Source organism: Mixophyes fleayi, chromosome 5 (assembly GCF_038048845.1).
Source record: "Mixophyes fleayi isolate aMixFle1 chromosome 5, aMixFle1.hap1, whole genome shotgun sequence".
In the NCBI taxonomy this organism is placed as follows: domain Eukaryota; kingdom Metazoa; phylum Chordata; class Amphibia; order Anura; family Limnodynastidae; genus Mixophyes; species Mixophyes fleayi.
In genome coordinates, this window is record NC_134406.1 from 261,446,136 (window position 1) to 261,517,763 (window position 71,628).

Consider the following 71,628-nt stretch of genomic DNA (forward strand, 5'->3'; position numbering starts at 1 on the left):
GGGAGATATTTTGAGTGAGGAGATGAATGTCGGTGCATATTTGTTGATGGCCTTCTTTGTTAGTAGAAGAATTTTATATTGGATTCGTTTAAAAACAGGCAACCACTGTAGAGCCGGACAGAGTGGCTCAGCAGAGGAAGAACAATTTGCAAGGAAAATCAATCTAGCCGCTGCGTGCAAACTAGATTGTAGGGGCTCAAGTCTGATTTTGGGAAGACCAAGAATATAGAGAAGGTGAAGCCCACGAGTTCTGACAAAAGCTGTAAACATAATCACTTATAAATCAGACTCTGCAGAACTGCAGAGCATGTCATGGAAATGGACATTGCATGTCCATGGTTATAAGTTGACTGGTCACTAATAATTATGTAAGGTACTTTTTAAAAGGGAGTTGAGAGCAATTTAAGGTGGTGAACCTTTTTAGTAAAAATTAAAAAAAAATCTGCTCCATCTGTTTACTGTGAAAATATTTTACTATACGACACAGACTTAAAAAATCTCTTGTTTATTTTCTAGTTTCGGCACCTCATTTAAATTCTGTTATGTGACTTGGGGGCTTTTGGTCAGTGCCTGTCCATGTAATAGACAATAGTCTAACTGATTGTGAATTAATCTCATCCAGCTGCAAGAACAAACAGTGCCTAGGAAATCTGTACACATAATTCTTTCCACCAAGTTCGGTTCATATGTTGTTTCTGTTTGATGTTCATCACACAGATGCTAGTCCAACTATCTTAATATGGTTCAGGACCTTATTTCTGCAGTAACATTTGAGAAAAATATTCAATAAGCCATATTCAATAACATGACTCAAATAACACAATTGTGTTATAACAATCAGTGGGGCTTTAGCTGTCATTTTATTAATGGTCATTCTAATTAACAGCCAGTTAGCCAGATTTGCACCAAATCACATAGATCTGATCATTCAGCCCAATTGTACTATCCAGAATGCAAGACTTCTAATGCCAGAAGCCCGTCCAGCTTCCAACAAGGTAATCTGTAAGTGATCACTAAAGAGCTGGGAAACAATTCCATGTTCCAATTATCTGTTTTCAATACATCAGAATATATTTTGCAGAGTATCTGCAGCTTTATAGATGAAGAAAGATGTGTAAAAGCAGGTCCGGTGGAGCATTTGTGACACCAATCATCATAATCATCATCATTTATTTATATAGCGCCAACATATTCCGTAGCGCTTTACAATTGGGGACAAACATAGTAAACTAATAAACAAACTGGGTAAAACAGACAAAGAGGTGAGAAGGCCCTGCTCGCAAGCTTACAATCAATTAGACAATGGGGGTTTGACACATGAGGTTAAGTCTACATTTGCAGTCGGCCCAGCCAGACTGCAAAGGTAAAAGTGACTCATAAGCTAAATGATCCTGTCACACAACAATGTTGGTCAAGGGGTAGTTGTATAACAGGTGGTAAAAGGGTAATGTAGTGAGGTTAAAAGGGTGGTTGAGGAATATTATAAGCTTGTCTGAAGAGGTGGGTTTTCAGAGAACGCTTGAAAGCTTGTAGACCAGAGGAGAGTCTTATTATGCGAGGTCAGAAAATTCCATAGAGTGGGTGCAACTCGGAAAAAGTCCTGTAATTGGGAATGGGAGGATGTAATGAGTGTGGATGAGAGACACAGATTTTGTGCAGAACGGAGTTGCTGAGTTGGGAGATATTTTGTGACAAGAGAGGAGATGTATGTTGGTGCAGCTTTGTTGATGGCCTTGTAGGTTAGTAAAAGTATTTTATATTGGATTCAGTAGAAAACAGGCAACCAGTCACGATTGGTCCTAGATGACCCGTGAATTGGTTTAAATGTGTTTTTTATCTTACTAAATTCAGAACGAGGATGCATGGTGCATTTAATTTTGCCCAAATGCTTATATTTGTATTACTAGCGCTGCGGAATCAGTGGCGCTATATAAATAAATGGTAATGATGATGATGATGATACTAGTGCATACATACTTAGCTCTGCCCGGCCATTTGTGAGATTTTGTGGTGGAAAGAGTGAAGCTATTACTTCAAAGTCCACCCTACTCCCACTTTAACATCACACGCTTCAGACAGCGCAAGTTTTTATTCTTTCTCCTATTATGCTGCTTAATTTAGCTGAGTTTTTGTTTTAAACAAATCGTGAAAATAAGGGAGGATTCAGTCTGTCATTATTAAATGTCTCTCATTTGTGTCTTTGAATGGTTTTATTCAATTGTGATTTGTAAGCATAAAATGTGCTTTCTTGCATGAAAAGCATTCCCACTGCACATAAAGACAGATGTCCAATCTACAACACCTCTATGGATGCGCACAATTAAAGTCTATTTGGAGATGGAGTAGAGATACAGTTCATTGACTGCTTGGTAACTTCCCATAATGTGCAGTCACAACTGTTAAAGGTCATTTAAATACCTTGTCCAGTACAAGAAATGTTGATCTTGCCTCTTGTAGCTATACAATGTGCATTCATGCACCCAGCCCTACCTCTCCTAGTACATAGATCTTCTCCCTACTTCCAGCTTATATCCTGCTCCACCAGCCTCTAGAACCATCATTTGGCTCTGACTAATCGTTTCTATATCAGGAAGGAGTCACATGTGAATCTTGTGCTTGTTTTGCTTACGTCTGGGTGAATCTTGTCTTCTCTGATGACCGGTGAGTAGATACTGCCTAAATTGACTATTTTGTTTCAATTGCTGGACCCATGCTTTGTTTTGGGGGATCTGAAGCATTGCATTGACCATAATTTGGTCCTGATTCATTTAAACGAACATCCTTTTGTTAAAAATAAAAAAGCACGTAAATCGGGCATAGGCACGTCCATATTAAACTAGGAGCAGATCTGAAGACAAAGTTGTTGATGAATATGAAGAATACAGGTCTAGGTGCGCTCTGCTCTAACAAGCGATGCACGGCAGAATATTTCCAATACATATGTAGAATATAAAGTCTTAAGACCACGCACAGAAAAATAATTGTCACGTAGTAATAATATAGTCATTAATCACTAAACCTTTTTTTAAAAAAAAAATTTCTCCATTTCCCCCCATATAAAATACATTTATTAGGATGTAATTAATGTCTACTGTACATAAAATAAATTTTTACAGTTGCTCTGGATTGCAAACACATGTTCTAGCTGCATACACAGTCATCATCACTAGTAATAGGTACTTACACCTGACCTGTAACTGGAGCAAGTGATACGACTGAAAAAAAATGTACCTTAGAGATGCCCAAAGCTTAACAGTCGAGCTGGCACGACCTTACTGTACACTGAATACATGGATACGCCCAGTCCCCTCCTCCCCTGAAAGTCTAGGTTGTAGTAAGGGTCCTTTGAGCTCGAAGAATCTATCTATCTATCTATCTATCTATCTATCTATCTATCTATCTATCTATCTATCTCATAGCTATCTATCTATCTCATATCTATCTATCTATCTATCTATCTATCTATCTATCTATCTATCTCATGTTTATCTATCTATCTCATATCTATGTATGTATCTATCTATCTATCTATCTATCTATCTATCTCATACCTATCTATCTATTTATCTATCTCATATCTATCTATCTATCTATCTATCTATCTATCTATCTATCTATCTATCTCATATCTATCTATCTATATATCTATCTATATCATATCTATCTATCTATCTATCTCATATCTATATATCTATCTATCTATCTATCTATCTATCTATCTATCTATCTATCTATCTATCTATCTATCTCATTTCTATCTATCTCATATCTATCTATCTATCTATCTCATGTCTATCTATCTATCTCATATCTATCTATCTATCTATCTATCTATCTATCTATCTATCTATCGCAAATCTATCTATCTATCTATCTATCTATCTATCTATCTATCTATCAATCTATCTATCTCATATCTATCTATCTATCTATCTATCTATCTATCTATCTATCACATATCTATCTATCTATCTATCTATCTATCTATCTATCTATCTATCTATCTATCTCATATCTATCTATCTATCTGTCTATCTATCTCATATCTATCTATCTATCTCATATCTATCTATCTATCTATCTATCTATCTATCTATCTATCTATCTCATATCTATCTATCTATCTATCTATCTATCTCATATCTATCTATCTATCTATCTATCTATCTATCTATCTATCTATCTATCTCATGTCTATCTATATATCTATCACATATCTATCTATCTCATATCTATCTATCTATCTATCTATCTACCTATCTATATATCTATCTATCTCATATCTATCTATCTCATATATATCTATCTATCTATATAATATCTATCTATCTATCTATCTCATTTCTATCTATCTATCTCATATCTATCTATCTATCTATCTATCTATCTATCTATCTATCTATCTATCTATCTCATGTCTATCTATCTCATATCTATCTATCTATCTCATATATATCTATCTATCTATCTCATATCTATCTATCTATCTATCTATCTATCTCATATCTATCTATCTATCTATCGCAAATCTATCTATCTATCTATCTATCTATCTATCTATCTATCTATCTCATATTTATCTATCTATCTATCTATCTATCTATCTATCTCATATCTATCTATCTTTCGCAAATCTATCTATCTATCTATCTATCTATCTATCTATCTATCTCATATTTATCTATCTATCTATCTATCTATCTATCTATCTCATGTCTATCTATCATTGTTACAGTCAGTCTTGTGTCTCCGGTGTAAAGTTTGGGGTGGAGGCAACAAGTGTTATCTGTCAGGAAAATGTTTTTTCCAAACTGTAGGCTTAAACTATTAATCTCAACAAGCGCTTTCTTTATGTTTTGCTTTTATTTAAAGATAGACCTGCTGGTCAGAGGTCCGGTAACAATCAGCCAGAGAGGAATCCTGGTGCAAAGTAAACTGTGTTTGGTGGGATAGGCACTGCCAGTCAGGGACTAGAAACTAGAGATGCTCAGGCTCTGTTCCCCGAGAACCGAACACATCTTGCACCACTTTTCTTTTCTGCCATTGCTGTGTGCCAATGTGTCCTAGATGTGCTTGATGTGTTTGTGTCATTGCTCTGTCGCTTACCATCCAGCCAGGTCGCTGCAGTATTTGTCCGAAAGTGTATGAAAATAATAATGTGACCTGTGCTGTGGTCAAAATTGACTGCAAATGACTTGAAATGAGTGTCATTGATGTTAAAAATAATGAAGGAACAAAAAAAGAGCAAAACTATGTGATTTTAGCATATATTAGCTATTTTTCTAAAAAATACAGATCCAAAACCAAAACACGAAGTTAATCCAGATCCAAAACCAAAACGAGAACACGAGGGTCAGTGAACATCTCTACTAGACACTACTGTGTAGCAGGTGTGTGTAAATAAAACCAGATGAGAGCTGTTTACTCCAAATTTGCAGGACTGTCCAGGAGATTTCATCCTTCTAAATCCCCCGATCACAATATATCTCCCTGGAAAGTTCTGCAAATCCCCCTCCTCGTAAAGAGGAGCCAGGGCAAGAACTTCTGCAAAACAGCTTTTCTTCAGACATCCGGTATTTCTGGTGAGGAGGAGGGTTTTTCCAAACTATTTAGTTACCTATGTTCTCACATGGTTGGTAACATTAACATTAGGGTTATTTTACACATAAGAGGAGAAAATACTGAAACTCGGTATAAGTCTCTCCTTTGGGTAGAACATGGGGCCCTTACAAAATCTTGCTACAGGTCCCACATATGTCTAGTCACACCCCTTAAATGAGAGATTACTTATTTTTAAAACAAGAAGTTATGTATTGCTATCGTTGCATAAGATATATATATATATATATATATATATATATATATATATACATATATATATATATATATATATATATATATATATATATATAGAGCTTTCTTTGTCATAGAACGCTCAGAACAGCATCCCGGCACATTTATCCATGGGTTTTTGAGGCTTAATTAACTTTTTAACATTTTATTTTTTTTCTCTGTGGTGCTGCTACAGTGCAGCACCGCATCTTAGTGTGTGTCCTGCTTCCGGCTCCGGCAGCGTCGTGACGTCACAACGCTGCCAGTGGGAGGAGCCGCGATGAAGCAGAGAAGCGAGAAAAGAAGCATAGAAGGTAAGTACAGACTACAGAAAGCAGAGGAGGGGGCAGAAAAAGGGCTACAGAAAAATGAGGGGGTAGAAAGAGAGGGCTACAGAAAAATGAGTGAGCAGAAAGAGAGGGCTACAGAAAAATGAGGGAGCAGAAAGAGAGCTATAGAAAAACAAGGGGGGCAGAAAGAGAGGGCTACAGAAAAATGAGTGAGCAGAAAGAGAGGGCTACAGAAAAATGAGGGAGCAGAAAGAGAGCTATAGAAAAACAAGGGGGGCAGAAAGAGAGGGCTACAGAAAAATGAGGGAGCAGAAAGAGAGGGCTACAGAAAAATGAGGGGGCAGAAAGAGGACTGTAGAAAAATGAGGGAGCAGAAAGAGAGGGCTACAGAAAAATGAGGGAGCAGAAAGAGAGGGCTACAGAAAAATGAGGGGGCAGAAAGAGGACTATAGAAAAATGAGGGGGGCAGAAAGAGAGGGCTACACAAAAATGAGGAGGCAGAAAGAGGTGAGTTCCGGCACTTTTTTTCTTACCAAAAAATCACTATATATATATATATATATATATATATATATATATACAAACATACATACAGTAACGTGTCTATCCACCCTGGGTGGATAGACACGTTGAACTTTCCCCAGAAAGTTTTATAAGAACCTGTTATCAAAAACTAACAGAACAAATGAATGATCTTGTAACATACTTTTACATTCTTTGAGCAGAGGTGTAACTGTTAGGTTGTAATTTATGCTTTCCGGCACTGTGGCCTTAAGGCTATATCACCTTACCTTAAGAGGCCTGAAAAACAAGATTTGAGCTATAACGGGGCGGCTGCTCATTCCAACTGATCAGCATTGCACATAAATATTTGCAGGAATTATGCAGATGAAGAAGGTGGTTTCCTGATCAGTCCTGGGGAACATTCTTGTGTATGTCTGGACAATCCGATCTTTCTAGTTCATTTCGTGCAGATCAGTGAGTTCACCCAACATCAATAATACAGAGAATTCTAATGAATCATGATACGGCGTTAAGCAGATTAATCAGACTGAGATATTCAGTCATGAAAATACTCAACTACGAAATTCTTTATTTTTATTTTTCTATCAATTATTTTTCGTGAGGTTACATAGATTGTATTGCTGTTTGTTGCCACTGTAATGTGTTGCAAGTACTGTTTTTGTAATGTGGACCTGTTATTCCGCCTTCAAATAATAATTTGTCTTGATGACATGAATAAACTAAACAGAACAGAGCTAATCTGATTCAATTTCCATTGTACTGTCCACAGCTATAGTCACACGTGGCACTTTCCTTTCTAGACTCTTGGGGTAAATGTATCACATACTTAACAACCGTTTTAAAGTTCTTTCCAGGAGTTCCCAGGCAGGGGGGCATGGGTGGAGTGTGGGAGGGGCGGGGCGCGGCGAATGGCGATTCACCGTGAATCACATCATTTTTACAGCAAGAGGCCGTTTGCGGGATATTTGCCTGCTCTCCCGGGAGATCTACCCGAATTTCGGGAGTCTACCGGACATTCCGGGAGAGTTTGCAAGTATGATGTATCAAACCTTCTATAAGGGAAAGGTGGATGTGTTGTTCATTAAATAATTGTTGTTTCTATTATTTTTTTTTCGTTCTTTATAAAAAACTGTTCATAATTTCCTGTATTTACCTTACAAACATAAAGAGCATTAAAGCCATCGTTGCCAACCTTTCCAGATTGGCCTCCGGGAGTCTTGGGGGGGAGGTGGGCATAAGGGGGGGCAAATCACATCACTTTACCATGGGGGGCGAGCCAAAATGATGCAAATCCTGAAAAATAGCATCATGGGGGCTCAAAATCTGCCCACTTCACTAGGGAGTGGACAGAGGCGGGAAAATTGCCAGCTTGTCCGGGAGACCTACTCCGCGCAGCTATTATCTTCTAGAGCAGTGTTGGCTAACCTGTGACACTCCAGGTTTTGTGAAACTACAAGTCCCAGCATACCCTTCCAGCAATAAGCTGCTATATATTGGCAAAGCATGCTGGGACTTGTAGTCTCACAACACCTGGAGTGTCACAGGTTACCCAACACTGTTCTAGAGTGTACTAGATAAATGTTAGCTAGAATCTGATTGGTTGCTATGGGCAATACCCCCTCTTTTCCTTTTTAGGAGGATTGATGAATCTAACCCTTGGTGTTTCACCATAGTAATCCTATGCCCTTTTCATAAGCGTACGTAAAACAAATGCAGATATCTGTGCAAGCAGCAGCTAAAGATAAGGTAGACTAGTTTAAGTGAAGCCATAAGCTGAGGGCAATTAAAATATTGTGTTATCATCATCATCATCATTTATTTATATAGCGCCACTGATTCTGCAGCGCTGTACAGAGAACTCATTCACATCAGTCCCTGCCTCATTGGAGCTTACAGTCTAAATCCCCTAACATACACACAGACAGAGAGAGAAAGAGAGAGAGACTAGGGTCAATTTTGATAGCAGCAATTAACCTACGAGTATGTTTTTGGAGTGTGGGAGGAAACCGGAGCACCCAGAGGAAACCCACGCAAACACGGGGAGAACATACAAACTCCACACAGATAAGGCCATGGCTGGGAATTGAACTCATGACCCCAGTGCTGTGAGGCAGAAGTACTAACCACTGAGCCACCGTGCTGCTATACTTTTGTCTACACTTACCATTAGTGGTTCAATTTCTGTCACTGCCAGCCAACCATAGTTGAAGGGGGAGTGGTTTGCGTAGAGTAATAAATCATACTGTTTGGATGGGCTGGCTCTCTTGGCTCCTGGACTTGCAGATACCTCCCCCCGCCCTTTACAGATGAGTTGCGTTTTGATAACCTGTTATTTCTTTCAGATGAGGCGCAGTAGGCGGGAGAGCAGTGCAGTCAGTCTAATCAATGGTGCTACCTTTGATTGGCCGCACGTCACTGCCCCTTTTGCAGTAACCCGGCTCTTGGTTCTCTTGGGTGGAGGGTCCCTTGGCGTGCCTTTGGGCAGGTGCGTCATTGTGAGTCCAAAGGGTGGCAGTCGCGATGACGCAAAGTTTAGCTCCGGCCAATGGTAAAGACTTGGGTATGGTAAAGTCTTGGGACAGTGGTAATTGAGGTTTACAGTACGCTGTATTGGTTTCAAGATTGGTTGTTAACTGACTGCTATGCTCTCGCCGCCATCAGAGTTTAATAAATATGTTATATTAAATAAACTGCAAACTTTTGCCAAATTTATATACTGTGTCCGTGTGGTTATTTTAGTTAAGTATAGTTATGAAATATAACTCAGAAGGTATTAGGGTTGTGTTAGAGAGTATTAACACTGAGCATTTTAGAGGTCACAGTTCAGAGTTCACTGGAGACAAATATAATTCAGAAAACAGCCCATCAACTAACTAAGGACCAATCCATCAGAGATTAGTGCTGGTATATTTTAGCACTGGGTGGCTGAATTTGACATAGTAAAATAAAACTGTGCTTATTTCTGTTACACTCTAAACAAGTGTCCACAGCTAATGAATGTTATATAGAGATCTTATAACATTAATGAATTCAGGGTTGACCTTTCATCCTCTACCTGTATCCAACATCCAGCTGTACAGGATAACTCCTCCGCTTCCTTATATTACTGACTTCTCCTATATTGTATGGTTTCATATTGTCTTTAATATTAGGGATTTTGCAGAACCTTCTTGTCATGTATAGATACTGTAGTTGCTTATGATTGCACTGGTTTGTCGTGTGTTTTACATCTTGTCTGCTTTAAAGGCGATTTATTGTCCCTGAAATTTTATTTAGCAAGTTCACATATTTATTATTTTTGAATTGTAATGCAATGTTTCCATACAAAATAATAACAATTGAAAAGGAGGGGTGCAGGCATTACACAGAGCCAGCTATGTGAGTGCTCACTCCTACGTCTAACTTCAGTCCCAGGTGACTCGTAGGTTCAGCTATGTGAGTGCTCACTCCTACGTCTGACTTCAGTCCCAGGTGACTCGTGGGTTCAGCTATGTGAGTGCTCACTCCTACGTCTGACTTCAGTCCCAGGTGACTCGTGGGTTCAGCTATGTGAGTGCTCACTCCTACGTCTGACTGCAGTCCCAGGTGACTCGTGGGTTCAGCTATGTGAGTGCTCACTCCTACGTCTGACTTGAGTCCCAGGTGACTCGTGGGTTAGAATGTGAGAAATATTGTTTCCCAGCAATGCTTCCTGGTGACACCCTAATCAGTTTTTAAAATCAGTGGTGTAGTAAGAATTTAGGATGAGTGAAATTCATTAAAAAAAAATTATGCAGTGGTGTAAATGCGGCCAGACGCCCAGCTATATGCTACATTGAAGCAACAGTCCCAGTTTTCCCAGAACATTCCTAGTTTGATCAAAAAGGGTGTGTATGTCTGGAAAGGGGAGTTGTCTTGAACAAGATATGTATGGCTTGTGTGGCTCTGGATGTGGTTTGTGTGTATAGGGTGTGGCTCGTGTTGACCATGGGTGTGGCTTGTGTGGATCTGGGTGTGGCTTGTGTGGATTTGGGGGTGGCTTGTGTGGATTCTGGGTGTGGCTTGTGTGTGGATCCTGGGTGTGGTTTGTGTGGATATGGGTGTGGATTGTGTGTATATGGGTGTGGTTTGTGTGAATCTGTGGGTGGTTTGTGTGGATCCAGGGCGTGGCTTGTGTGGATCCTAGTTGTGGTTCGTGTGGTTCTGGGTTTGGCTTGTGTGGGTCTGGATGTAATTTGGGCAGTTCAGAGATGTGGTCAATTTTGTCCAGAATTTCCAACTGGGAATGATGGCAGGTATAGAAATCAGTATTATTTTTTCTCCAAAAATACTAGTTGCCTTAATTATGTCTTAATTAAGTTGTAAGATTCAGATATCATGACTGTCATTATTCAAAGTGGCATATGTACATTTAATTATTTTATCTACATCCATTTATGTGTCAATGTAAATGTGCTTCCCTGTATAAATTGCACCTAGATGCAGAAATCTCTGTAATGAAAGTAACGAACAGCGGCCAAATACTGCCCCTAAGAGGAAATGTAACAAGGTAAACTAACAAAAAAATGTTATATGTGCAGTCGGCACCTCCTGAAGTTCATAAGGATCCTTCATCCCACATAATGAAATCTAATTTTTGCATTTGTGCTTAATGAAGTTGTTAGTTACTATTTAGTTCCTTTGTCTCCTTGAACTTATTTTGAATATCTGGCGCTTGTATTAACTATTGAGCAGAAATATAGCGCAGTAGAAGGATAAGAACTAAACAGGAGGGACCCCAAAGGATGTTTTTTAAGCTACAAACTTAATCAGTGTAGCTCTTCACACTGCTGGGAGACAAGTATTTAGCTTGCCAATACTATTCTCTCCTCCTGTCTTCACCACTTTTAACTCTGCTCTCCAGCTACCTAGCCCTCCTCCTCGAGGACCCTCTTCCCCCCCATCCCCTCTCGCTCCCTTCTCTCCCCTCTGGTGGTCTCCCTGTCATCCGCGCCCTCCCTCTTGGGCTCCGTCGTATGCGGATCTTCCCCTCTCCCCTCCCCCCCGCCCCTAGCTGTGCTTTGAGCTCATTGAGTTACTTTGCTTAATGTTTACTGTACTGTGCTGTCTCACCTTGTATTATATTTTTGTTTGTCCCTGTACGGCGCTACGGACACCTAGTGGCGCCCTATAAATAAAAATTAATAATAATAATAATAATACTATTAGTCCACGGAATGACTGATATAAGCATCTTTATGATTCAAGGGAAGGGAAAATAATTTCAAATACCCTACAATTGTCATCACACAGTTGATATTTGATCCCTCATTAGTGTTTTGGTGATATCAATATTTTGTATGAGTAAACATACAGTGGATATTTACAGATTCATATTGGTAGTCTTATTAGCACATAATAGGTCTGTTATGAGTTCTTACGATTCAGGAGTATTGGAATCCAAAATACCCCTGAAATGCTATGACACTATCAGTATTTGATTCAATACAATCTAACTGGTTAAAATATTACATCAAACTATATGATTAATCCGATCCAGTGTTTAGAATAATTTGTCATTGGGGTAATCAGGGCTTATCAATTGCTGTAAAATAAATCCAGACCAAAGTTAAATCCTCTATGATTCAAATAGAAAATTAATTGACAGCAAGTTAGTGAACTGTTATAATATATAATTACTAACGACAGAGAGACAGCAAAGTAGTTTTTTTACCTTTTTAATAGTATTGTCCATAATCACAATCTCACTTTCATTTTTTTGTTTTTTAATATTTTGCTAGAATTGTTTTTATTGCATACCAATAAAATATATACATTTTATAATGGATTATCATACACAATAATCAAAAGAGTGACCTATAAATACAATTCTTCTGTCCCTTTATTTTGTTTTCTAGATATGTCAGTCAGCATGCCAGGCCAGTAAAAATTATGTACCAAACAAGCTTTAGTTCTGGCAAGACCCAAATCTCATGCTAGGGGTATCTCATGGGCTACTTTCAGCAACCCTTCCCTATAAATTTGAGGTGCAACTAGTTGCCTGTCAGCAATTGCATCTGGATGCATACTCGTGACATTTTTCTCTCTGTACAAAAGGCCATGTTCCCAAAAAATTTATCTTCACCTTCAAGACAGGACTGACTGACCCTCCCCCTCACTGTCGATAAACTGGGATCAGTGTTTTGTTCTGCTTTGAAAGTGTCACTTCTGAGCTTATCAGTGTCGCACACAACATGAGGTCGCTCATCCAAATTACTGCCTGAATCTGCAGCTTCTATAGTGAACTTCTCTCCACACTTGCAGGGGTTAATGCACAGCTTTACTGCTAATACATTTGATACATTTTTACACTTTGGGTCACCTTCAGAATTGGGCACATGTAAATTGATTTGACCACTTAAAACATTAGCAGACATGTTATCTCATTTAGGCACAATCGCACATATTTTGCCCTGATCAAATTCACAACCTTTAGAGTGTTAGTCTATCCAACAAGATCATTATCTTCAAACACATTGGCAGATAATCCCTCCCTCTGCATCACAGGTACCTGCAAGTCTGCATGAGTATTCTCAGCAGCACATGAAATTTCATTACATATTTTTGCACTCAGGTCATGCTGGTCAGCAGAATCCATTTGAGAAAGAATAGGGTTAGTTTGCTCCAGTGCATCAGAAATTACATCACTTTCATTTATATAACCTGCATGCATCCTTCCCAAATCAGTTCCAAACAATACCGTGGCAGGCAGATTGTCTACTACCCCAATGTCTCGTATTTCTCTGCCAGATCCCCAATCTAGGTATATCCTGGCTAGGGGTACTGCAGAATGTAGGCCCCCACTCCTCGCACAGCTATAGTCTTCCCGGGAATAATGTTCTCTGGGCTCACTAGAGCTGGATGTACAAGAGTCAGGACTGTGTCAGTGTCTAACATCCCAAGAGCGACTTGTTCTCCTACCTTAACGGATTGCAGATTGTCTCTGGGCCGTTCTTGGGGTCCTCCTGCACACAGGACAGCTGGCACTGGCTTTCCTGCTGGGCCCCCCACAGGAGGAGTTGTTTGCGTATTTTTGGGGCAATTGACACTGATGTGCCCCACTTCATCACATGTAAAACACCTGCAGCAAGTTGCCAAAACAGATTTCTCCTCCGCCCCCCCCCCCCCCCCTTCAAAAGATGCAGCAACAGCTGGTTCGGTTGCTGGGGAACTCATGGCTGATTCTCCTGGTTGCCTCTCTTTCCACGTAGTTTTATCCTGGTGTTCCCCATCTCTTCTTCGTTACAGGAGCCATGGTAACTGTGTACTTGTGGGCCAGGCTAGAAGCTGCTTGCGCTGTCTTAGGGTCACGATCCACAACCCATTCCCTCACCACAGCTGGGCACAATGTGAGGAACTGCTCCTGGAGAATAGGATTCTTTAGCTTATCTACCTGCAATCGTACCTGCAATCTCTCAATCCATTGATGCACTAACAGTCCAGCATAGGTATCAGAGGGACTGCGCCGTGAGTCTCGAAAATCCGCCTGTAAGCCTCAGGAGCTATGTTGAAACGGAGTAACAAGGCTTTCTTAATTGCAACATAATCGCCGTCCAGTACCTGGCGAAAGTCTGCAAACACTTTCAAAGCTTTCTCTCTCAGTCCAGGGAATAAATAGCTGGCCCACTCACTGGGGTCCAGTTCAAACTGTCGAGTAGTCCTTTCAAATCCCCTCAAGAACGCATCAAGGTCGCTGTCCTTTTCCAACACGGGAAATTATTCGTGCCTGGGTTTTTTCCTACCCGGACCTCGGTCCGCCGACTGGCTGTTGAGCCTGGCTAGTTCCAGCTGGTGTTCGCATTCGGCTTGACGCTCTGCAGCGGCAGGCTCCCTGTCTGCAGCAGCGCAGCATTCTGCAGCCCCTCTGTCTGCACCGTGTTCTGCAGCCTTCTGGTTTGCTGCAGCTTGGCGTTTGGCAGCCTCTTGGAGTTGCTGGATCAGCTGCAATGATGTTGTAGGATCAGCATCCTTCAGCTGTTTGAGAGCAGTATGAAGGTAACTGTCCAGGGTAGACTTCCCACTTGATTGAACAGAGGTATTTGTGGTAATGTCCAGTGCTGACTGCTCTCCTGAAGCACAGAGGTTTTCTCCACTGCCTCCTCTGACTCTTAGTTTCTGATCAGCCTCCACAAGCGCTTGAATCAGTTGCTATCGGTTCCAACAATTCCTCTGTCGACACACAAAGCCAAAAGCTGATCCTATTTCATCACACAAATATCAACTTTAAATTTAAGTGTACAAATAAGCTAACAAGTATTTGTCTGCAACATGAAAAAACAACCAGTATTTAACTTATGTGCAAAATAATAAACTAATTTGCACCCCTTGCATTGTAACATGGTTTTGTCCAGAAAAGTTCTTAAGTAAGAAAACGTACTCAATTTCTTGCCTAGGTTCCTTAATGAATCAGACCTATGGTCAGGATTTGAACTCATGACCCCAGTGCAGCATTTTGGGGTAAGTTAACCAAATAATAAATTAGCACTGTGCATTAGTCATCTATGAATATGATTCTGTTATCCAAGTATTATCCTTCCTTTAAGATTGGTTCATGACAAAGTAACAACAACTTGCAACCTGTAACACATTAGAAACATTTATCATTTGTTTCCTGCTGCGTCAAGACATTTGCTTTTATTTTGATAAATGCCTCTCTAGAGTGCACCCCTCGCATGTAAACAAACAGTCCTCTCCCTGCGATTGCAACACACTCTGGGATCATCATGCTACACAAATATGTTATCAATCATCATTTATATTTTATTGTTTTGCATCATTCTGGAATTTTGTTTTTTGTATCCTCACCCACAGATTTCCACAGAACGAGTAAGTTTGTTTTGAAATGTCTCTGGAAAAATTCTAAGGATAACTGTACGTGATTCAGGGAGTCTAAGCCGGTGTAATTCACCTGAGATGTACTGCAAAATACAGGAAAGGAGTAGAATATTGTATTTTTCCATTTGGACTATGATGGAACAAAAGAGAAGAAAAGAAGATTTTTTTAAAGTGTAACAAAGTTTTAAAATTGCGTATATGTATTTTTTTTTACTCTTGTTGCATAACCCTGTCTATTACACTGGAACTACTGATGTAGCAAAGTTGCCACATCAGGAATATCAATCTTGTTAATTATCTTGGTTCAAACAGCCCATGGAGGATTGGGAAGCACCCCAGTATTTTGAAGTGTGGTACTGGTATACTGTGGCAGGGGGGCAGCTGATTTTTACTTGAATACACCCCACCATAGAGGCACCAGCACTGCACTGGCTAGCCTTCGGCTGGGTAGTGGTCCTCCAAGTTCGTGGTCTGAACTTTATACTGGAAGCCAGCCAAAGATGATTGATGACTTAAGGATGGGGGCACACTGCTCATTTTTTAAAAAACATTTTAATCTTTTAATTTTACAAAGTACACTGTGCATGGGAACTCATTAATCTCAGTGAAAGAATAAGACGAGACCCGATCCCCGTCAGTCCTGAACTGGAGCAGAATTCAGGTTCTTTTGCAGAGCTGGTATCGCCGTGCATGGCAAGGAACACCCTGTATACGCACACCCACTCCAGCCCATTATCTCATTACAATAATCTCGTTCTGCAAAATATAATCTCATTTCTGCATTACTCTACAAGAAGAGGCGCACCAGTGCACCTAGATTCAATGAGAATGCCGTCGCGCCACCTAACTCAGTTCACTATTAAGCGCATCACCTCCTGGTGTCAACGCGTTTTGCAATTGCTGTCTAACTCAGAGATGTCCGTATATAAAGGCTGTAAGATGCACATTGGCAAGGATATTAATTTGTCATGAAATGGCCAATTGAAAGAACGGAGCCTTGCTCAACTTCTCAAAAATGAACATTTGCTTTTTATATTTCAATACAATTCTGCTCCAGTGGGCCAAGGTGAGCCATACCGATAGCTGATGGGGCTAAACCACGCCCAGTCATCACCTGCCTCCCTCTGGTTGTACAGTTGACACCCCCTGAGTCCAGGACATGCTGATTGGTTCCTAGGTTTTTAATTTGCATACAGCACCAATCACCTGACTCCCTCTGGCTGTATGGCTGACACCTAAGTCCAGTGTCAGGAGCCACAACATGCTGATTGGTTCCTGGATTTCTAATTTGCATATGTAGTAGTCGAGTACTGATGGGATTTCCTTCCCTTACCTTGTTCTCCAGACACGATTAAGATTCTTTTTTATTCGGACATCCGGTGGTCAGGAGATAAATACTTAAATGAGAGGGACAAGGATTGGTCAAATAACTTGGGTTTATTAATAATGCGGTAAAGATAATTTTGGTAAGCCACCGCGCCACTGACCCCTTCAACTCAATGGTAATGACAAAACACTCATTTGATCAACATAGAGCACAATAGCATTTAACATATAATATACAATAAATCAATTTTCAGGTAAATCACATAACATTAACATCATCTAAAACATTTGGTGCACCAATATTATCCCTGGTAACGTTACTATATTTTACACTCAGTCCTGGGTTGAACTGTGCACAGGAATTTAGTAGAAGTGCTGCACGTGGTTGGGGCCCATAAATTACTTTTTCATGCCAAATAAACTGATGATCTTTTGTATTACACAGTCTCTGTTGTGTGTACTCACAGACCTCTCTATTTTCTCTCCTCTCACACTGTTCTCAGTACATAGCTCAGTCTGTTTAGTGGGATTTCACAGATCTCTATACTGCTTATTTGTTTTCAGTACTTTCCTTTTTACTCACACCTCTCTTTGGCTCACTTCTTATCTTCTTCTCTTCTTACACTTACTTCACCTTTAATCTGCTTATAGATCACTTTGTCCGATTTTTATTCTGTCCCTATTTTTCTCTCTCAGTCTATGCAGACACAGGGATCTCTCTCAGTCTATGCAGACACAGGGATCTCTCTCAGTCTATGCAGACACAGGGATCTCTCTCAGTCTATGCAGACACAGGGATCTCTCTCTTCCTCAGAAGTCTAGAACTTTCCTCTCCCCACTGCCTTCTGGGAGTTCACAGTTATTACCAAAGTTAGTGGACTTGTTGCTATGCCACACACTCCTCCTTCCTGTTACTCCCGGCAACCACCAACCACTCCCAACTGTCACTTCTCCCTAAAGAATTTTTTTTTTTTTTTTTTAAATCTTTATAAACACTTTTAACAATTAACAAATTAAATTAACAAATTAAAAACATATAGATACACCCCAGGGTACTCAGATTTTGGGGCACCACACATACAGCACCCATCACCTGATTTTCTCTAGTTGTATGGCTGACACCTCGCTAAGTCCAGTGTCAGGAGCCACTACGTGCTTATTGGCTCCTGGACTTCTAATTTGCATACAGCACCCATCACCTGATTTTCTCTAGTTGTATGGCTGACACCTCGCTAAGTCCAGTGTCAGGAGCCCCTACGTGCTTATTGGCTCCTGGACTTCTAATTTGCATACAGCTCCCATCACCTGACTCCCTCTGGCTGTATGGCTGACACCTCGCTAAGTCCAGTGTCAGGAGCCACAACATGCTGATTGGTTCCTGGACTTCTAATTTGCATACAGCTCCCATCACCTGACTCCCTCTGGCTGTATGGCTGACACCTCGCTAAGTCCAGTGTCAGGAGCCACAACATGCTGATTGGTTCATGGACTTCTAATTTGCATACAGCACCCATCACCTGACTTCTTCTGGCTGTACAGTTGAGACACCCGTGTCCAGTGTCAGGAGCCCGGACTTGATGATTGGTTCCTTGCATGCATCATTTATACTGCATACTGTGTGCAATATGCTGGATGTTAAAGTGCTTTCGGCATATAGAAGTATGTCCTGTGGCAGATATTATCCTGACACCCGAAAGGGCCACCAATCAGCAGTTGTCTGAAATCACCCGAGATAAGACTTAATTTGTGGTTGGTCAAAAGATGCACAGCATTCATCTTCCTTAAATTAGATACTGTGGCTTAGAAACTGATATAGTAGATAATTTAGTAAAAAAAAAAAGAGGAATTCACTCAGTAAAAATCCCAAACTTTCCCAACTGTAACGCTTACAAACAGATTTTGTATCATATAAGTTTTTCCCTACACTGATCATTTGTTCTGCTAGAAATCTTTGTTATCTATTTCCATTTACTAAACGGAAGTACCGTGATTTTATATATCACTGATCGAAGCAAATACTTTCACTCTATTGTGTTGTGTTTCCCATTCTCTGAAGGAGACACAGGATAGTATTTTTATTTAATATATATTTTACAATGCTCACCGCCAATCGCTTTGATTTTGCACTGGCATTTGCTATAGGGTCCATTCAACACACTTCAAGGTGCAGTCCTACGTTCTGATCCTTGGAAACTCCTCTGCAAACTCAAAGTGCAGTTTGCTTTGTAGGGCTGTGGGAAAATCAGAGGAGGTGCGCTCTGCAAAAGTGTAAACGTCACGTCAGAGCCCACGCTCCTATCCCTTTAGTACTTGGCTCTGTTGTGTATGTGTCAGGGAAATAATATATCTGTTTTATGATGGAGAGACACTTATTATACGGCATCAGAAGCGCCATTGCGCACTTGCGCACATGTGTGCAATATAACTGGCGCACCCATCATGAAATAATAAGCGTTGCCCCATCATAAATAATTATTGCACCTGTTGGCAATCAAGTATTATTGTCTCTTAATATAATTATGTATTCATATTGCCCCCCTAATATTGCCCCCATAAGTTCATTGTTAATTCGTTTTGTCCCCATAATTATTAAATAATGATTGCCACAATCATTCATAAGTTAATGGTGCCTCCTCTTATGTTATTAATGGCAAGATAGCTAACTAGCCTATCAGAAGCAGGTCTTTTTTTTTTGGCGGGTTTAATTAAACCGCCGGCGGGTTTAATTAAACCGCCGGCGGGTTGCTGCACACCCCTGCAGTTTTAAATTGAAGCCGCGCTGTAGTAAATGCAGTTTGGGGCACTAAACGCCAGGAATTAATGATGATGTGCGGTGGATTATAACCACAGCACAAAGCGAAGTCCGATACATTTACCCCACCTTCTAAAAACAAAAAGTAGAGGTGTTGCCCATAGCAACCAATCAGATTCTAGCTGTCATTTATGTAATACATTCTAGTAAATGATAGCTAGAATCTGATTGGTTCCTATGGCTAACACTTCCATGTTTCCTTTTTAGAAGGTTTGATAAACATACCCCCAAATCTCAATGTAGTGAGTGGCACAGTAGTCAGCATTGCCATGGGCTCAATTCCCACCAGTCCCTAGGTTTCATACACCAGGGGGTAAATGCATCAAGCTGAGAGTTGTCCGGTGGGTTTGAAAAACCAATCAGATTCTAGCTATCATTTATTTACTACATTCTACAAAATGATAGCTAGAATCAGATTGGTTGCTATAGGCAACATCTCCACTTTTCAAACCTGACGGAAAACTCTCAGCTTGATACATTTACCACCTGGTTTCATAAATGCTCTCCTAGGTCCATAGCCTCAGACTGCATAAAGACAACCTAAATGAATGTAGTTCTACTTCTTGCACTTTATCCAGCCTTTCTGTTGTGTCACCCACTTTCTTGAACTTGCGTCATTAGGATGTAGACACTAAGGACTTTCTTACCTTAAAACCGAAAATTGGGATTCCATTTATTATTGTGTTTGTGTTGGATGTTATATCCGTGGCATGCCATGGATAACACTCGATTGACTCATTGCCCCGTCTGCGTTTTGCTCTTAGCAAATGAATTGCCTAAAACACTTCACTAGTGTAATGAATAAATAATCCTTATTTCATCTGTTTAATTTATAATCTTTTACTGATGTATTATATTTACTTAGTAGACTAGTTTTATTTTCTCTGGATTACAGCCAAATGGAAAACAAAGAATGCAAATTTCCTGCAGAAAAACCTCAAATACATTACATGAACACAGGGATTTCGGGAGATTAAAGGGATTTAACTCTTAATAATGAGCATCTTAGCAAGGACAAAGGCAATGCTAACCATGCATTGATAAAGTGCATCTACACATGAAAAACTTTTGGCTGATGACTGTCAACCATTCTTGAATAAAGAAGATTGAATAGAATAGTTTACAGGAGTTGATTAGTCTACTGATCTACCTGCATATTCAGGTTTGGAACCCTGGTTAATATTATGGCTATGTAAGAGTTAGGGTGAAAACTATTATGTGAAGGTTGATCGGGGGCACCCCTCAGGGAAGTCGGGGGGTCCCGTTGCCCAAAACACAGTCTGCAGCCATTTTTGTGGGGATTTCCCTATGTTTTAATGAACCTTGGCTTCAACAAAATGGCCACCACTATGGATCTTATTTTAGCTCTAGTGTATGGTTCTTTCTTATGTGTGCCCCTTGTGTTTATGTGACTTTAGTGAAAAGATATGCAGCAAAAGTATGATACCTGAGGGTCTCTGCAGTTTCCTGGCTGCACAAAGTGAGTAACTGTGACACTAATTGTCTTTTTAAATGTTTACATTTAAGTTGATGTAAGGGGAGATTAATATTCATTTTGTAGTCTTGTATTACTTTTGTATTACTTTTCTAGGTATTACATTATATTAATTTGGTAAGATGGTCAAGATTGATTTATATAAAGGAAGTCAATATTAATGCAGTTTTTTTTAATGTAGTTTACTTTATGTAACAATATTTTATTTTTTTAATTTAACATACGCTATTACATTCACATATATTGAACTTTCTAACTTTATTCGTTTTCTGGCAAGTGGTTTTTGTTTTGCTTTTTCCCGAAACTCAGCATTTGGAAACCCCCCCCTCTAGAAATCCTGCGTTTGCCCTCTTGTAGTTAATACTTTTTAAAAGAAAAATATTTGAGCCTAGGAGGATAATTCTCAACTTGGTCTTACTCAGATAAATGGAGTACTCACTGAAAGTGTGGGACTTTCCATCATTGCAAACAACAGTGTGAAGTATTTTGCATAAGTGTCATATGCAATGAAGGTGACCAATAATCACCAATAATGTCCATTTGGAATAACAGTCACATGTGGTGCAGAACAGCAGTCCAATCTGCATGTGTGTAGTGACTCAGCCCTATAGTCATTGGTTTTATATCTTCCCCAAACTCAAGGTCAGAATTAATGTAGCCAGCATACTGCTAGGAATGTCACATGACCTATCACTGTGTCACATGACAGCATTAAAATTATGCCTAAGTGTAAATGTAGCTGATATTTCATTTACTGCTTGGGCTTCTGCAGCTAATATGAGCATCCAATGCATGACCTAGACCTGCAAAAGAAGGAATAACTATAAATTTGGGAGCCCTGCAGAAAAATGTTGAAGGGGGGCCCCTTCGTATGACCTCATCCCAAAATATTTAGGTAAGAAACATTTTGAAACAAAGTGCTGAGGACTCGTAAAATAAGAATGGAATCAAGTAAATATCAACTCAACCTACAAAGATAATGTGCCAGCATTAGTGAATAAATTAAAGCTAAAAAGACGTTGGATAATTCAGCAAGATAACAATACAAAACATGCCTCAAAGTCAACCAGGAAGTACTTACAGGGACAAAAGCTTAAGAGTTTGGAATGGCCCTTATGGTCTCCAGACTAGGATATTATTGGAAATCTGGGGGAGATCTGACACATACAGTGCCGGCAAGAAGACCTACGAACATTTCTGAGCTGGAAGAGTTCTGCATGGAAGATGGAGAGACATTCCGACAGCTAGAGTGGAAAGACTTTGCTGGATACAAGAAGGTTTCTGGCAAAGGAGGTGTCAGTAAGTACTGACTGACAGGGTGCCCAAACTTCTGCACATGCCACATTCACTATTTTATTGTCATTCAATCTGTTAAATCCAGCAAATAAATAATAATTGTGCATTAATATGTGCAGGCAAATGTCATGTTTACGTTTGTACCCAGCAGAGGTTGTGTTAACTTAGAGCTTTAAAGAAACATGCAATTTGACCAGGTGTTCCCAAACTTTTGTATACAACGGTATGGTGGGGCATTCTGGTGAATGTTTTTGTTAGTGCACTGTTACTAGCCATTTTATGAGGTTTTTAAACTGTTTATTTAACTTTTCCTGCAAGATGGTTCTAAACATAAAATATCACTCTTAACAGCCTCCTCTTTCAAAATAGTACAATTTTAGGGATCTTGCTTCCGGGAATCTCATAGTTCTGGAGATACCTCTGCTATTCCTTTAGCGAACACTTCTACTAGGTTGAAAATGATTGGTTTTCCAATACAGCTGGTTGGATGGCTACTTGGTCTGTCTAAACAGTAGCTGTATAGCTTAGGGTTGTGATTAACTGGGTGTTTGCAATGATAGCAAAGAAGTCCAGCATATGTATAATCAGTTTATTGAAGCACAAACACTTAGTTGCTGAAAATGATTGTGTCTTGAAGAACCATAACGCAATCCAGGGATAGTAGGAAATAAGCAGAACACAGTTCGGGTATAACAGGATATGAACAAAAACTTATAGTGCAGTAAAATACAGGCATAGGCAAGTGGTGCGAACAAGATGCTGGAGGAATCCCGGTAAGCTGTAAGTTTGGAATGATGGTAGAGCCACAGCTACACAGGAACAAACAATGGTTAGCAGAATGCCCAGCAGGATGCATGGGGAGAGGCAGGAATAAACAGGGGATTAACTTCTGCTATGGGGGATGAAAAAGTCATAACAGCAGCACCTCTGGTAACTTAGAGGTACTGCAGGAAAGACACAAAACAGGACAGAGGGCCTGATTCATTAAGGAACTTAGCCAAGAATTTGAGTAAGTTTTCTTACTCAAGTTTTCTGGACAAACCCATGTTGCAATGCAAGCGGTGTAAATTAGTTTATTATTTTGCAAAATACTGGCTGTTTTTATCATGTATCACACAAATACTTGATAGCTTATTTGTACCCTGAAATTTAAGGTCGATATTTGTGTGCTACATGAAAAAACAGCCAGTATTTAACTTACATGCTAAATAATAAACTAATTTACAACCCTTGCATTGCAATATGGGTTTGTCCAGAGAACTTAAGTGAAAAAACTTACTCAAATTCTTGCCTAAGTTCCTTAATAAATCAGGCCCAGAATCCTAACACTTGGGGGTATATTTACTAAACTGAAAGTTTGAAAAGTGGAGATGTTGCCTATAAGCAACCAATCAGATTCTAGCCGTCAGTTTGTGAAATGTACTAAATAAATGATAACTAGAATTTGATTGGTTGCTATAGGCAACATCTCCACTTTTTCAAACCCACAATTTATACCCCTTAGTGGTCGGCATCAACATGTGTCCTAATAAAAATATATGCTCATAGCAGTTTTCAAGCACATTAATTTATTACTTTTTAAAAAAAACATTTTCCCTAATTAATTGGAAAAATACCCACTGGTGTCAAAATACATACTTTTAAAACAATGTAAACTGGTATTGGGGTAGAATACAATGTTTCTAATGACCCCATTCCCACTAGCAATTAGCATTAGCTTCGTGCTCCATTTATTTGTGATCATGGCAAGTGAAGCGCTGGGATAGACTGGCATCCATTTACCTCCCCCAATGCAAGTTAAAGATCCCACTACCCACCACATGTGGTGAGTCACCGGCGTTTAGTGCAATGCCAGTGGGTGAGGGCCCAAGAACATAACAGATCTGAGTAACCATAAGGGCTGTAATCACACCTCAGCGGACAGCGCCACCTATAAGGCTGCACTGGCTCTACGCAAGGATCAGCGGACAGCGAAACCTATAGGGCTGCACTGGCTGTACCCAGGGATCAGCGGACAGCGCCACCTATAGGTCTGGCCTGGTTGTACCCATGGATCAGCGGACAGCGCCACCTATAGGGCCGCACTGGCTCTACCCTGGGATGAGCGGGCAGCGCCACCTATAGGGCTGCACTGGCTGTACCCAGGGACATTAAGGTGAAGGAATTTCATATATTCTCAGCTGACAACAATATTAATAAAGTAAAAAATGTTTGCTGAATCCTCAACACATCTGCATGACTGCTTGTTTACAGGAAACAATTTTCGCAGCAGATGTTGTTGACATCTGCTGATACAAATGTGCGCTTTAATTAATTGAGACAATAAAATGCGTTATTCTTGGCACTATGGTGATGAATTTCATATCAGATCTTGCACAGATTAGCTTGGTTTCCAAGACGACACATATTCATGCAAATGTGTGCTCAGTCTGGGCTTATTCCATGGTTAACTGGACTCATATATAAATATATATATATATATATATATATATATATATGCTAAATGAGCAGGGAGATGGGAACAATGCTTAGACAGATTAAAAAAAGCACTAATTATTAAATAAATGTATTTTTTAGATAAAGCAGTCTAAGAGCACTAACTTGCTTTGACGCTGTGTATGGAGCTGAAGAGGATAGAACAACCAGGGCCGTAACGAGGGCTGTACGATAGGGGCGACCGCCCAGGGATGCAACACTGAAGGGGGGCGCAGTTTATAACTATTTTAGGTTAATTTGGTTAAAATTGAGAGCTCGGGGGGTGGCATTTTTGTTTTTCGCCCCAAGCGCTAAAATTTCAAGTTATGCCTCTGAGCACAACCTTGTACTCTTCATAGACAATATTAAACTTACAGTAATCTTAGCCCTCAACACAGTTAAACTAAATAAATTGCTTGAAATAGTTATTTCCACTCTATGCTGACACACTTAATAAATAGCATGTGGGTGTTAAAACTATAACATAGTTTATTTATACATAAAAAACAATACAAAAGATAACAATGTATTCTCAGCACTCACCAATTGTAAAGCGCTATGAAATTTGCTGGCGTTATATAAATAAATGATGATGATGATGATGAATGGTTTAGGACTGAAATCTTGCTCTTTTGTAACAGTTATGATAATGGTGAATTCTACACATCATTTTATCTATACAGAGTCCTTGTTTCTTATGAACTGAATATATGAATGGATCAATGGGTTTTGTTCGTGTATCCTCCAATGCACTTTGTCCTTGTCTTTGGACTTTCTCAAGGAGATGCTTGCCCGTCTCCTTGAGTGAAGGATGAAACGCGTTGGTGATACACAAACAAAAACTATTGATCTGATCATAACAAACTCTTGGGATCGAACTGATTAGCTTTATTTACCGAGGAGAGACATATCGACTACTAAGCCAACGAATGTAATACTGCGAGCTGTGGCCACAGCGGGATTAACATTAACACCACTCAGCCGGAAGAAAATGAACACAGCGGCAGACTGTAATTAAAGAGCACAAGTCCAGAGAACTCTTTTAATCAGAAGACGGATGGATTAAATTTTCAGGACAACTGAAGCCACGAACATATAGCATTTGGTGATAGATTGTAAGCTTGCGAACAGGGTTCTCTTACCTCTCTGTCTGTCTGTATTACCCGGTATTGTTTTATTAATGTTTGTTCCCAATTGTAAAGCGCTACAGAATTTGCTGGCGCTATATAAATAAATGATGATGATGATGATTCAAGGTAACAGCTGTTTCTAAATCTTTCAGACACCGATTGCACATGTAAAACTGATGGTTTATTCATTGGAGAAATTACAAATTAGCCTTATACAAACAAGTATTTGCAGAATTTTTCTAATGACAAGAGGCAGGAAATAGCTAATATACGATTTAGACTCCAGAAATTAGCTCATATTTATAGCACATCAACATTAAAGATTCCACATACAGGAAGTATATCCATTTATTTTTTCTTTTGTTCAATTAGAGCCGTGTTTCTCATCTCCAGTCCTCAGGACCCACTAACAGTGCAGGATTGCCAGGTGACCCGTGAAATAATTATACCACCTGCTACAATGTGTCAGTCAGTAATGAATACACCTGTGCTCCAGCAAGGAGATATGGAAAACATGTACTGCTAGGGGGTCCTGAGGACTGGAGTTGCGAAACACTGAATTAGAGCCCAGAAAATATCTATCCTATTAACCTGTATCCATCATTAGAGACTATGAGGTTTATAAAGTAAACGGACACTGTGAATAAAAGCAACAAGGCCTCTGTATAGATAAAATGATATACAGAATCTATCATTAACATAACTGTTACAAAGCAGCAAGATTTCAGTTGTAAACCATTGGAGCGAAACACGAATCACTCATCAATGGTTGAGGATACATTGTTATCTTTAGTTTTTTATATATAAATAAACAAGGTAATAGTTTTAGCACCCGCCATTTCCACTGTTTTTTAAGTGTGTCAGCATAGGGTGGAAATAACTATTGCGAGAAATTTATTTAGTTTAAACTGTATTACATAAATATAACCCTTGAATTAGAAACAGTCAATGAAGATTTGAGTACATTACTTCAAGGTTGAAAAGTTCTATTTCTGCCGAAAACGGGCAAAATAATATAGGTTTACACTGTTATAACTGGAGATTACCTCCACTGCCAGTAAGATTAGCCGTCTTTCGCTGGAGAAGTGGAAAACCTATTTATCAAGTTTTGCTGCTATAATATCTGTCCTGTTATTGCCATCTCAGGATCAGGCGATAACACATAAAAAGCCTTTAAAAATCCTTTATTCTTAGAATAAACAATTATTTTGGAAGTTCAATAATATATTTTGAACCTACCTAATCTGTATACCACATCTGTATACCGTATCCAGTGGTCAGGTCATGTTGGGGTGTAGTGTCCTATGTCTGTGTAGAGTGTAATAGAATTGTATTATGATCATGTCCAGTGGTCAGGTCATGTTGGGGGTGTAGTATCCTATGTCTGTATATAGTGTAATAGAATTGTATTATGATCATGTCCTGTGGTCAGGTCATGTTGGGGGTGTAGTATCATATGTCTGTATATAGTGTAATAGAATTGTATTATGATCATGTCCTGTGGTCAGGTCATGTTGTGGGTGTAGTGTCCTATGTCTGTATAGAGTGTACTAGAATTGTATTATGATCATGTCCAGTGGTCAGATCATGTTGGGGGTGTAGTGTCCTATGTCTGTATAGAGTGTAATAGAATTGTATTATGATCATGTCCAGTGGTCAGGTCATGTTGGAGGTGTAGTGTCCTATGTCTGTATAAAGTGTAATAGAATTGTATTATGATCATGTTCAGTGGTCAGGTAATGTTGGGGGTGTAGTGTCCTATGTCTGTATAGAGTGTAATAGAATTGTATTATGATCATGTCCAGTGATCAGGTCATGTTGGGGTGTAGTGTCCTATGTCTGTATAGAGTGTAATAGTATTGTATTATGATCATGTCCAGTGGTCAGGTCATGTTGGGGGTGTAGTGTCCTATATCTGTATACAGTGTAATAGAATTGTATTATGATCATGTCCAGTGGTCAGGTCATGTTGGGGGTGTAGTATCCCATGTCTGTATATAGTGTAATAGAATTGTATTATGATCATGTCCAGTGGTCAGGTCATGTTGGGGGTGTAGTATCCCATGTCTGTATATAGTGTAATAGAATTGTATTATGATCATGTCCAGTGGTCAGGTCATGTTGGGGGTGTAGTATCCCATGTCTGTATATAGTGTAATAGAATTGTATTATGATCATGTCCAGTGGTCAGGTCATGTTGGGGGTGTAGTATCCATGTCTGTATATAGTGTAATAGAATTGTATTATGATCATGTCCAGTGGTCAGGTCATGTTGGGGGTGTAGTATCCCATGTCTGTATATAGTGTAATAGAATTGTATTATGATCATGTCCAGTGGTCAGGTCATGTTGGGGGTGTAGTATCCCATGTCTGTATAGAATGTAATAGAATTGTATTATGATCATGTCCAGTGGTCAGGTCATGTTGGAGGTGTAGTGTCCTATGTCTGTATAGAGTGTAATAAAATTGTATTATGACCATGTCCAGTGGTCAGGTCATGTCGGGAGGTGTAGTGTCCTATGTCTGTATAGAGTGTAATAGAATTGTATTATGATCATGTCCAGTGGTCAGGTCATGTTGGAGGTGTAGTGTCCTATGTCTGTATAGTGTGTAATAGAATTGTATTATGATCATGTCCAGTGGTCAGGTCATATTGGGGTGTAGTGTCCTATGTCTGTATATAGTATAATAGAATTGTATTATGATCATGTCCAGTGGTCAGGTCATGTTGGGGGTGTAGTGTCCTATGTCTGTATAGAGTGTAATAGAATTGTATTATGATCATGTCCAGTGATCAGGTCATGTTGGGGGTGTAGTGTCCTATGTCTGTATACAGTGTAATATAATTGTATTATGATCATGTCCAGTGGTCAGGTCATGTTGGGGGTGTAGTGTCCTATGTCTGTATAGAGTGTAATAGAATTGTATTATGATCATGTCCAGTGATCAGGTCATGTTGGGGGTGTAGTGTCCTATGTCTGTATACAGTGTAATATAATTGTATTATGATCATGTCCAGTGGTCAGGTCATGTTGGGGGTGTAGTGTCCTATGTCTGTATAGAGTGTAATAGAATTGTATTATGATCATGTCCAGTGATCAGGTCATGTTGGGGGTGTAGTGTCCTATGTCTGTATACAGTGTAATATAATTGTATTATGATCATGTCCAGTGATCAGGTCATGTTAAGGGTGTAGTGTCCTATGTCTGTATACAGTGTAATATAATTGTATTATGATCATGCCCAGTGGTCAGGTCATGTTGGGGGTGTAGTGTCCTATGTCTGTAGAGAGTGTAATAGAATTGTATTATGATCATGTCCAGTGGTCAGGTCATGTTGGGGGTGTAGTGTCCTATGTCTGTATAGAGTGTAATAGAATTGTATTATGATCATGTCCAGTGGTCAGGTCATGTTGGGGGTGTAGTGTCCTATGTCTGTAGAGAGTGTAATAGAATTGTATAATGATCATGTCCAGTGGTCAGGTCATGTTGGAGGTGTAGTGTCCTATGTCTGTATAGAGTGTAATAGAATTGTATTATGATCATGTCCAGTGGTTAGGTCATGTTGGGGGTGTAATGTCCTATGTCTGTATAGAGTGTAATAGAATTGTATTATGATCATATCCAGTGGTCAGGTCATGTTGGGGGGTATAGTGTCCTATGTCTGTATAGAGTGTAATAGAATTGTATTATGATTATGTCCAGTGGTCAGGTCATGTTGGAGGTGTAGTGTCCTATGTCTGTATAGAGCGTAATAGAATTGTATTATGATCATGCCCAGTGGTCAGGTCATGTTGGGGGTGTAGTGTCCTATGTCTGTATAGAGTGTAATAGAATTATATTATGATCATGTCCAGTGGTCAGGTCATGTTGGGGGTGTAGTGTCCTATGTCTGTATAGAGTGTAATAGAATTGTATTATGATCATGTCCAGTGGTCAGATCATGCTTGGGGTGCAGTGTTTTATATCTGTATAGAATGTAATAGAATTTTGTATGGTCATGTCCAGTGGTCAGGTCATGTTGTTGGTGTAGTGTCCTATGTCTGTATAGAGTATAATAGAATTGTATTATGATCATGTCCAGTGGTCAGGTCATGTTGGGGGTGTAGTGTCCTATGTCTGTATAGAGTGTAATAGAATTGTATTATTATCATGTCCAGTGATCAGGTCATGTTGGGGGTGTAGTGTCCTATGTCTGTATAGAGTGTAATATAATTGTATTATGATCATGTCCAGTGATCAGGTCATGTTGGGGTTGTAGTGTCCTATGTCTGTATACAGCATAATAAAATTGGGTTGTGATCATGTCCAATGCCATGTTGGGCAGGGTTAGTGTTGTTGGTTGAAAATTAAATACAATATGAGTAGATTCACTTGAGAAATAATAAACAGCCCCCCGCATCACGTCTTCAGATGACGTATGGATGCTTTGTACATAAGTGTGTTCCCAGCATGAAAATATCTCTGTAAAATTTCAATTCAAAAAAGGCAAATGAAGCGAAAACAATTGAAATCTTGTGCAACACTTATACAAACTGTCAATTTTTTTTAATGTAAAACAACTTTTAGGACAATGGTAATAACACACAACAAACTCCATGGAGCTTCATTTTTGTTAAATAATTTCACAATCTACACATCTCTGAATAGACAGTGCGTTGACCGCTAAACCTCAAATACAACTGTATGTGTATAAAAGAGCTATTCATAATATTGTATATGTAAAGATATCAGGAGCTTATCAGATATCAGGATATTTGAGGTACAGGTATAATTACAGGGGGGGGGTATTTTTCCTATGCACACCATACTTCTGCTTACAAAGAAGTCCAGCAGTTTGCAGTGTGATCAATAAAACAATGGCATACAATGACAAGGTTTGTTGTATGGGAACTGTTACATACTGTACGCATATCTGAATATTACATGTTGTCAGTTTATACTGTATGCACTTGTAGATTAGGCTTACCGGCAACTTAACTAACACACTTGTCTGGAATATGGAATGTTGAGGTACACAAAATGGAGGTTTCGTTTTAGCTTAAATACTGAAAGTAAACCAAACTTTAAGCTGTACCGTCATTAGTACACTGAAATTCTAAATTATGGTTAAGGTCTATGGGCAGTGAGTGAGTTTATCAACTTAGGGATCTCCACTACAAAACACATAGGGCCTGAGTCATTAAGGCAAAAAAGGAGTAAATGTTCTCTGGGACAAACCATGTTACAACTTAAGGCGTGCAAATTAGTTTATTATTTTGCACATAAGTTAAATACTGGCTGTTTTTTCATCTAGCACACAAATACTTGTTAGCTTTATTATTAAACTGAAATTTAAAGTTGATCTAGGACATGTCCTACCCCAAGTATAAATCTGTCCCAACATTTTAAATTTACCTCCCCCTCCAATGCAACATGGTTTTGCCCAAGTGCAAATGTTACTCCTTTTTTATGCTTTGCTCTCCTTAATGACTCAGGCCCTTAGGGACCCCAAAATGTTTGTTTTCCAAGCAAATACTCACTGGGCAAGGCTGCTGTCCATACAGGTGTGACCGTTTATGCAGAATATGTGCTGCTAAGCAATTTTGTTTTCTTAGAATGTGTCGGGTAATATGAGAGAGTCAAATAAATTAGAAAGTTGAGGTGGGGTAACAAAGCGGTCGCCTTTAATTAAAAGAAATATGTACATTTAGAGAGAGCTAAATGTATGGGAGCAATAAATTAAAATGATGAAATATAGACGCAAAAAAAAAGGAAAAAACTGTTTGCAAATTAAAATAAATGCCCTCTAAATTGTGCTGACCTTCCGGCTGTATAAATATTCCTGTATGACGTCCTGTGTTCATTGTACCGTAGTCTGCAGTGATATACTTCTCTCACTATAATCTGTTATTTCATAGGATCACTTGTAAGGAAAGCAAAATGTTTTTGTTCAAATGTATTGCACAGAGGCCTTTTTATCAAACAGCGGTAATAAGGACATTTTGTTATGGAGGAAATAAAAAAAAGAAATACTCTTATCACCTCAATTTATAAAAAAAAAAAATGCACCAGTTTTTGTGGATAGGAGCCAGCTAGGATCAGGTCAATTCAGTTCCGCTAATTAAAAATAAATCCATAAAAAAAATAATAAAAAAAATAATATATAGAATATAGAAAAAAAAAATATTTGATTGTCTTTCAATATTGAAAGAACTGCTTTATTGAAGGAACAAATCATTTTTCCAAGGATTATATTCTATTGTCTTCATCCTGAGATGATAAGAGAACAAGTACTGCAGGGGGACAGGGGGATACAAAAGGGGGACAGTCATCATCCGAAAATCATACCTTTGGCCAGGGCTCCCCGCTGGTAGCAACATCGCGGGGGTGACCCTTTATTATACTGGGAAAAACAAACCGAAAACACCTCTATCAGCTGCAATGGAGCTTTTGCCCTTTAATAAATCAGCACCCTAGTGCCCACAATATCTTTAAATGTTTTCCAAGTAGCCCTTTGAATCTGTGAATTTGTAATAAATACCTAAGTACAAAGTATCTTCCCTGATTTTTATATAATATCGATTATCTGCTAATACAGACAACTGTTACACCGAGTTATGTCACTGAAACGTCTCCTGAATGTATCAGGTGGCTGAGGTTTCCCCTGGGGATACAGGGACCACAGAAAGAGAGAAACTGCTGGACACAAACCACTATTACAGAGTAGAGTGTGATACACCAGATGTAGCGGCCTTGTAATTATCCTGGTCTTATTCACAAGTTTAATATGCCAAACTATTATACAGGTTTTCCAGCTTCAGATTACTTTATTGACTAGTGTGCGTCCTCCTTTATAATAAATTTTAATCTTGAGTTGGAGTGCCTTGTATATCTCTTCCAGGTTCAATGCATCTATGTAATTTCACTCTAAACTTTTCTTTACAAACTCTTGCAATGACTGGCATTTAATACATCAGTTAAACAAGTTAGCTGAATGAATGTAATGTCATATGGAGATGTTTTTGACCGTTTTCCTGAACCAGTTTGATTGGAGCTGTACATCGCTTCTCTGTGCTGCTGGAGGATGCTGTTATTTCTATTATATAACACTCAGTCTGTGGCTTCCTGCTGCCTGCATTCCCCTCCTCACATCATGTCACTGCCCCTGTCACATGCAGCCCTGTCCTCACTCACACATCACTCATCTCCTGAAATACTCTGTGCTGCTGGAGGACCCTGCTCCTTCCACTATATAACTCTCAGTCTGTGGCTTCCTGATTCCTCCATTACCCTCCTCACATCATGTCACTGCCCCTGTCACATGCAGCCCTGTCCTCACTAACACATCACTCATCTCCTGATATACTCTGTGCTGCTGGAGGACCCTGCTCCTTCCACTATATAACTCTCAGTCTGTGGCTTCCTGATTCCTCCATTACCCTCCTCACATCATGACACTGCCCCTGTCACATGCAGTCCTGTCCTCACTAACACATCACTCATCTCCTGATATACTCTCTGCTGCTGGAGGACCCTGCTCCTTCCACTATATAACTCTCAGTCTGTGGCTTCCTGATTCCTCCATTCCCCTCCTCACAACATGACACTGCCCCTGTCACATATGCAGGTCCCTCATCTCATGCTGCTGTGAAATCTGATTGGTTACAATCCCAGGGCTTTATAAATTAACATTTATTGGTATGTTTTTAAAATACAAACAAAATACATTATAATGACATTCAGTAAACCTAAAATAATGGGTATTGAATTACACGATGTCCATTAAGACTAAACACCGCATTATGATGCTTATATACCCCTGCTCAGCAGGAAATAGTCCATGGAATGTATTTTAGAATGTTGGTAAGAATGAGATTATTCTATCGTCACCCACTTCAAACCCGGGTACAAAGATGTAAAGGAGTGAAAAATGATGAAACAAAAGTGCTCTTTTCTTAATGAAATGCACCATGAAAATGCTAAATAGAAAGAAATAAAATGCCCCTCCCAAAAAAATAACTTCTTGGACCCAGTTGAATTTGGCATTAAATTAATACAAATGTATAAATATAAGGGTTTTGGCACTTACCGTGGTCTAAATAACCGAAACACAGAGACATAAATACACATTCATAAAATCATTGACAAGAATTTACATAAAGCAACACTGATTGAACCACTGTCCTTCAACACCGTCCACGTATAAAAAGGGGGCAGGGTTCTTTACTAAGACGTAGATTATAAAAAAATACTTCTATAAATACAGCTTATACCAGAACATGAACTCCAGTTTGAGTATGAGGAAGATCAAACGTCAGTAGACAGAACGTCAGGTATTTAGTGTCACAATGTGTCCAGTTTCATGAGTTGTGTTTGGTTACCATTCATTTCCAGGATGATTTTCTGATACAGCCTGTACATGGAAACGCTGTTTAGGAAGTGTCCTAGTTTCTTCATCTGCCTGCGTAATGGTTTCTCCAGCTGGTTTGTTTTCAGCTCTTTGAGGGCTTTAATTGTATCTCCTTCATTCTTATTTCTCCACAGACTAAGTAGTTTCAGGATTTGCTTTGGACGGGTGCAAGACTTCACTGTGGTTTTGATGTCTTCCTTGTTTATTGGATTTCCTGGTAAACTCTGCATTAAGGTCACCAGGTGTTTTACGGTCACATTTAAGTGTCCGACATGTTTTAACACTCCCTTTTCACATACGTCTATATCTGCAAGTAAAGAGATTATACAATAAGTTCTTGGAGAATATTTATGTATTAACTGAAGATAGTTCAAGATGTGTGGAGATTGTATGTTCGTCCCATGTATGCGTGGGCTTCCTCCGTGTGCTCCAGTTTCCTCCCCCAGTCCAATAACATAACGTCTTAGTGGTAGGGATGTTAGATTGTAAGCTCCAATGGGGCAATGAATTTACTACATATGCTCTGTACAGCGCTGCGTAATGTCATCATCATCAATTTATATAGCGCCACTAATTCCGCAGCACTGTACAGAGAACTCATTCACATCAGTCCCTGCCCCATTGGAGCTTACAGGCTAAATTCCATAAAACACACACACACGTGAATGTAATGATAGCCAATTAACCTACTAGTATGTTTTTGGAGTGTGGGAGGAAATCGGAGCACTCGGAGGAAACTCACGGAAAACATACAAACTCTATACAGATAAGGCCATGGTCGGGAATCGAACTCAAGACCACAGCGCTATGAGGCAGAAGTGCTAACCACTGAGCCACCACGCTGTCCAATAATATGATTTGAGCTGTCTAAATTAATTATTTGCTTTAATAATAATAATATGTAATATGTGCACTTTTTTCTAAAAATACAGAGCTCATTAAATGTCAGCACTTTGCAAATACTGTTAATATCATAGTAATTCAGAACTCTGACATATTTCTCCCTACCTTGAATAAGACGCTTGAAAGAATCATATTCTTTGTTTTGACTCTTATATAACTTAAACAAGTAGAAAGGTTGTTCCTCTGAGTTATAGATTTGTTTAATTAAATCTATCTGCTGTGAAGTCGTGTAAGGTAATCTCTGAACGAGTACTGATAACCAGTTGGTTGGGTTGTCGGGAAATCGAAACAAAGCTTCTTCACAAAGTGTAACATCTATGGGGAAAATCAGAAGTACATCAGGTCGGTTCCAACATCTAAGCAATACAATCACTAAGAGAATGTAAATAATTCCAAAACATAGAGATATTAGCGTGAATTTGGATATTCAGGTTGACTATTTAACTTTTGGCTTTTAAAGTGGACCCCCTCCAAGGAAGAAATTCTGGTGTCAGAACCAAAGTCTGGCAGGTCTTGGTGCTAAACTTGTTGTACTAAGTGGTTCTTATCTGCTGTCAAATTCTATGTTTCCAATTCTACGTAAACCGTTTAAATGGACATTATACATAAGTGTTAGAAACTACTGAAACATTATGATGACGGCAAACAGGGAGATGACTCTGCATTGTTTGATATGGTTGTCAGGACTAAATTCTGTTCAGCTCCTAACCTATTTTTTTCCCGGCTGTCAGCTCCTGATTCATAAAAATGTCCGACAGACTCATCTCTTTACCTATTGGTCTTTGTCTTCCCATTCATAAAACTTCTCCTAGTCTTATGTATTTTTCACGGGGGAATGGAGGCCCCCATAGCCCAGGGGCCTCCATTCCCTTAATCCGGCCCTGACCATATTACCGTACATCTTCCTCCTGGTCGTATGCAGCATGTTTTCCTGGGACAAGCGTGACTTCTGTCTGCAGCACAGGAGGCTGCCATCTTGGGTGAGACATTTGCTAAGCTTCCTGCTGAGTCTGAACACCTGATCCCATTCTCCAATTGGCTTCCTTTGCAGACTATAAGAGTCCCCTCCTACACACAGTAAGTTGCCAGTGCAACACTTCCTAGTTCCAGATCTACAAGTTGCTGTTTTGGCTGCTCCAGAGTATCTGCTGTATGTATTCAGCCTCATCCTGATTACTACTTCTCATCCTGCTGTGTACAGATGTTCATCGTTACCTCTAAGTGCATTTAGCCTCAAACTGCTGCTATGATATGGACATCTCTCAGTGAGTTCAACTTCTTCTGCTGTCATTATATGAACTGCAAACATTAACCATTTGTGTGAATTCAACTTCATCTGTTGTTATCTGAATATCAACTATTAACCAATTGTGAGAATTCAGCTTCATTCTACCGCTGAAATAGATACCTTGATTTGTTATTCCTCATGTGGATTCACCTTCTTTGTACCTGCTAGCAAGCTCTATGAGCAAGACATTCATCCAGCCCCCCAGTTTCTACTACACTCCTGCCACAGCTAGTCCCTGTGGTCCCGAGACGGATCCCAGAAACTCTATTGCCGTGACATCCTGGTTCTCAACTCTCCATTGAAGAAACTAGTCAATGTCGTCTAGTTCTGTGTTGACGTTCAGTTCTAAATTCATTGAACCCCTCCTAGCCTCATTTCTTCGCCGGGGACTAAATGTTGGACCTAGGGCCATACCTGTAGTTAGATATGTCTTCCAGAATAGGAAGTTGTATGGAGATGAGGGGAATCACAAGTGTCTTTTAATAGTTTACCTATTTCACAAGATCGAGATGATTCTTCTTGACACACAGTATCATACATAGAACTTCCTTTGCGAGCCACGTTGAGACCCCGCTTTTTGCAGTTCGTATGTCTTTGGCACGGTGCGGTGGCAGAGGTCACATTCGAGAACGTTCCTTTAGGACACTCACCACAAACGGTGTTGCTATCTGGAGTCCCTAAAATCATAGAAAGAGAGGAATGAAGTAGACTTGGTATTTTCATAAACCGAATTCTTTACAGGATTGTATCTAAGAAACATCCCATTACCTTCAGACTAGACAACAATAACTATATGAAGTATTACTATTTCAATATAATAATTCAGCAAGGATGAATTACAAAAGTGCAGGCATGCAGAAGAGCAATGCAGTTTTTGTGCAACTACTTGTCCACTGACCGTAGAGCAGTTTCCCCATGCATAGGTACTGCATGACATTTGTAGGATTGCAGGCCCAGAAAATCATGTGCAAGAAGGAAATTGTAAAAACTTCACTGCAAAGTCCTGTCTATTATAACTTTAGAGCATCTCCCACTGAACATGTATATACTGGCACAATCACACCAAAATAACTGCACGACACCAGAAAATAGCAGCTGTGTAAGTGACCTATGTCATACTTACCAACTCCCGGCAGAGGGGGCGTGACTGAAACCGGAATTCACGTCACGGGGGGCGGGGCCAAAATGACGTGATTGGCCTCGTCCCGCCCCCTCCCGCCCTCCAAAATGGCGTGATTCACGGATTCTCGGTGAGATTGGGATGCGGGAGAAATGCCAGCTTTCCGGGAGAGTTGGCATGTATGACCTATGTATCTATACAACTGTATAATAAATCATGGTACCACTTCAGCAGAAAAAGTTGCGTGACTAAAAATTCAATTTGCAAACAATTTGCCTAATTTAACCACGGTATTTGTCAATCCACAAATCGATTTCTCAATATACTGGTTAAAATGGCATTTTGTATAGGAAGTTCCTGCCTCGCTAGGTTATCTAGCTAAGTTTCTGGTGTGACTAATGTAAACGGAGCTAGGGAAGGTATTTGTTAGGTATGTGAAACTCAAACACTTGGAGAGTGTGTTTTAGCCTTTGGAATGCAGCACTTTTATGCTGTATTTGCTTCCACATGGTCAACTTTTGTTGTTCATTCAGAGAGCTCAAAGACTACAGGATATTCCAATAATTCCAGTTACATATCAAAATATATTGAGCGATAAAAAAAGAACATTTCCAGATGCAGTTGCTATTAAATTTTATTAAAACAATTTGAACCACATCTACAACATTTTTGACTGAAAAAAAATTGTGAAAGGCTGAGTGAACTGAGAGAGTCATATACCATATCTGTCACTACAACAGGGGGTAGGGGGGTGACCAAACATGTGGCTGTGATTTGTTTAATGCAGACCTGGTTTTACATAGCCCACAAAATAAATGTAGAGCTGTTCTTTCAAAGACCTATAATGCTATCACCAAATGCATTGCAGCCCCATTTGAAGAATATTAATTTCAAAGACTATCCTAGTGACCACTTTACAATATAAATGCATTCTAGTGATCACTATATAATAAAGAGAGTGCAATAAATGGCATTCTTGTGACCACTATACAATTAAAAGAGCATTTTTTTATTCTATGCAATAAAGAGGATTCTAGTGACCACTATATAATAAAGAACATTTTTTTATTATAGGCAATACAGAGAGCATTCTTTTATTCTGTGCAATAAAGAGACCATTCTAGTGGCATATATACAATACAAAGAGCATTCTAGTGACCACTATACAATACATAGAGCAATTGTAGTGATCAGTTTACAGCAGAAAACAGTCTAGTGGCCAATTTACAATAAAGACAGCATTCTTTTGATTACTATACAATACAGAGAGAATTCTATTGACTGCTATATAATACTGAGAGCTGCATAGCGGCGATGTAAAATACAGAAAGTAATCTAGTGACCACTACACAAAACACATTAGATAATAAGGACCTCCTTTGGAGTCCACTATACCATGCAAATCTCTTGTTGCTATACAATGCATTCCTTCCAAATATTTGTGGATTTACAACACAGGCCACAGATAATGGTCATACCATACAAATGTCAGATTTCTGGTGGTCATAAACAATACATTCCCTCAGACCTGTGGTTGTGACACAAAGCATAGCCCCTGAGGTTCTGTACTGTGTCTGTGCGATGCTCTTGATTTGGATCTGCCGGAAAGTCGATACACTCACTAGATCCCTCCTGGCATGATGACTAGCACCAGCCAATCACTGATAACCTGTGAATGGACATAAACTTTAATTGTGTCAAGAAATCAATCTACCTGGTGAATGGTTGGAGTGAAGTGATAATAATGTACTATATTTATGTTTTTGAAAGCCTGGTATTTGTGCTTTTATGCCCCCCCCCCCCCAAAAACCCACATAAAACTGCACAAAGTTTTAGTTGACTTCCGGCACTCCTCAAAAGATCCTTGACCCCAAGAGCTATAAGGCCCCTCAAGGATCCATCAATGCTTCACCCAGGTAATAAAGTGTGAGCCCACCGGTAAAGGATGTCGGAGGTTCAGATATGTGGGAACCTCAGGACCACACATCCCCCACCTAGATCACCAGGATCCGGACCCATAAGGGCCACAGCACTCTTTGACCCTAGTGGGGGGGGGAGGCACCAGTCACATAAGAGAGTCAATAAATAACTATATAGTGCTGAGTATGGTCCCACTCCTAAAGGTCGAGAAAATAAAACAATTCTCCTGCCCAGCCAGATGCCCATGTGTCTGCTATCACTCAGCAAAAAGCGCTGTAGCCTGGAATGAAATGGGAGTGGTTTGGCGGATTGAGAGAATGGAATTTGTCCTGATTTTGCAGTAATGTTAGTTGGTTATAAGTATGTATTTTATATCACATTATACAAGTAACAGCGGTGGAAATTATGCATTTTAAAAACCCACACCTTCATTCTAGTGTGTGTACTTGGCGAGCTCCGAGAAATACTGTAAGTGCTGAAACATTTCCCCTCTTGTGGGTACAGGATCTGATTACATTCAAACCAAAACCCCAAACTGCATAGCTAATGGAAAAAACATATTTTACCTTACCCAAGCTAATATTTCATTAGCTTAAAAATATAATAAAAATATATTATGTAATATATTTCATGGTACATATTAAACGTTGAGCTATATGTCTGTATAAATATTCTGTAATTTAATTTAGGCTCTTGAACAGAAAACAGTTTTAAGCAACAGTTTTGTGTCAGACCGTCAGGTTATTTGCCAAGTTATCTTACCCTCCTGTGTGGGCACGGGTAAGAGCTATGGCAGACAGACTGCTGAAATACAGAAAGGGTGATGGAGATGTTGTACCCTAAGTTCTAATTATGTCATTTGTAACAGAAATCAAAGCTGTTTTTATTAATATAAAAATGTCAACATGATTCAATGGCATTTTACATTGTAAAAAAATCTAAACTAATAAACAGAGATGTCTTGGTTTTTAATAAAAGTTCATAAGATTGGATAGAGTTTTTATACTGTTGTTGATCTGCTGTAAAAATTTGAAACACAAGTGACAGAAAGCAATTCTGTTAAAAAGTTATTTGCTACAATTAAATACTGGAACTACACTATAAGATAGGACAGACCTATCTAGCTCTAAGGGAACTTCATATATCCTAGTTGTTTTACCATAACACATGTCACAGTAATAATAAATATAATAATAAATAATATCAGTACCAACAATAATATTATTATTTTATTTGTATTATTTATTTATAAGGCGCCGCAGATTCTGTAGCGCCAGTTACAGAAGCAAGTAACAAATAGATGGGGTAGTACATATAAGTACTGGGCAGCACAGTGGCTCAGTGGTTAGCACTTCTGCCTCACAGCACTGGGGTCATGAGTTCAATTCCCAACCATGGCCTTATCTGTGTGGAGTTTGTATGTTCTCCCCGTGTTTGCATGGGCTTCCTCCCACACTCCAAAAACAAACTAGTAGGTTAATTGGCTGTTTTCAAATTGACCCTAGTCTGTCTCTGTCTGTGTGTGTGTGTTAGGGAATTTAGACTGTAAGCTCCAATGGAGCAGGGACTGATGTGAGTGTTTTCTCTGTACAGCGCTGCGGAATAAGTGGCGCTACATAAATAAATGGTAATGATAAGTAGCACAGATGAGTAATGCTATGGGGACTCACACAGAGTGCAGGAAAAGACGTGACAGGACGTATGAGGGACAGTAGACAGATGTGGGACAATAGGTAGAGAGGACCCTACCTGCGAGAGCTTACATTCTAAAGGGAGGGGTGGTGAGAGACAGTAGGACTAGCTGGGAGAAGAAGGAGATGGCAGGCGAGTAAGAGGAGGTGATGGATAGAATGGTTTAGGAGGTGGTAGGATAGGTGAGCTTGAAATGGTGAGCTTTGAGTAAGCGTTTGAAGGACTGACGGTTGGTGGAGAGTCAAGTGAGACGGGGTAGGTTCCAAAGAAAGGGGGCAGCACTGCAGAACACTTGGAGGCGAACATGGGAGGAGGTAATGAGAGGTGAATTGAGGTGGAGGTCAGAGGCACAGCAGAGTGGCCGGGTAGGTATGTACCTCGAGACAAGGTCAGAGATATAAGGGGGAGAAGTGTTGGTAAGGGCTTTGTAAGTGAGGGTAAGGAGGCTGAACTGAGTTCTGAAATGGATAGGGAGCCAATGAAGGGATTTATGCAGAGGAGAAGCGGAGGAGGTGCGGTGGGAGAGAAGGATGAGCCTAGCCGCAGCATTCTGGGTCGATTGAAGGTCAGAATGTGAGAGACAGGAAGGTTAGTGAGAAGGAGGTTGCAATAGTCAAGATATAAATATGAACTATAATAAAATAAATGTATTCATTTAGAAATTAAAATTCATGAACGTGCTGCCGATTCCTATTTGTCCATTCACCACCCAGCTGCTAACTAGGCTTACATGTTATCCTCAGGATATTTATGGCCTCTACATATGATGGCTGTGTACTTTTGACCACACACACTTTGGGAACTAATATCACATATTTTTGGGCAAAAAACCCTTGCGCTACTTCAAAACAAGTCAATGCGCCACCTAGTGGTGATTCAGCTCATGACACAGAATATCCACCTGTGGACAGATCCCTTTCACTGGGCCGTCATGTAGAAGCCATTTTCCTGAAGTCCCTTCTCCATTTATGTAAACTACAATAAACTACAAATATTAGGCAAGTAGATAGGAGAAACAGATTATGACATGTCCAACTGACTGTGTGAAAATAACATGAAAAATGGTGCTTATTGTTACTATTGCTGGTCTAATTTAATCTAAATATTCATACCTTGAACAAAACAATATAATTTACAATTCACTGTGGTACACAAACAAATAAAAAAGTCTTAACTGCACTTGACAACAATGCTAAAATCGCTCTAGTTATAAAACTATAAAGTGCCCCCATTCCGCCAATTTAACAATCTGCTTGTGTGCTGGAGAATTCAGCTGGCATGTATCAAAAAAGTTTGAAAAGATAGTTCCCAACTATAAAGCAGTATACAAATAAAAAAATAGATACAAATAAAAAATAATAAAAAGTATTCAACTGCTCTTTTAACTCTAAAAGCTAAGGTTGATGTAGCCAGAAATGTACTATAAATTAATATACAAAATAATACATACATACTACTACTACCTACAATGATACTAGGTGCAAACAAAAATGCAGCATGCGTTAGTATATTATAAAATATATTATTATCATTATTAGTAATAACAATGTACAATAAATTAACATACAAAGTAAATAACATGTGTAATACAAGTGCAAACAGTAATGTACACAATAATAAATAACAACAACAGTAACAAGGATACCGATCTTATACATAAATAATCTACTCTAGCACTCCACAGTTTAGCTTTGTTTGTATTGTACTATATGACATTGGGTATTTTTGCATAACATCAGAGCTCGAAGTGGGGCGGTATGTGCCGGTATGACAAACCAGCACTTCTTCCCTCATTCCCTGGCAGACAGCCAGGGCTGGCAGGATGCTTGTCCACCAGCCCTGTAAATACTTACTTGGCGCCAGTGGCTGTGTGATGAAGGAAGGGGGCACAGTGTGATGAAGGAAGGGGACACAGTGTGATGAAGGAAGGGGGCACAGTGTGATGAAGGAAGGGGGCACAGTGTGATGAAGGAAGGGAGGCACAGTGTGATGAAGGAAGGGGACACAGTGTCATGAAGGAAGGGGACACAGTGTCATGAAGGAAGGGGACACAGTATGATGAAGGAAGGGGACACTGTGTGATGAAGGAAGGGGGCACAGTGTGATGAAGGAAGGGGACACAGTGTGATGAAAGAAGGGGACACAGTGTAATGAAGGAAGGGGACAAAATGTGATGATGGAGGGGGCACAATGTGATGATGGAGGGGGCACAGTGTGATGATGGAGGGGACAAAATGTGATGATGGAGGGGGCACAATGTGATGATGGGGGGGGCCTAGGCAGCCCTCAACCGTTCATTTTAAAGTGAAAATTCCATACGAGCACTTCTAAATTTCCACTTCAATCACTGCATAACAATGAATTATTTAAATTAAATGGCAAAAGTAGATTAGTGGCATAGTCCTCAATATTTAGCATTGTACAACTGACATGTACTTGGACACATTCCTATCATGTCACATAGTATTTGGTGGATGTGATATATCATATTTAATGTTATTACAATACACAGTTTTTACATTGTATCTAGGTGCAGGAAAATGATAGAGTCTCACCATAGTGCAAATAAATACTTTCTGTATTTTAATTATTAATATGGAGTATGGAAAGTGATATACAAATCTAAGAATTGCTGATTAGCGTGTAATATTCTATATTAAAAATACAAATATTTTATTGATGCAAACATCCTATGTTAATGATGAAAATGCTTTACAACTGTCTTAAGAATATAATTTTTATACTTAGTCTTATTTTTTAAATAAAATGTTTCTAATGTATGAGTCATTAACAGCAAATTTACCATCACTCTAGAAATTTACTTTAGTTAGTTTAGGTCTTGTGATTAAAAGAATGTTCATCTAAAGAAAATCATCATTTTAATGGGAGCAAATCTATTTCTATTTTGTCCTAGAAAAAAATATTTCTAAGACATTGTTTATTGTTGCTTAAATACGGGTGATCCTGGGTTAGTGGTGGAAAGCTGTTTTTCTTCCTACAAAAGGACTAGGTTGTTCTTGTTTCTGGTAGTGGAGATCAGGCTCCGGCCTTTTCAACAGGGCACTTTTTGCACAAAACAGGGGCATTTTATATGGAAAAGTGTATTTGCAGGTTCAATTTTATTGAAGCATTCAAATGAACGACAAACCCTGCAGGTTATATTATGTCCTTATATCTATTTTACATTATATGTGGTAAAATAGAAATTATGGGGTGGATTTTGTTCCCTAAGAAAATTTAAGGTTACATTGGTGTTCCACTTCAAAATTACGGGAGCCGTACATGACCAACAGTCACAAGCAGGGGCGGATTGGCCATACAACCTATTGTGACTTTTCCCGGTAGGCCGCTGGGCTCAGGAGGCCGCTGCATGTATTATTTCTTTTTAAAAAAAAAAAAAATTGTAAGTCCCCGCTCCTCCCCCCCGGAACGGGTGCTAGCGGAGGGGGTCTGTGTGATAGTGGATGGCTGGCCCCTCCTTCGGGACCAGCCACCTTCCTGAATGTGGCCGCGGCGCGGTTCCCTGTGTCTGGCTGCTTCCTCCTATCAGAGCTATAGACAGGAGTCATATGGGACGCCACCTGTCACGTGATGCACATCCCATGTGACTCCTATCTATAGCACTGATAGGAGGAAGCAGCCAGACATGCAGAGCGGCAGGAGAGGCTGTCTACATCTCTCAGACAGTGGAAGTTACAAGGTAAGTGTAAGTGGGAGGGGAGAGGAGAGGTATGTTAATACAGTGTGTGAGTGGGGGGGCTTTTAGTATATAGATAGTGTGTGAGGGAAGGAGGGGTATGTTAATATAGTGTGTGAGTGTGATGGGGGGCTTTTAAAAAATAAAATAAAAAAATTTAATTATATATAGATATATATATATATATATATATATATATATATATATATATATATATATAGTGTGAAGGGGGGTTCTTAATATTAAGTGCAAGGGATGGAAGGGAGGGGGGTTCTTAAAAGAGAGTGTGAGGAGGTTTCTTAATATCATTTATGTGGGAGGTAGGCTATTAAATTAATGGTGGTGTTTAGGTGGGGACTAATTATTTAATGGGTAATATCTTATTTGTGGGATGATGGTGGGGCAATTTCATTTATTGGTGAGGCCTATTAATTTAAGATGGGGAAGCTTGGGGTCTATTAATTGAATGTGGTGCTGAGTTTGGGGAGAAGATGGCTATTTAGTAAATGTATATGCTATTGATTTAATGCCGGGGATGGTTGGAGTTTTCTAAATTTCATGTACCCATTTTTTTTCCAAATAGGTCCTCAAACATTCCAGGATCCAGACAAGCAGCAACTGAGCTAAAGACACCAGCAGCTACAAGAGGTGAAAATGACAAGAACAGGACACACGTATACAGGTACACACACTGGGCACACACACGGGCAGACACACTGGGTGCACACACATACTGAGCCTCGCCTACAATTTATTTGGCCCCTCCCACATGAGGCCACTTTCAGACTTTTTTCCAGGGCCACTTTAAGTTCCCAATCTGCCCCTGGTCACAAGGCACAAGTTCTTGAGCCGAAAGGCTGCGTTCTTTGAAATATACTGATCCAAACCAGGCAATGGCTGCCTGCACTGTATTTAAGCAACAGGTGCTCTTTAAATAAGTGACCACATTGTGGTCAAATCAGAGTACAGATCAAAAAGTTGAGCAGCTCTCGGAGCACGCCAGCTGTCTGCATTCCTGCAGGTATATAGATACACTCATTTACAATTTATTTTATGGGAGCAAAATAACATACAGGACTAGATATTAACTATAAAATAAATCATACCTGGTTGCACTACTCCCGAGCCGGGCGGGCACTCCCCGTGAGATAGGCAAAACTCCACATCCAAAAAAAACCCGTCAATGCACACACACAGCCTGTTGTTAGTGCTATTACACTCTTGTTTCACAACCTGCAGCTCCTTACAGACGGCACTGCAGAACTGGCAGTCCCTGTCGGAGTTCCACTGGTCAGCGTAGTGTCTGTATGGGCACGGTGCGCACTCTGTACTCCTCTCGGCAGTGCAGTCTTGTTTCACAAAAGTCCCCGGTGGACACTGGTCGCATTGCAACGAAGAAAACGTGTTGCGGTCATAGTAAACGTATTTTGGAGAATTCCCTGTTGTAAGACTGACGTGGAATATCTGTAAAGCAAAATAATTGTATGGTATTTATAGGAGTTACTACTGAAGTAAGGTTTTTATCTAAATTTATTTTAGTTTATTTTTATTTAGTGTATCATTTATTTACAATATACATAAATTAACATATTTATTATTAAATGCAAGTACATTAAATGCGTAAATTATGATCCTGCCACAGAGTTAATGAACGCTAAAGTTATTTCCTACTTGTTGTGACATCATGGGGTTTCTAAGGGTCAAATACTTGCTCTGACTTATGGACAGTTTGGGGTGCAGTAGGACAATTTAGATACTTGTAATTGTTCACTAGCATTGCCATAAAAATGTATAACATAGGTTTTGTTATGCATGCAAGTTATTTAAAGAGTAAATACAGCAAGTAATTGACATTACAAGACAAAAAGACGGTTATTGACAGTGATTGTGTTTACCACTGCATATCTGTAGTTCATATTTAGAGCAAAACATTTAAGCCTGCATCCCAGCATCAAAGGCACATCATTGTATGCTGGTCCTACACTAAGCTATATGCTTCAAACACCAGTAAAATGCAGTTTATTCACAGGCACTAACCTCCCAGGTATAGGGGCTTACATCTAACAATGGCTGGCTTTTAAAGTGCACCCAAACAGGCCTTGTATAGACCAGACAGACAGCAGACAAGACAGCATTAGGCAATATTTTGAAACAAAAACATTAGAAATAATCCAGCGCTCGGTCAATCCCATATTATACAAGGTTTCAGCTGCACAGCAATATCATCATCATCACCATTTATTTATATAGCACCACTGATTCCGCAGCGCTGTACAGAGAACTCATTCACATCAGTCCCTGCCCCCATTGGAGCTTACAGTCTAAATTCCCTAACACACACACAGGCAGAGAGAAAGAGAGAGAGACTAGGGTCAATTTTGATAGCAGCCAATTCACCTACCAGTATGTTTTTGGAGTGTGGGAGGAAACCGGAGCACCCGGAGGAAACCCACGCAAACACTGGGAGAACATACAAACTCCACACAGATAAGGCCATGGTCGGAAATTGAAATCATGACCCCAGTGCTGTGAGGCAGAAGTGCTAACCACTTAGCCACCGTGAACTACAGGTATATATATATTAAAAAAAGACAGTTGTTGGTGCTTATACTTACCATTGCACATGTGTGTGTATCTAGCAAAATGAGAACATTAGGTATTGGTTCATATTTTTATCAAAACTTTTAAGCCTGTTCAAGGGCACCACATTGTATGCAGGTTCTACACTTACTCATATGCTTCAAACACCATTAAATTGCAGTAAAAATTAGATGCTTTCATCTTCCAGGTATAGGGTCTTATATTTAACAAGTGCTGGCTTGCAAGCTACACCCAAATAGGCGTTATTGACAGATGCCAAGACAACATTAGGCAGTATTTTGAAAGGAGACCAAAAAAGAAATAAGCCAACGCTCAATCCCATATTATACATGGTACCAGCTACTTGGCAATATAACTGCCCTATACGAATACAAAACAAAAATACAGTTGTCAGCGCTTGTCCTTAGCACTGCATACCTGTGTTTTTATAGCAAATTGAAAACATAACGAAAAATTAAATTTGCCCCATTATAAACTAACTGTACCCTGTTAGTTAATAAATAATGATTATCCTCATAATTTGTAAGCCACTTATGTTGTGAACATATTTGAGCTATCTAGCCTATCAGAAGCAGGTCTAAAAAAAAACTGCCCCTTCGCCGGGCATTTAATACTCCAGCCTCAGACTGCCCTGTAGTAAATGTGGAGATTTGGAGCACTTAACCACCCACATTGTACGGTGGTTTAAAACCGTTACCAAACACGATTTTTAACACATTGAGCCCATAATCTTTGAGTAACCATGAGAGCTGTAAGTGATCCCATAGAGATGTGTTCCCCAAACTGTTTTCAGCAAGCACTAATATACTACAGAACATTTAATGCATGCCAATGATTTTTGGTACGGACTTTGTACCTGGCTGCTTAACCTTTTTTTATTTTTTATTCTATCCAAGTGAATTTTATATATAATTTTTAGAGGCAGATAACGCTTTCTTTTATATGTGGCATAAATATACTTTTAATTTTGGCCATTATATCTTACTAATCCGCAATGACTTCTGTCAAGCAGGAAACTCTAGTGAATAAAGGAGTATTCAGTCTATCAACGTGAGCGTCCAAACAAACTTACACCAAAGGTGTTATAAAGTTAGCGCTACCCAAAATACATAGAGAATGTTATTGTCTAAAACTGGCCAGTAAAAATTCCCTTAATCATCATGATTTATTTATATAGCGCCACTAATTCTGCAGCGATGTACAGAGAACTCACTCAATATTATTCATTTTAACTTTCATTGAAACTTTTGAACCAAGATCCTGAACGTACACCGAAAAATACGCCCAATTCAGCAGTTTTTCTTAGTCGAATAAAAAAAAAGAGGGCATATTTATTTGAATCTCTCTACACCCTTTTTGCTCGGCATATATTATGAGGTTACTATTTTGAAACGTGTATACGGCAGAGTATGCCATTTTAAGATAAGCTAAGAAAAAAAAGAAGATTTTTTTATTTATTTTAGATATTAAGGGGATCGATACCACCAATCAAATCACAGAAATGTATTCGCAATTGGTCGGGGAGCAGCGGGGTATACTTGAAATAAAAAATTGTCATGTGATCTGATCCTGGGACAAACTCCTTGGCCAGGTTTAGCTTGTCGCTTGTTTATATCACTCTTCAAAACTTCTTCTACCACCACAGTTATTCTCATAACATACAGATTGCAACAATTTAATTCATAGATCTTATCAATTAATTAGATTGTAGCAATATTCTTCAATTAGAGTGGAGCAAAGAGCAAGTCTTCGATGTTTATAGGTTATATGTTTATTTCCAAAAAGATTACAAGCAGGAAGAAAGCAATGGATCCCTCATGGATCTAAATACCAATAAACTGGTACAAGAGGTTGTCTGGGGAATTTTTACTTTAATAAATAAAAAAAATAGCATTGTTTGTGTTTTTATTTAACAGTATTTTCTGCTGATGTACTAGAGATCCCAGCGGGCTCTGGAAGCCTGTGCATGCTGCCGCTTGTAGTTCTACAAAAAAAAATAATTCTGTATGGCACAAAATTAATTATATGATATTTATAAAATTAATCTAGTTGATGTAAAGTATAGTGTATTGTTGCCACATTTAGAGAACATGACACTTGCTGAGGAACTGCCTTGTACAAATGATACATTCAATTTCATTATATATCGCTTTGGCTTTTGAACGGTCTCTTGTTCTAATATAATGAATTCTATGTACTGCTTATTTACTGCAGAATCTACCAACACAGCTACAATCATTTATTTGAAGAGGAAGTTGGACTGTTGCACAAGCATTTGTGGTTGTTTGGGTGAGAACAATTTATAATGTGGTACTCACATTTTTTATTGACGTGTTAAGAAACTGTGAATCTGCTCTCGAATTGTTGACTAAGCATTCGTACTACACATTGCTCCCACTTTCAACAGCTGATGTCTGATGTAACAAGACAAATAATCAGCTGAAAAAAGCATAGAGTCATGCATAAATCTTGTGACATCACTGAAACTAGTTTTCCGCAGCAGTGCAGAAGATCCAAGAAAGAAGATCAGCTGTCAAGTGTGGGAGGGGTCTTGGTGACATCATCATGTCCCTATAGAGCCGTCCCATGTTGGGATTTATGACACTGTACGGTGCGGCTTAACTCTGAATCCCATCATTAAGCCCCACCTCTGTCTGAGATGCAGAAGAATGTCTGCTCTTTCGGGAGGACTCCCCGGAATTCAGGAGTTTCCCGGACATTCTGGGAGAGTAGACAAGTATGCACACGGGCTGTCTTAATTTTATGACTCCACTATTGTACATTTGAATGTTTTTATGAAATGATCCTATAAATGTACTTTCTTGTGTTAAATGCAAAATACGATTGAAAGTAAAGGTAACTTCCCGATCAAAGTTGTTTCAGAGGATGTGGCATATTAACCCAGGGATGAAAACTCACGAAAACAGTGACATAACCTCATAAAAGAAGGAAAAACGTCACTGTGAGCATGCACTTTTCAGCATTTGTAAATGACCCGTACTAGGTCTGAACCAATACAAGAAAAATGTCTCTGAAAAAAAGAAGCAAGCAATTTTGACGCAGAAAGAAATATATAGCTAAACCAATGGCAAAGAAACTAGACATAGTAAAATCAACAATTTGGATTAAAACATGGGTAAGCTTATCAAATGACAGCAGATTTATCGCTATCAGACAAATCATAAAACAGCTGTTGCTTATATAGCTACACTACTGCCTACTGAATAATTTTTAGTAGTGCCGTTCCTCACTGGACCTCTGGAGACTGTACCATGATGCTGTTTCTCAAGGGGCTTCAAAGTTCCTCTTACAGCCCAGGACAACAACCAGGGATAGGGGGGGAGATGGCAGCTAAACCAATGAGAATCTACAATCAAGAAAGGTGGCTTGCGATTGGCCTTCTTGCTCACACACACTCCCTCAATCGCCATTTTTAAAATGGAAGATGGAAAAGCAGGTAGCCGCCCTCGTGGTTCTGGCAAGAGGGCCGGACCCCTTAGTAAAAAAAATCCTAGCTGGTAGATCAGCATTACCATTGATATCAAAAATATCAAAAATTCTCACAGTGTGCACCGTTCACAGAACAAGAATTTTAACATGCAGACCTCTTATCAGCCAAATATAAAACCTGACATAAATAAATTTCTAACAAGTAGGGAGATATGGACAAAGTTTTATGGATGGATGAGACATGGAAAAAACTGCAGCAAAATGATGAGCGGGTGTAATTGTGGTGGAACAATCTGCAGATGATCCAAATCATACTACTACATCTGTGAAACACGACGCAGGTAATATTAAGGCTTGGGCACGCATGGCTGTTGAGGATAATGAATCAAAGACATCATCCTATAAATGTGTCCAAAGGAATCTCAAACAAAACCCATGTGCTATAACACTTAATGTAACCCATATGTAGGATTTATGGTATAGCAGATGGTCCTTATGGAGTCTGCATTTTTGTGTTTGCAAAAGGAGGTCTATGGCCTTGCAAGACCTTGTCATTAGGGGTGAAAGCATGGACATTTATTGAGTGACAGTGGTATCAGACAACCCTGTATGTGTAATTTTAGATAGAATGGGCTTTTAGGAAATCTTATTAATAGACTGAGCAGTTCTCTCAGTCAAGTCCAAAGTGGAGGTTTATTAGACTGTCTTACATGCGTTGCACTTGGTGGTAGGTGTCGTATCATAATCAGAACTCCAGGGATTTGTACGATCGAGGTCCAGACTGAGAAACCATCCCATTCCCTACAATAGTGTCCTGCCACAAGCTGGGCACAATAACACTCCACAGAAATTCATTGTCTGGTACCTGCTGCAAACAACCATCGACTTATAAATAACCTGAAGAACTCTCCTCTGCACCTGACCTACTATCCCTGTTACCATCGTCAGTAAAGTGATTGGCACCCTAATTTCTACCAACAGACCAACATCTAATTACCCTTAGAGACTTCATACAGCCCCCTTGCTACAGGGTTAGTGAGGTGTCATGTCAGGTCTGGTCTCCTTGCCCAGACACAAGGGTTTCATTTAATTTCATTTGACCTAATATTTATGATCGTCTAAAATGGGTGAATGGAAAAGAAAAGTGTCATTATTCTAAAACTGTAAAGCATACATACATAGAAATAAACGTGACTGTTATGATAAGACTCACCTGAGCTTGCATGTGTGGGTGTGAAAGGGTTTAGACAAACCACCTGGTTTGTCTATAAATGACTGAAATCCCCCCAAATGCTATCTTACTATTTAAGTATCCAGTTTTGCCACCAACAAGATTTGGTTCAAAAGATGATACTTTGAGGAAGTCTTTGATTATTCTATGACTTATCTCACAATATAAAGTAATCTGAGTTTTTGTATCCCAATCAATTCCTTGTTTTTAATTTACTTATGTTAAGAAGACAAAGACAGAACTTATTAAATGGTGTTTAATATGATAGAGAAAGTCACAATGCTTAATGTATTTTTTTTTTTTTTAAAAAAAAAAGACATACAATATTATAAAAAATATGAGCAAAAACGGTCAGCACCTCAATAGCAGCTTCATTCTGGACATTTTTTAAAATTTGAATTTCCTTTTTAAATCCTTTTTTTCCCCCACCTCAACCCCCCTTCCTTGTGAGGTCACAGAGAGACCGTGTGTGTGCCAATTAGTTTTATAAGCATTTTATGACCTTGTGTTCATGTATATTTTTATTACGGCATAATTATAAAGGCAATAGCAGGGTTTTCATAATCCCATTTAAACTGAAAATGAATTTACATATGTGTATATTAAACATGACTATGCTAGATACATTAATTGGGAAGATACTTGATTTTTCCCTCTTCCTTATACAGCTAGCAATTAACAATGACACATTACTTTTGGTCTAGAGGAGAGAGAGAGAGAGAGAGAGAGAGAGAGAGAGCGAGCCTGGTCTGGAACATTTTGGCATCTCTGCAAAGCACTAGTGACAAAAAGCAGACCTACAAATATATAAACCCCTGAGTTACTACTTGCACCCAAGACTGTCACCAGAAAAAAAGCAACTTATATAATTGGAAATATTAAATGATATATGTATATTTTATTAACCCCTGATCACTCCATAATATTTTTCATCTCAAATCAGCATTGCTTGAATACATTGTACAAAAATAGCAATTTTTACTTCACTGTTTCAATAATTAATATATATAAACAATGTAAAGTATATTTTTTAAGTAAAGCTATTCAGCTACAATTTACACGGCTTTACGTAAATGCAGAATATTGTGAGATCACTAAATTTAGTAGTTAAGTGTGTAATTAGTATATTAGCTAACTTGACACCTTTGTTATATAAAAATGCGCAGTAGCATTAATATACAAATACAGTTTGGGGTCCTTTTCTCATCCTGCAGCTGTTTCACAATTGATGTAACTCTTTCGATCTTAAAGCTGTTAAATCACTTTGGGGTACTCTCTATAACATAACAATGAGCGTGCTTGAGACTTCAATGGCACCAGCACCAGGAGGGAATATAAATATTTATGCACCCAACAGTTCCATCATTAATCACCGGAGATGGCTTAGGAAGAAGGAAAGTCAGGATCTAAATGTTGCCTACATTATACAAGCACAGCATTTATTTATTTACGGGGTGGGTGTTAGCAAAACAAAAACATGAAAAGGTCTGCTTGAAGCTGCTACGAAGAACTACAGTCTTTTCTTTGAATCATTTAAAGGGCTTAACGTGCCAAATACAGAAATACCAAAGCCACGCTGTGAGTAATCCAAAACATTCTATTCAAAAATGTAAACCAAAATCCACAAATTAGATTTTCATACGAAACTGGAAAAAAAAGTTAATCTCATTCTGTACACAAGGTTTCCATTCGACGATGATCAGAAACAGCTTTTGAAATTGCCCTGTTTTTCAGTCCCCCCCCCCCACCCCTACTCGGTGTAGAGATCTCTGTGGCACAGATGTTACAAATAAATCAGCTTCATAGAAGCAACAGTTTGAGCTGATAGTTTTCACTAAACGTGTTTCAGAAGAGAAAAGACTGCACTCTCTGACACATGGATCAGGGAGCTGTGAGGCTTCTTGATTAATGTATTCGTGATTTACATTACGAATTTTGACACTTGCAAATATCAGCAGAAATCAAAGATGTTTTTTGCATAATTAACATCCGTTTTTTCACAGTGACCATCAATGCCGCATCTAATAAATAAATTAAAGGTTATGTATACATACAATATCTAACTAATACAATGTAGAACACAAACAGGTTTATCTATAAGGAGCAGTGTCTGAGAATCCTATGGCATAAATGCATGAACAGATCCGGGTGTTCGGTGCTTGGACCAAAAAGTTAAAGCTGGGTACACACTACAGAAAATTTCTCTCAATTAGATTTCTGTAACTATTTTACCAACGACTGAAATCTGTCATAACCATCTGCTGAAAAGATTGTGACTCTGTACACTCTACAGATATCTGTCTACACTGCTAGTGGTGAGTGCGTACACACTTCCACATTTGCCTGACGTCGTTCCATCGTCGATTGTGATTTTTTAGGAAGTTTATAAAACCAAATCAAAGAATACATTGTTCTTTGGCACGATACAACATGATCGTGGGAGACTACACACTAATGCAATATTTTGCCAAATGGTCGTTTATGGTGTGATCTGCACGATAATTGCATAAAATCACTGTAGTGAGTACCCAACTTGAATCCTACAAATGCAATTGATGTGATTGGATGGATAATGATGACCGTACACACATTTTGGTCAACATCCAACTGTGTTTTTCACCAGACCCAATATACATCTTATCGCTCCTGACTAACTGTTGCTCAGGATAAGGAGTACAGTGATTTGTGGCTACTTTGGTATAATACGCTCATACAGAGACAGTACAGTGCTGCCCCAGCCTCCTGGGCTTCTACTGAACATGCTCGTCTAACGGTACATGCGCCGCTCAGAATAAGATCCCACTTTGCTCTTCAGAGTAGAGTTGGGAGTCTGGTGAGGGGTTGCAGGGGACTTGAATAGGGAGTGACCCAGCACTGCCCAAATCCTGTGCTCCCACAGTAATTCCTCCACTGGCTGCATGTAGTGTATGGCGAACAATAAAATGTTAATTGCACACAGTATACCTGTGATGGTCATTGGCTGTGCAAACCAATATGGGGTTTCCTCCGGGTGCTCCGGTTTCCTCCCACACACAAACATACTGGTAGGTTAATTGGCTGCTATTATATTGCCTTTAGCCTCTCTCGGTCTGTGTGTATGTATGTTAGGGGATTTAGATTGTAAGCTCCAATGGGGCAGGGACTGATGTGAGTGAGTTCTCTGTACAGCGCTGCGGAATTAGTGGCGCTATATAAATAACTGATGATGATCTCACATATTTAGATGAAATAAAAGGTTTTTATGTTTAATAACTAAACTTTTGGGTCATGCATTCACCAGCCTCCTCAAGTATTCTTTAGAGCAGACCAGTATCGGCCTGAAGAGCTGTGGAGATTAGTATCATCCATTCGACTGACCATTATTTTACATAAACTTCCACCTGTATGACTTACTGAGAGGTGTCATTACTCTGGGGAATTCCAACTGTTCTCATCTTTGTTTCATTGTTGTTTCAGATGAGAGAACAGATAAGGATTCTGGAAAATAGCAACAATCCAATAACACCTGAAATGTGCTGGTTACAAATCACATTGGGGGACATTTATAACTGGTGCAAAGCTGGTGTTGCCTATAGCAGATGCTAAACCGGTGATAGGCAATCTGAGAGGCATGGGTGGCCAGCTAACCTTCAAAAGGGCCGCTCATTACCGTTAATCTCAGTAGTCAAAACAATACATGTTATGACAGAAAGAGGCGCCTGTATATAATACTATGCCAGCAGGCATTTCAATGTAAGATAAACAAGTGTTACAAACTATAAACAAATCTGACCATAAAGCAGAAAGTAGCTGCGGGCCGCAGGTTGGATGGCTGCAGGCAGCCCCAGGCTGTTAGCCCATCACTAGGCTAACAGACTGGTTACTATGTGCAAGGCCAACCAGTGTGCAATGCCTGTATATGCAAATCTACCAAAGTATATACCATGCATGCTTAAAGTACACCTGGATGAATAAAGAGGGGGTGCAAAATCACATTAGGACAGTTAGAATGCCCAAAATTATAATGCATACAAGGCAGGGCCGGACTGGCCATCTGGCACTTCTGGCAAATGCCAGAAGGGCCGATGGTCAGTAGGGCTGGTTCGATCAGTCAGTGCACTGGACAGTCAGTGCACTGACACTTCCTGGTCACATGTGCCGCGCGCAGCGCTGCGCGCGGCACATGTGATCAGTACAGGTCCTGGAAGGCAGCTGAAGAGCAGACAGGAGAGCGCTGAGAAGAAGGTAAGTAAACCGGGGTGAGGGGGGAGAGAACATTAAAGTTGCCAGACAATAACAGGGGGGGGGGGGAAGAACATGAAAGGTGCCAGACAATAACAGGGGGGGGGGAGAACATAAAAGGTGCCAGACAATAACAGGGCGGGGAGGGAATAAAAGGTGCCAGATAATAACAGGGGGGGGGAGAGGAAAGATGCCGGACAATAACAGGGGAGAGGGGGACATAAAAGGTGCCACACACTAACAGGGGGGGGAACATAAAAGGTGCCAGACAATAACAGGGGGGGGGAGAACACAAAAGGTGCCAGACAATAACGGGCAGGTGGGGGGTGGAGAGAGAAGGTGCCACACAAAAAACGAGGAATAATATGATTTGGGCCACTATTGTGTGCCATAATTTCAACTGGGGACACTATTGTGGCATAATATCAACTGGGGGCACTATTGTGGCATAATATGATTTTGGGGCACTACTTTGTGGCATAATATGATTTTGGGGCACTACTGTGTGGCATAATATGATTTTGGGGCACTACTTTGTGGCATAATATGATTTTGGGGCACTACTGTGTGGCATAATATGATTTTGGGGCACTACTGTGTGGTAAAATATGATTTTGGGGTACTACTGTGGGGTAAAATATGATTTTGGGGCACTACTGTGTGGCATAATATGATTTTGAGGCACTACTGTGTGGCATAATATGATTTTGTGGGGTGATGTGGGTTAATTTTATATTAGTACCTAGCAATTTAAGATAGGGTGATTGGACCTTTAATTTAATGATGGGGTGGTTTGGGGGCTATTAATTGAAAGTGGGGCTGTTTGTGAAAAAAAATGTGAATATGAATTATTTAATGGCAGTGATGGTTGCGGGAAATAGGTATATTTAATAAACGTAAATGCTATTTCATTTATTGCTGGAGTTGTTTGGAGGGAGGGAAATAGGGTTATTTATCAGCAGCAGCAGCAGCAACTATTTATATTAAATGTGAATACTAGTATTTTAATGTTGGGGCTGGAGGGAGGCCTAATTATAAAACATGGGTTGTATTGATTAAACACCAGGGCTGGTTGGAGTTTTCTAAATTGCATGTACCCATTTTTTTTCCAAATAGGGCCTCCAGCATTCCAGTATCCAGACAAGCAGCAACTGAACTAAAGTCACCAGGAGCCAGAGGTGGTGAAACTAACAAGACAGGTAGAAGAGAGCAGGACAGTCTGCCAACTGTCCTGAATCTGGTGGGGAAGTCCCGAATTTTGGTGACTGTCTCGTTTAGTGAGATTTGGGCCGACTACAAGGACAGTTGGGAGGTATGTCCCGCTTCACACTGTACTGCTTGTGGAGGCAGAGCTGCGTGCAACTAACAGTATTGCACACAGTATTGCCTGTGTATTTGTCTAACATTTGTCTAAAATGATAGCCATGTTACATAATAGGGGCTCCCTGTCTTAAATACCCCAGGCCCCCCAAGCGTTAATCTAGCTCTGGTTAGCAAGAGGGAGCGGATAGCTGCTCCAAGTCTCTGGATAGGACACAGCCTGCAGAGCAAGCCGAGGAGCTCTAAGTACCACAAGATTTGGTAATCTTGTGAGACTAAGAGCTTCCCTGCTCACTCTACAGGAAGTTCCCACCCTGATGGATGTCAGCAGCACCAGAAGCATAGATAAGTACAGTGGGCTGGGGGTGTCATAATGTGCCTCGGGGTGGCATGATAAATGTAATGTTTTATTTTAATGAATGTATCTTTGCCCCATGTTGGCCACACCCACAACACAATGTGGTCACGCCTTTTTCGGTGCCGCCGCGCAGGCCCACCTTGGTTTCTTTCCTGCTGGAACTGAGGTGGGCCTGTGGACTATAAATGCCAGGGCTGATTTTTAGTCCCAGTCCGACCCTGATACAAGGTATAAGCCACACAAGCTATTTAGTATAAAGTGATATATTACACAAATTACAGTATACGGAACATCCTGAATAACACTACAACATACTCCTGCATGCATGATATGAATTAAAAGAACTTTGCTAAAGAGACTTATCCTTGAATAAAGCAGGATTCTTAGTAAATGAACACATTGGATAATTTATTTACACAATGCTTTATATTTGCTCCTAGAACAATAAAACATTGTATTCCCTTTTTTTAATGACTCGCTGTCAAATGTCCTTAGATAAGTCAATGAGAGGGAGGGGGCAGATTCAGCAATATTCTAGCAGTTACACAAGAAAGGTGACTTCTGACCATGTTGCATTTGGAGAGGAATGGAAAGATTCTGTAATTAAAAGAGTTCTGCATTTGTCATTAGAAAACTTTTGAGGTTTTGAAAAAAAAGCCACATTGTTAACATTTTATGTGGGGATGGCAGCTTATTCAAAACGGAAAATACGATCCTTTCTTGATAATCTTCACTTGAGGCTGTCATAACTGACAGATTTCGCAGATGTTACGGAGAAGCGCCCAATGAAAATCAAGGAAATGTCTCAAAAGTGTTTGATTTTCCTGGGAGTACTATGCAGTGACACTGCCCCCCATATAATAAAATATTAAAGTAACTATTTTTGCGCGAATGCCCTTTAAGTAAAGTAATCTATAGCTCTCTGTTGTTGAAATTCATGCGTGTCATTCAGTCATCAGACATCAAGTTCCGGAGATCATCAGCAAAACTGAATGTAGTCTGTCTGACAATAGCAAAACTATTTATTGATTACATTACTGTATCTCCATGATTTTGTTTTTGGATGATTTGCGTATTATTTACTAATTACTTGATTGCAAACATGTTTCCAACCCCCCCCAGTCTTCTCATTGAAGTATTTCAGACTAATTTATAGTGACAAGATGACACTATCACTGTATAGACGTGGAATCTCAGAATAAACAAGAGTATTGAAAACCAGTAAATAAATACCTGCTGTTATTCAGTGGCAATATCACACACAGACATGTGTTGCTACAATCACCCTGAGGAGCACTGCTAAACAATGTAATCAAGAGAGTAATTCCTAGGACAGTGTAAGAAAAAGTAGATTCACAGTTGAAGTAGAGTTTTGTATATTTGTTAGGCATGGTGCCCCAAATGGCAAAAAAAATTCCAGCATCCCGGATTATAAATCCCAAACCTGTTCCTAAAAGGAGATCATCATTTGTGATTTAAACAATCACATACAGTATATATATATATATATATATATATATATATATATATATATATATATATATATATATATATATATATACACACACACACACACAGGGTGTGGAGTACAATATGTCAACAAGACATCACACTCAGACAGCTGCCTGATATTTCATTTATGATAAATGAAATAGTTAATGCTATCCAAAAACAAATTCAGGTTCTCTTCAGTCATCTTAATATTACTACAAGTCAGACTGATTCCAGAGAGCTGAGTTATCACGTCCAGATGACTATTTGTACACATGTTTACTCACATTGCAATGCCTGGTTGTTTCATCCCTCCTTAAGCACAAGGTACATGTAATACCATAATCTGCTCCAGTATAGGACACCAGCGATTCTACAACTATTATACAATAAATCCTGTAGACTCAGACACTGCATCAGATGACAGAAGTACAATCACCTCCCCAGTCAGCATGAGATGCATACAAGGAGCATACAGTATCTGCAGGGACAGTATGTCTGTACTGCAGGCTGGATACAAACACCCCTGTGCACAGTCTATATACACTGCTGGTGCTGTGCAAGCCCCAGTAAGTGACACTGTGTACTCACCACCACAAGCGTGCAGCTAATGATCTTGTACATTGTGGTCTGTGTGGAAAACCTCAGGACCTGGGTGGGAGCACAATCCTGCTCTGACTGCTACTGGGATCTCCTCCAGGTCTCGTAGCCTTTTTATACAGACCCCAGAGCCAGAAGGAAGTACTTTTTTTTTTTTTTATTATAATATACTTGCACAGCTCACAAAAAAGTTCAAGGTCCTACTATAGCATTAATACCCAAACAGCTAACCTTTTACTGGAAAGTCCCACTGCCTACAAAGAAAAAGCAAATATTATGAATGGAAATACATATACAGGTACATGACCACATTCCATGGTGCTGAAATAAAAAATTATTTTTGTTTTCTTTTTTAATTCATTTTTAGACCTAAGGTATGGTTTGGGAAAAAACTGCATTACCTGATTTATATTTTTTTCTATATCTGCTCTACATTGGATCTTTTCCTATACCTGTCATGTTCCCTTTGGCTTTAGATTACAAGCTCAGATGGTTGAGGACTTTTCTAAAACTTGTTTGTTATTGTAAAAGCCACAATAATATGCAAATTTACTTAAATGTCAGAGGTGTGGAAATTAGGGCATAAGGTCTTACACAACTTGCTCACACGTCTGCTGGTAACACGTTTTTTAGCTGACTGGCGACTTGTAGATCCCACCGTGACCTATTTCTAACGCGTACTATTAGTACCAGAATTTGTATTAATATAAGGGCAGCAAATAGAAAATATAATAAAAATGCATTGCTAAAATGCATCTTGCATTTATCCATTTTGCCCGAGCATATGTGTGAACGAGTCCATAATATTCTGTCATACGAAACTTGGTTTCACATATATTATATATACCACATTAAACGGGCGTTTAAGTTCAGCGCAGTGTGTCGCCGGGACGTCCACAGACATTCATCGCGCCAATGTTCTGGCTGGAATCTCCGCTTATTTTTCCTCGCACTTTCAGATAGCTCTAGTATTGTTGTGACATTGTTTTATTAAAGTTTAACAGAGAGGAATGTGAGAGCTCAGACGTCTATCTCTTCAAACTGAACTGATACATGTCTGCTGAAATTTACAGCCTATACTTCTACCAGGAGGCAGCTGAAGCATTAAAAATAATTATAATAGCTGCAATAATGTCTTAAAACATATTTGACAGTCTGACTATGTTATTGTATAGTATATTCTGTTTAAAAGTTTTATGTAAAATGTTTTATTGGTTTTCTATTCCTTTTGCGATGTTTCTTAATGAAATAGACATTTGTATCTAATATACATAAGCCTAGCGGCGTGTGTTAGTGTGTGTGTGTGTGTGTGTGTGTGTGTGTGTGTGTGTGTGTGGAAAAAACTATTTTCTCAGAAAGGGCTCAAACAATTGACCTGAAATTTGGTATACTGATATTATTTGACCAAAAAATTATAATATTGAAGTCAGTTAACTTCCATCATCCCCCCTTCCCCCCGTGGGAGGGGTAGTAAAGGCTAAATTTACCAGCTGAGGGCTCAAACTCTTGACCGTGTGGGTATTTATTTACCAGAGCCTGTGTTTGGTTATGGACAATTGTATGTCGCATTTTCACGAGTACGGAGAAGCAGTGATGTGAAAGTGCAGGTCATGAATACTGCCCTTCAAGGAAGACTGATTGAGCACAGCGATAAGGTGTTTAGCAGAAACATTGTGTATCGAGAGGTTTTAGAACAGTAAGGCGATGGAGATTAAGGATGTGGCGATGAAGATGAAGGATGAGGTGATGGAGAAGAATGATGAGGTGGTGACATGTGGACAAAACCACGTTAAAAAAGGGCGCTTACGTCGGGAAGTAACGCTCTTCCCCTGAGGAGGCCTGGCTTAGCCCCAAATGCATGACAAGAACCTTTTTAACACCTTAAGTAGCTTGATTTGACTAGAATGCATGAGTATCATGCACGGGTTAACTTGTACTAAAATATGTGTTTTAAAAAAGTGACAAGTTATTGTGGTGTTACATAAACCATGTCCACGTTTCTCTCATTTATATAAGGGGCGAAAGTAGTAGAAGAAAAGGTGGTAATTATAGAACAACCCTAAAGAAAAGCATTTCAATATTTTATACAATATTTCCTATGTGTGTACTTCCCTTTTAAGGAGAAATTGTATTTTTGTTTTTCATTATGTTATCCTACATTTTCCAATTAATTAGAAGGATTATATTAACGTCAACCACGAACTCAGAACTCGTCTAAACGAAGTTCACTAATGCTAAGTACCTGCTGTGCCAATTGTCTTTTATTTCTTGTAAGTGTACACATTTCTCAGAATCCAGTATATAGCTGTGTTCCGTAATGTTAATAAGTACAGATTATGGCAAAATGTGGAAACTCCCAAATTTCTGAAGAATTTATATTGTTTTCCACTGATGGGATTTATTTATGTGGTTCTGAGATAATCAGTGCAAATTTTACAAATTAAATCAAGAAAAGGAAAAGACTTCTGACACTCAGTCCACAGACTGTTTATTATTTTAGACTCTTTAAAAGATCTAATCCATTATTTTATTTACATCAATGAGATAAGTGTAAATGTTTTTGACAGAGCACAGAAAAACACCATACCAGTAGGTAATTTCGGCAGATTTGCTACTTTTGAATAATAGTTTAAGGGAAAAGGTGCAAGTAGATGCCACTGACGGGGGCATGTCCTGCTCCGCCCAGAAGGCATGCCTAGCTACACTGGTGGGTGTATATAGTGCCGCCTAGAGGCGTGTCCCTCCCCACCTGGTGTGCCATCTAGTACTGCTACCAGAGGGGTTGTGTATAATGGTGGCACGCCGCCAGAGGTTGTATCGTGTAGAAGGGCTATAAAAAAAAGGCATATTAGCTCAAAAGTGATTGGTCCACTTCATATTATTATAATTTTCAACCACTGGAAACGGAATTTTGCGACCACTGTTTGACTTTTCTCCACAGCCCATATGCTCAGGGCAGTATCTCTTTTCTCCTCCTTACGCCCTTACGCCCACTAGAATTAATTTAATTAATTTTATCAGATATCAGTAACAAAATGCGAAATGCTTAATCGGACACTATTGTGTCATTTACTTGAAGAAAACAGCTGGTCATCCTATCACATACCAAGGACATGATTTATTCATATTTGGCAGAACACGTAAAACACACATATGCTACTTCCATTAAAGGGATAAGAATTAGGATGACTACATTGTTGGTGTAGTTGCTCCCTGGTGTTTCAGAGCATAACTGAGAAACTTAACTACAAGCTTTATATTGTGGGAACAATCCAAATTATAGAGAGAATTGTGGATCGCGAACAATCAAACTAAGATGAACTCAGATATATAATTTAACCCTCTTCAACTCCAAGAGAAAAAAATTCAACCCCTTTCCGATCATCTTTTCCGATGTCTTCTTTGTTTCTTCTCTCAAACTTAAGTGCCCTTTAAATAACAAATCCTAAGTACACACAAAATAAGTGTATCATTGAGGCTATATCTCATATGCTCTAGTACAGAGATTTTCCTTTACTCCTGTCCTCATGTACCCCACCAAACAAGTTCTTAAGTGGAATTCACAAAGTCTAACATAATGCTATCGGGGGATACTCCAATTTCCCTCTGGGATTGTCCTCCAACAGATTCTCTAACTGGATGCGAGCAGGTTTGAAATATCTTATATTTTAGTGAACAAGAACATTCCACCCAATGACCAGTAACATGTGACTGTTAATGACCAGTAACATGTGATTCTATTGCTTAACTTTTCTATCTCTGATCTGCAACAAAAAAAACCCTTTATACTTTCTGAGGCCATTTGAGTTCATTCAAATAAGAGTTGATCTGCTGTTGCCATCCTTTACATAAGGGGATGATACCTCTTCTTTATGGACTCTTAATTGACTCCCTCCTTCTTTAGCAAAATCATTACAAAATGTAATGGGAGTGAGACCTTGGACCCCACCTGATGAGGAAGCTAGGGGCAACAATAACAACAACAACAACAACTCTATCTCAACGAAGATAAAGGAAACATCTTACAAACAATATTACAAATGGTATTATACACCAGATAGATTAAGATGTTCCCCACTATTTCCCCCAGCTATTGAAGAATCTGTGTCCACAGGGGTACACTACTCCATATTAGGTGGTCCGCCAATATTTGGTGGTCCCGTCTTGTGATTGGACCTTATTGAGACAAAATATATAATCTCCTTAATACTCATCCAATCTCAAATAGTCCATGGACCTTCTTCTTCAATTACCCACCTCACAACCTTAACAAACATGTTCTGGCCGCAGCAAGGCGCCTACAGGCTAAGAATTGGAAAAACCCACCAAAACAATTGCAAACTATAGTCACAACAGGGGGCATACTTTGGACAGGTTTGGACCCCTCGAATATTCAGGGAAAACCGTAACCAACCATATTTTCCATGACTTGCATTAACACATCACTCCTAGGACCATGCACAGAAAATTGGGAAGTGATTCACATATCTTTGCCCCAAATGTAGTAATATTCCCCTCCGACCTAATGACCAGTAGCACGTGACTCTCTTGCTTAAGCTTACCAGCTTTATATGTTTTTCATAAGATAGTGAATATGCCTCTACTCATCATCTCTCCCTTTCCCCATTCATTCTTCCCCTTCCTTTTCTTTCACTCGCCTCCCAAAATAAATCTCCTACATAAATATAAAACAAGGAATCAGACCCAAGATCTCTTTTTGTTAATTTTTTTTTATTGTACTACACGACTGCATTGAGTTTGACCGTGGAAATTAAAGGTCTGTTCTTTAATGTTTATTCTCAAAACTGCCTTGTTATATTTCTTGAGCTGACAGAATAAAATACTTTAAAAAAATAATGCTTTCTAAAATTGTATTATTTACGTTAACTGAAAATACAGGAGTCATTTACACTGGTTGTAAACCAAACATCATTACAGAATTTCTCATTTTAAAGTTTACAATAGCTAATTTTGTAAATTTTGGAGGTAAATAAAAAATGTTTTACCAAATGATTCACAAAAACATTCTATAAATATGATAGTAATTTGACCACGCCAACTTTTAATGGGTACATTTGTAAACTGACGGACATGCAGGAGATGCATTTGCTATTTTTTCCTAAATTCTTTGTTATCAAAAAAATTTAATATAAAATGCGTTAACGTTTGTAACAGCTTAACGATCCATTTGTGAATTCAGCTCAGTGATTTAACAATTTATTTGATCATTCTTGTGTGTATTTAAGGGGTACTACAGTCTGTTCAAGTGATATCTAACACAACAAAAAATACAATCTAGATTCTAAAGAGTTATCAGGGGGAAAAAAACACTTGTATTGCAGAGGTATCCCTCCCCTTTAATATTCTATGTATTTGTTTAAAACATTTCTTCAATTATGTATTTTACATCTTACATTCAATTAAAAAAGCTATTTTATGATCTACCTCTTTGGGGGATGTAATGTGGAGTGGATATAAAGTGAGATATTTGTTTCAAAAATAGTGTTAACGGAAGAAGAAATTCTTTTAAAAATGACAATATTTCTATCTCCAAACCACGTGTGAATTAGCAAACGTGGATGGGATTTCAAAGTACTCCAAAATTAACAAGAGTTTTATAGAAATTGTCACAATCAATGGATCAATCCCATCCCTCAATGAAATTAAAGGTCCAAAAAAAAAAAATCCAAATTGGAATTGCATGTTAATTTTTAGTAAAACCAGGTTTAAAGGGGTCGGAAATTCCTGTCTGTATCGCAACATTTATTGCATTGCAGCCAGGGGTTTGGATAGCAGCTAGATGTACTTTATCAGAGAAGTTGTCCCAAATTGAGATGTGAGCTGAATCATGTTACACTCTCACCAATTTTGGGACGACCTCTTTGAATGTGATAAATGTTGTGATGTGTCTGGACATTTCCCACCCCTTTATAAGTGATATATAAATAAACGTTAACTCCAAAATTAATTTTTACACCACTTTTCCCCAAAAATTAGTTTCAAAACATTTTTTTAACTTCAAATATTAGCAATGTTAACACCCTTTTTGGAAAAAGGACTAATTTAAAAATATTTAGAGCAAACACATTTTTATATACAACTTGTTCACAAATAGCAAAGCTTTACTGTATCAAATCTTAAAACTTTAGGGGGGTCACACAATAATGTGTTGAGGAATCTGGCCAATTTAGGTGACATTGATCTGTGTGTCTATGCAGCCACTGACCACCAATGTGGGCAATGATGATTGTGCATTTGTACTTTTTATATAATTTTTGTTTATAAAAATCCACAGATAAAAATTAACACACGGTGGCTCAGTGGTTAGCACTTCTGCCTCACAGCACTGGGGTCATGAGTTCAATTCCCGACCATGGTCTTATCTGTGGGGCGTTTGTATGTTCTCCCTGTGTTTGCGTGGGTTTCCTCCGGGTGCTCCGGTTTCCTCCCACTCTCCAAAACATACTAGTAGGTTAATTGGCTGCTAACAAATTGACCAGTGTCTGTGTGTGTGTGTGTGTGTGTGTTAGGGAATTAAGACTGTAACCCCCAATGGAGCAGGGACTGATTGTGAGTGAGCTCTCTGTACAGCACTGTGGAATCAGTGGCGCTATATAAATAAATGGTGATGATCATGATGGTTATATTTGCAAAGTAGACCATATGGGTTTATTTTTTCACTTTGAAATAAAGAAATAAAAAACTTCATAAATACGGATTTGTCCTTTAATTATTGAGATACTTTAACTTTTCCCACAAACCATCCTGCTGTATTGTCAATCATCCTTTGTCATGGGATCCAAGTGTTTGGCTACCAAGGTAAATATGAATAACTTGGATGAGCTTGAGTCACTTCCCGACCGCTCCCTAAACCCACTTATTTTGTACAGCAGAGTCATTCTACTATGATGGGAACCTATAATTGAAGTGTATAACAGAAGGACACAAAGTCAAGTTATTTAGCCAAAAGAAAAGCTTAATCAAACATTGCGTAAATCCACCTACAACTGCTGCATGAAAAACTCTATTAGAGAACTTTCACACGTCTGTGTCGCGGCTTATTACGTCTCAGATGTTTTACTCATTACTGGGAATCTCAGATGATGCTCATAAGCGAGCGGTGGTGGAAGTTTTGTGTTAAATTGTGGCCAGATCTTTATTGGGTAGAATAAATATTTTTATACTGATTTTATTTACTTTTTACTTTTTTGAGTACTTGGTCTTTAACAGCCATCTATTTTGTCTACTAGAATCATGGAAGAGGGGGTACTGGAGGCAAGGTGTGCATGTAAGGGTTATGATTAATAACTTAGGGCATATCACTGAGTGTCTACGGTGACTATAAATACTGCCCTGGATATATTTCCATTTTTGTGATTGCTTATAAAGTATGTTAAGAGGATTCCATATATTTAGGTGTATGTGTAGCTCCTGTCAACATGGTCCTGTACTCACTGCCTCTGAGACTGGCATAAATATGTAACCATGGCTGGCTTTCATTGCTAGAAGCAGTGGGTTTGTATCAAGTGGTACATATGGACCACTGTACTAAGCATTCAGATTGAACTGCAAAATTGACGTTCTGTGGCTGATTATTAAACATAGCATACACCATCTTTGTGCAGCCTAATAGTGTAACTAAAAGTCTGTGGACCACAGTGCAAAATCTGAGCTTGGGCTTCCCAGACATGCAATGAGGTCAGGGCACCCAATTTGTTAGTTAATACATAAATAATAGAAAACAATAGGAAAGGAAATATCATTATTGAAAAAAAATAAAATTTATGTACCATAAATATTTTATTACATGGTAAAACAGTGTAGAAACACACACTCCCAGCCAATGGCCAGAAGAGACTGGGGGAAATTATATCAAGCTGCGAGTTTCTGGTGGGTTTGAAAAGTGGAGATGTTGCCTATAGCAACCAATCAGATTCTAGCTATCATTTTGTAGAATGGACTAAATAAATGGAAACTAGAATCTGATTGGTTGCTCTAGGCAACATCTTCACTTTTCAAACCCACAGGAAACTGGCAGCTTGATACATTTACTCCCTGGGTGTCATCCTGTACTTTTAATAGGATTTGTAATGGGACTAGTTTGATGGAGAAGCAGTTTTGCAGACGTAATAATATAATACACTTTAACACACACAATTGACACTTGCAACAAAGTCTCCATGCACAATGCCCTGCTTAAAATTAATATAAATTAATTGATTAAAATTGAGTAGTGACCCCTACCCCCAAAATTTCGACCAGCTCCAGTGCAAGACAGCCTGGACTAGTTTCAACTACAACAGAAAAAACATGAGGGGGTCCTTCTGCTATAGTGAAAAGAGACACTAGTATAACCGAAAGAGTGAAAAAAGAAAAACAATTTTAAAATAAATAGTTTTGTCTCATTAAAAATACAGGACAAGATCTGATCTTCACATCTCAAAGCTGGTGCCAAATTAAAGTCCTTTTGCTGAGTGGGAAATGAATGCACCCCTTAAAATGTGCCATTTTCCTCCTTTTATCTCATTACTATAATCTTGCTCCACAAAATAAAAAATCATTTCTCTAAAATGACGCAAATCTGTGCACCTACTTCGTACTGCACTGGGAATACCGTCACTCCGCCAAACTTCCCCCTTTATCTGTGCGAACATCTGCCCCTCTGCAAACGCAGACCTACGTGCCCCACAAAATGCACTTGTACAAATAGAGAATATAATAGGGAGGTAGAAATATGATTATGTTTGGGTCTAATGTATGTAATTGAAGCCACTTATTTGAAAGCAAAATTATCATTTATTGTGCTTGTCATTAGTTCTGCTGAACTTCATTCATTTGAATGGCGGACTGTTGAATTCAACTCAACAATGTGTTATACACCTGTGGGCAGCACGGTGGCCTAGTGGTTAGCACTTCTGCCTCACAGCACTAGAGTCATGAGTTCGATTCCCAACCATGGCCTTACCTGTGTGTAGTTTGTATGTTCTCCCCGTGTTTGCGTGGCTTTCCTCCGGGTGCTCCGGTTTCCTCCCACACTCCAAAAACATACTGGTAGGTTAATTGGCTGCTATAAAAATTTACCTTAGTCTCTCTCTCTCTCTCTGTGTATGTTAGGGGATTTAGATTGTAAGCTCCAATGGGGCAGGGACTGATGTGAGTGAGTTCTCTGTACAGCACTGTGGAATTAGTGGCGCTATATAAATAACTGACAATGATGCACCTGTGAGCGTGTGGCAGTAATCTGGCCAGACAGCATTTCTATACTGTAAGTTGTCCTGCTATTTCAATGTTGTTTCAATTCCATCTGCAGGGTTTTCTACCGTTCCTCCATGCTGTTGGGGGATAGGGTAATGTGTGATGGCCAAAGATTAACCCTGACCAGTATACTATAACAAACAATATAGCACTCACCCCAGTGTATACTGGTTAAAGGTCCAGCAATATCCATTTGATTCACAGAAAATGGTGATGAACAATGTTACACCTTTTTTCTCAGCATTTGATTAGTTGTCAAAGCTGACCAGTCAGAGCTCAAGTCTACAGGTAGAGCCGCAATGTTTACTCTGGGCAGCATAGGAAAGAAGAGGGTGAACAAAAAAATATATATTGTTCTATTTAAAGGGTGTTCATTTATTTAATATCTTATTTTTTTGACAGCAGGTGATTCTATCTTTTTGGCTTTATGCCATTATGTAACTAGGCGAGATGAGTATTCAGTAGAAAGAACCTGAAAACATACAAATGGTTAGGATCATCTAGGCCCCTCAGTGACCTCTGGGCTTTAAGCAGGAGATAAAGTTACCTACTGGATGATCCGACTCTGTAGCCCAGGAACGCTGGGGACGGAGAAGGAGTAAAATAGTTGCACAGGAATCCTGGTTAGGATATGTTTCACCTCTGTTCCCACTTTTCCCCAGACAACACTGAAGTGCTAGAAACTAATAAAAAGCTAATTTTTTGATCTTCTACAGAAGCAATCACCCGTACGCTGACACCTCCAACATCGGAGAACAATGATCATGGCAGATCCTTTGCTGCGGATCTTCGTAAATCCACGTCAGCCAAGAGTATGATTATATATATTGCTGTCCTATTTCAGTCATTGCAAATATTAACAACACTGGTTATGTTAGTGAAGCTACACTGTTCTTTTATATTCTCATTAAAATAAGGAATTGATATGTGTAACACTTCTTTAAATGAAACAAAGTTCATTAATGCAACTTTATCCAACAGTGCACACTAGATCATCATCATCACCATCACCATTTATTTATATAGCGCCACTAATTCCGCAGCGTTGTAGAGAGAACTCACTCACATCATTCCCTGCCCCATTGGGGCTTATAGTCTAAATTCCCTAACACACACACACAGACAGACAGACACACAGAGACATGGAAGCAGAGCACCCGGAGGAAACCCACGCAAACACGGGGAGAACATACAAACTCCACACAGACAAGGCCATGGTTGGGAATTGAACTCATGACCCCAGTGCTCATGACCCCAGCTGTCCTGCAGGTCAGGAAGTCACATTTGCGGAATGTTGCAGGAAACAAGTTGGCATAAAGTGTAATACAATTGTATTGTAATATTACTGTAATATTTTAGTTTTTTGGGAACCTTTAAACTCCTATTTACATGCAAATGTTCTGCACTACATATTGAAGGGAAATTAAACTCTACTTGTGGCTGAAAGGCTAGTACTCATAAATTAAGATACATGTCCAGCATTTTTGGCAAAAGGTGGGTGTACTGCAATAGACCAAATTTACAGCGACCAGAGGACAACCCCAAACACAGGTTTGCAGATACAAGAATGATTTTGTACCGTAATGTATCTTATTTAATCATCCCTTAATCTGTGCTTATTTTCCCATTTTGAGAACAGAATGTGATATTATTGAGTGTGCTTATACAAATAAATGATGAAGTACCATCACTAGATTTCCTGGTATAAAAATAAATCCCCTGCCAGTAGAATTGCCCCAGCAGTCACGGTGTATTTTTAGGGAGGGATAACAATCACCTCTGCATGGGGGAACTTTTTAGAACTTGAAATACCGAAAAATTTATAACACCTTGCAGTAATGTATAGGGAATTTTGTGTGACTATCTATTCGCCTTCACTTCCTCTCTGTAATACAGGTAATTAAACACCTGTCTCTGGAAACCGTGAGATATAAGATAATTACACAAACCTTCTGTTCTTTTCTAAGAAAGTTGTGTAAATATGTATCACTGTTTAGCTTCACTGACTCTTATGACTCTTACCATATAAGTTTATAACCACACCCTTTAATTGTGT

General features: G+C 39.2%; 1 protein-coding gene across 1 annotated transcript; it reads right to left on the minus strand.

The window, feature by feature from the left end:
- Positions 1-30,566: 30,566 nt before the first annotated feature.
- On the minus strand, positions 30,567-60,416 carry TNFRSF11B (TNF receptor superfamily member 11b). The gene is made up of 5 exons (XM_075213993.1): positions 60,309-60,416; positions 46,152-46,509; positions 37,108-37,293; positions 35,434-35,643; positions 30,567-34,732 (listed from the first exon to the last, which is right to left on the minus strand). Exons 1-5 carry the CDS (start codon positions 60,339-60,341, stop codon positions 34,359-34,361), a joined length of 1,161 nt encoding a protein of 386 aa, XP_075070094.1. The 5' UTR covers positions 60,342-60,416; the 3' UTR covers positions 30,567-34,358.
- Positions 60,417-71,628: the final 11,212 nt, after the last annotated feature.

What these genes read in the sequence shown, in the direction of transcription:
- TNFRSF11B (XM_075213993.1), bottom strand. Translation starts at nt 60,341, where the DNA reads ATGTACAAGATCATTAGCTGCACGCTTGTGGTG. An exon ending in CTCGGGAGTAGTGCAACCAG is followed by an intron (nt 37,294 to 46,151) that starts GTATGATTTATT and finishes CTATGATTTTAG; the next exon opens with GGACTCCAGATAGCAACACC. An exon ending in ATCTCGATCTTGTGAAATAG is followed by an intron (nt 35,644 to 37,107) that starts GTAAACTATTAA and finishes TTTTCCCCATAG; the next exon opens with ATGTTACACTTTGTGAAGAA.